At 37.7% G+C, this 67,919-nt stretch overlaps 2 protein-coding genes across 2 annotated transcripts; both read right to left on the bottom strand.

Moving 5' to 3' along the window:
• Positions 1–16,447: 16,447 nt before the first annotated feature.
• LOC121449827 (killer cell immunoglobulin-like receptor 3DL1) lies at positions 16,448–26,418 on the bottom strand. Its single transcript, XM_041654499.1, has 6 exons — positions 26,358–26,418; positions 22,031–22,315; positions 21,404–21,709; positions 18,921–19,214; positions 18,180–18,230; positions 16,448–16,578 (listed from the first exon to the last, which is right to left on the bottom strand). The coding sequence occupies exons 1-6, from the start codon at positions 26,416–26,418 to the stop codon at positions 16,448–16,450; spliced, it is 1,128 nt and encodes a 375-aa protein (XP_041510433.1).
• A 16,639-nt stretch (positions 26,419–43,057) lies between these two features.
• LOC121449826 (killer cell immunoglobulin-like receptor 3DL1) lies at positions 43,058–58,286 on the bottom strand. Its single transcript, XM_041654498.1, has 9 exons — positions 58,220–58,286; positions 57,584–57,619; positions 52,239–52,523; positions 50,778–51,083; positions 48,187–48,480; positions 47,391–47,429; positions 46,025–46,192; positions 43,294–43,340; positions 43,058–43,204 (listed from the first exon to the last, which is right to left on the bottom strand). Exons 1-9 carry the CDS (start codon positions 58,284–58,286, stop codon positions 43,058–43,060), a joined length of 1,389 nt encoding a protein of 462 aa, XP_041510432.1.
• Between the last annotated feature and the right edge of the window lie 9,633 nt (positions 58,287–67,919).

The following is a 67,919-nucleotide window of genomic DNA, read 5'->3' as shown; positions in this document are numbered from 1 at the left end:
TCTGTGTGCAATAGTCATACCTTGTACAGTGGTCAGTCTCTCGCAGCACACTTCCCAATTCTCTGGCTCTTATATGCTTTGTACTCTCTTTCTTATGAGGCTTAATGAGACCTTCAAGGTTGTGATGTAGATTTGCTAATAGTTTGTGGGAGGAGTTAGGGAGATAAGTCATCATTGAATATGATTAGAATATATTATTGGCATGTATTAAACATAAAATTTGTTGGCAAATGGATAATGGAGCTTGAAAAGTTCACCTCTTCTGAGTAAGGTAACCAAGACCCAGGAAGAAAAGCCTGGTATATACTTTCTTATAAGTGGTATTAGCCATAAAGTAAAGAATAACTAATTAACAAGGCGGTTTTAAGAAAGGACACATGGATCTTTATGTGAAGCGGGGAATAGATTAGATTATTACACATAGGTACAGAGCAGGGGTCTAGATGGGGCAGTGGGCATGGGAACAGGGGAGATCAGGTGGATGGAGGTTGGATGGGGAGAGTACTGGGAAAAACAAATGGAATCAGGGGCATCTTGGATATGTTCTCTAAACCTAGTGCAATGGAAACTCCCAGGAATCTAAGAGGGTGACAGTAGCTAAGAATCCTGGCAATGCGAAATTCACAACCTGAGCTGGCCATCTCTTATACTCAGGGAAGACTTATAATGAAGAAAATGTATCCCAACCCAGCTACATAGTCCCTGACCTACAAGTTGCCCTGTCTACAATATATGATGTGGTAATGAGGGACTCTGAAATTATGGCCAACAAATGAATGGTTTAACTTTAGAACCACACAACAGAGGAAGCCCACTCCTGACACTGCCTGAGGTGTCAGGATCCAGAGGCTGGATATCCGAGAGACCTAGGATATAACCAAACATTACATGCCAAAACAATTCTATGAATTGATTCCTAGTGATATTCTGCTATACTCGTAGATTGTTGCCTAGCCCAGTTACTACCAGAGAGGGTTCACCCAGTAACAGATGGAAACAGATGCAGAAATCTACAGCCAAATGTTAGAAAGACCTTGGGAAATCCTGTTAAAGATGGATAGAAAGATTTGTGAAAGCCAGAGGGGCCAACAGCACCACAGGAAAACCACAGAATCAACTAACCTGAGGTCATAGGGGCTCACAGAGAATGAACTTCAAACCAGACAGCTTGCATGGTACTGACCTAGGACATCTGCGCATATATTACAATTATGTAGCTTGGTCTTCTTGTGGCAAATCTAACAGTGGCAGCAGGGGAGTATCTGACTCTGCTATGTGTTTTTAGGACCCTTTCCTTCTACTGGGTTGCCTCTTCCAGCTTCAAAGGGAAAGGAGATGCCTGGTCTCACTGCAAACTTATATACCATTGCAGACTGATATCTATGGAAGGCCTGCCCTATTCAGAAGAGAAAGGAGGAGGAATGGAAGGGTGGAGGGGATTTTGGAGGAAGGACCGGGAGGAGAGGTGTGCCGGAGAAGAGGGAAACTTTGACTGGGCTGTAAAATTTAATTAATTAACTAGCAAAAACCATATAAAAGGAAAATTTCTACAAATTTAAAAGTCTTATGTTAAGAAGATGTCCTTCTTCATTCTCATGTTCTTCTTTCTAGATTTCTCTGTTTCTCTCTAAATATGGATTATTTTTATAAAAATAATAATTTTTATTTGCATTCATTTTCTTGATTTGACTTTTTATTCTGCATAAAAATTCAAGTCTCGTGACCCTTGAAAGCACCTCTCTGCTGCATTCTTGGTAAGGAACTTCAAATAAAATTACAACTTCTGGATTTTCACAGTCCCCGTAATCTTAACTCTTAGGATTTCTCAGCAGAAATCTGCCAAGTTAGAGGGTGCTTAGGCCATCCCTGTTTCATATTAACAGACGGGCATACAGACACACAAACTAACAAAGATTCGTCTCATGGTCCTGCCAGGAAAATGTAAAAGAGAACATATCAGGTAGTGCCCTAGTTGCATTTTTTGTTAATTAGAAATAAGTTATAGTCATTGGGGAAGTGAGGCTCCTCACTCAGAAAACTCATCCATATGATTAGCCTATAGGTAAGCCTCTTGGGCATTTTCTTGAGTCATGGTTGATGTGCCTAGACCACTATATGTGATGCCACTCCTTGGCATGCCATCCTAATTGTACAAGAAAGAAGACTGAGAAACTCATAGGGAACATTCTAGCATGTGATGAATCTTCATGGCATCTGCTTCAGTTCCATCCTCCAGGTTCTTGCCTTGTCTTCCCTCAATGAACTGTGACCTGGGATATTTCAGATATGTAAGCCAAAGAAACCCTTTATCCTCAATTAGCTTTTGGTCATGGGGTTTTATTACAGCAATAGAAACCATATTTAAGATTGGTAGCATGTACGAAAGTTGTATGAATCTTTCTAATAAGACATGAGCAAGTATATGTTGATCTCAGATAGGACACCAATGACAGATCCAATAAATAATCCAGACAGGTCTATTAACCTGAACTAATAAATTATTAGGATTGCTTACAGGATCATGGTGCTATGGGTGTGATATTATTCATAGATTCACGTGTCTGACATTTAATTAAATTTTAACAAAGCAGATGTTTTTATTCATATACTGAATTAGCTATATACCTGGGACGTGGGATTCCCAAAGGAAGCCCCCAGACACCCGAGATAGGGATTTTAAAGGCAAAGTATCTAGTGTTATATGCTATTCACATGCAAAGAGAAGGTAATCTGGTACAAGGCTAGCTTTTATTTACAAAAGCAGACGCAGCAATTTTGTTAAAGTGGTTCAGGCAATTAAAAAAATGAATCCTTAGGAGGCTTTACAATTTCAAGTCTGATTCTGCTTTAAACACAGAAAATGTAAACTTGTAAATACATAATTAGGCCACAAATATAACATTAGTCATCCCAATGCATGAAGAGATAATTTTGGGAACATGGTGACTCAAAGGTGACTGTACTTCCTTAAACCCATGCCAGCCTGTGTGATGCTACAAGAATACTGTATCTCTTGAGCTTCCTGTATGCCTTTCAGGCAACTTGGTTAACTGAAGGGTCTCCTCTGCTTTGCTATTACTCATAAAATCTTAGGGAGGGCACTTGTGAAACTGTGAGTCTTGTATGTTTCACGGTCTTCCTGATACTTGCAAAGTTTACTTCCTGAGTCTTAATGATTCCACTTTTAAAAGGCAATGCTTCAATTCAGAGGAATTACCTTCTCAGGAGCATAGCAATGGAAACTTGGCCTTACCCCAATCACATTTTAGAAAACTTTTATCAATAGAGAAGTCTGCATTTAAGGTTAAGGAAATACATGGATGCTTCTGATGAGAGATGACTTTGACAGAACATTTTGGATGCACAAAACAACATATGTTTAAGACACTCAGTGGCTTCTGCCTGACTCTTATTCATTTCCATGGAGAACCAAGAATGAATCAGGAAGATGAGGAAGGAAAATATCATGAAAACTGACGTTCTAATCCAAATATGCAGGATCCTGTTCTCATCTGATGGAAGACACGAATCCAATAATATGCAAATCTTAGAATCCCTGTAAGATATTGCCTAACATTTATTGAAATATGTGTAATCAATGGACTGTTAATCTTTAGGACAATATTCTTGATGAAGAATCTACTATTCTTATTCTACTAAATGTATACAGTATTAAACTGACTCCTAATGACTTTTCTTTAGACTCCTACATTAATGAGTCTTTTACCCCTCAGCCGAGAATCTTTATTCTGCAATAGATAGTGACCAATACAAATACCCACAACTAACCAAAGTAGAGGATACAAGACTGTGGGATACTTGGCTCTAAATGGGACATTAGCTTCATGTATATATCTACAATGTTCAGTATTCATTGTGAAAAAGATGGACCAAAAATGGCTAAAAGAGGTTGATAATAACTACCAAGAAGTGTATCTCCTGACCACAGGAGGACAGTGGCATATATGGACTCAAAAATAGTTGTGACTGCATGCCCAAGATCAGTACATGCTCAAGTAGACCACATTCCAGCATGCAGTAGGGATGTGGACATCAAGTCCCACCCCTAGTCAAGGAGTTATAGGCAAATAACAGCTGTTTGGAGAGTCAGGTTCAAGGGTGTTGCTATAAATGAGTTCGTGCTTCGTTATAAGCTGCACATTCATGAATATGTGGGCATCACAAAGTGAACTTCATGGATAAAAATGATAACAGAGTTTGGTAGGTAGGTACAGAAGAAGTTGAGAAAGGGTCTGAATATAATCAAAGCATATTGCTTGATATTATCAAAGAACTAATGCAAATAAAATTATATGAAATAAGGACTTTATGTTCTGTATTTTCCCATGAAATTATAAAGATAAATATAATATGTGCTAAAAATGGTATGAATGGAGGTAAGTAGGAACCTTCCAGAACACCCTGGGATCTGTTCCTATTAACACTACAAAATGCCTTATGGTTTTAACTATATGTTCCTGAGGCTTTAGCACATAAAATTCAAGATGAGCAGTCCTTCATCTTCCGTGAAAAACTGTGTAAGGGAAAGATATTGATGCAATTTAATTACCAGTCTGCATCATTCCTTACCCTTGACAGACTGGAATTCTATGAAAAATTTCATTTTAAATTATGTGAGAATATGTACATGGGAGTGCTTGTACCTCGTTTGGCCAGAAGAGGGCACTAGCAGATCCTCTGGAGCTGGAGTCACAGGCAGTTGTAAACTTCCTGGTGTGGGCATTGGGCACTGAACTGGGTTATCTGAAAGTGCGGAACCACTCAACTTCTGACAGATCTCCCTATACACTTACCATTTGTTTTAACCAAAAATTTCACATATACTTATTGTGATGTGTTGTTTCTCTTTATTGTTGAGTGGTTGACATTGAAGTTTCTGAGAATGTTTAAATGTACAATTTGACAAGTTGTTTTGCATTTTCCCTGAGATTTTTATTTTGCAAGGCTCATTCCTGACTCAATAGCACTTGTTCTTTATTTCAGTAGGGCATATTAAATAAATGACCATGAACCAATATAAGAAACATCAATATTCTTTTTTAAAAAATTCTTTTTTAAAAAAAATTGATTTATTTAACATTTCTACCTCCTCCCATACTCCCCTTTCCATCCCCCTCCCCCACTTATCCTTCCCCCACTCTCCTTTTCCCCACTACAACTTCCCCTACTCCTCCTCCCCTCCCTCTCCAGTCCTAAGAGGAGTCATTGTTCCCTGCCTGGAGGGAAGTCCAAGGTCCCCCACTCCATCCAGGTCTAGGAAGATGTGCATCTAAACAGACTAGGCTCCCAAAAAGATAGTACATGCAGTAGAATCAAAATCCAGTGTCATTATCTTGGGTTCTCTGTCCACCCTCATTGTCAGCCACATTCATAGAGTCTGGTTTGATCACATGCTCGTTCAGACCCAGTACAGCTGGCCTTGGTGAGCTCCCATTAGAAAAAAGAGAAGCAGACTCACCCAGGAGGAGTAGAAGACTGGAAATAATCAAACTGAGGGCTAAAATCAACAAAACAGAAACACAGAAAACAATCTAAAGAATCAATGAAACAAAGAGCTGGTTCTTTGAGAAAGTCAGCAAGATTGACAAACTGTTATCCAAACTAATCAAAAGGCAGAGAGAGAACATGCAAATTAACAAGATCAGAAAGGAAAAGGGGGACATAACAACAGATACTGAGGAAATTCAGAGAATCATTAGGTCTTACTACAAAAGCTTATATGCCACAAAGTTGGAAAATGTAAAAGAAATGGACTTGTTTTTAGATAAGTATCATTTACCAAAATTAAATCAAGACCAGGTGAACAATTTAAATAGACCTATAAATCATGAGGAAATAGAAGCTGTCATAAAAACCTTCCAACCAAAAAAAAAAAAAAAGCCCAGGATCTGATGGTTTTAATGCAGAATTTTATCAGAACTTCCAAGAAGAACTGATACCTATACTCCTTAATGTGTTTCACATAAGGAGTCATTGCCAAACTCTTTTTATGAAGCTGCAGTCTCCCTGATTCCAAAACCACACAAAGACCCAACCAAGAAAGAGAATTACAGACCAATCTCACTCATGAACATCGATGCAAAAATTCTCAATAAAATTCTGGCAAACAGAATCCAAGAACACAATAAAAAAAATTATCCAATACGACCAAGTAGGCTTCATCCCAGAGATGCAGGGCTAGTTCAACATATGAAAATCTATCAATTTAATTCATCATATAAATAAACTAAAAGAAAAAACACATGATCATTTCATTAGATGTGGAAAAAGTATTTGACAAAATTTTACACCCCTTTATTATAAAGGTTTTGGAGAGGTTAGGGATACAAGAATCATACCGAAATATAATAAAAACAATATATAGCAAGCCAACAGCTAATATCAAATTAAATGGAGAGAAACTCAAAGCCATTTCACTAAAATCAGGAACAAGACAAGGCTGTCCATTCTCATCATATCTCTTCAACATAGCTCTTGAAGTTCTAGCACTAACAACAAGACAACATAAGGAGATCAAGGGGATTCAAATTGGAAAGGAAGAAGTCAAACTCTCGTTATTTGCAGATGATATGATAGTGTACATAAGTGACTCCAAAAACTCTACCAAAGAACTCCTACAGCTGATAAATAACTTCAGTGATGTGGCAGGTTACAAGATCATCAGTAGTCCTCCTATAAGCAAAGGATAGAGAAGCAGAGATGGAATTCAGAGAAACTTCACCTTTTACAACAGCCACAAATAGCGTAACGTATCTTGGGTTAACTCTAACCAAGGATGTGAAAGAATTATTTGACAAGAACTTTAAGTCTTTGAAGAAAAAAAATTGATGAGGCCACCAGAAAATGAAAGGATCTCCCATTCTCTTGGATGGATAGAATCAACATAGTAAAAATGGCAATTCTACCAAAGGCAATCTATAAATTCAACACAATTCCCATTAAAATCCCAAGAAAATTCTTCACAGACCTTGAGAGAACAGTAATCAACTTTATATGGAAAAACAAAAACCCAGGACAGCCAAAACAATTTTATACAATAAAGGAACTTCTGGAGGCATTACCATCCCTGACTTCAAACTCTATTACAGAGCTACAGTATTGAAAACTTCAATATTCTTATAATATATTTCTACTACAGTCTCTCAGAGGATAAGAAACTACTACAGGACACTGCAAAGAAATAGGAACATTTGAAATGCGACTGACTATTGGCCACACAAAACCTGGAAATGTACTATGCATTTATAGTATTTATTATCTGCTATATTTTATTACATTATAGGTTTTCCTTATTATTTATTACTTTACATTTCCTTTTTTTGTTTTTTTTTTCTGACACAGGGTTTCTCTGCATAAGCAGTTCTGACTGTCCTGGAACTAGCTCTTGTAGACAAGGCTGGCCTCGAACTCATAGAGATCTGCCTGCCTCTTCCTCCCATGTGCTGGGATTAAAAGCACGCGCCACCACTGCCCAGCTTTTACTCTACATTTCTAAAGTTAAAATTTTAATATTTTTTCAAATGAATTATAATTATACCATTTCTTCTTCCCTTACTGCTCTCAATCTCTCTTATATAGCTCTTTATTCTCTCAATTCACCTTTATCTTTAATTATCTTTATATATTTCTCCATCTCCACACACATACACACATACATTTATATTCCTAAATATATAAATACAACTTGATAATCTGTTTGATGTTATTTATTTGTGTGCCATTTTAGGGATGACTAAATATCTATAAGATGCAATCTGACAGCAAACTTCCTGTTCCTCTGGATTGACAATATTTCTTATCACATTTGCATGATGTTCTCTGGGTCTCGGGTGCAGGAAGTTTTAGAGAGATCGACTAAGGCTGGGGAGGGTACAATAACCTGTTATCTGTATTTTTAATGGTTTCTGTTGTTGTAGTGGTGATTGTCTGAGGCTAATAGAAATTTTATTTTTGATGATGTGTGAGAACTATATTTATCTCTGGGTACAAGAATAAATATTTATATATTTATATTACAATTAGTGGCTATGTATATTTAGTAAAATTTTAGTTATATATATATATTTTCAAGATAACTAACAATACTAGCCCTGGAGAGTTGATTAGGTTTTCAGAACCAGGCAATATTTCCTTGCATTTGAGATGACCTTCAGTCCAATTAGATGGCTATTATCTACCACTAAAATATATGTGCCTCTACTGTACCCTTATGGTTATTGTGCCATCCTGGTCATGAAGAGACTAAACAAGACTTCAATCCTTCATCTTCAGAAATACTGAAGCATCAGCAATAGATTCCTGGTAATGCTACTTGAAGATAAATGGTCCAATGTGTCTACAAGACTAGATTGAAAAATCACTGCTTATATATTAGAGAGATGGGTCAGTGATTGAAAGGTCTGACATATAAGCCTGCCAAAATAGGATCGAACTGAAGAAGCTAATTAAAACTGTAGGACAAGTTCTGACTCCACAAAGTGGTCCACTGACCTCCACATGTGTTGTAGAAAGCACCGCACCTTTATCCTATCCATACTATCTTGTGATGGAGGAAGGTCATTGGTTAAGTAATAAAGAAACTGCTTGGCCTCATAGGTTAAAACATAGGTGGGAGGAGTAAACAGAACAGAATGCTGGGAGGAAGAGGATGAGCTCGGAGGCTATGCTCCCCTCTCCCGGGCAGACGCCATGAAGCAAGCTTCCAGGTCAGACATGCTAAATCTTTCCCGGTAAGACTGATGCTACACAGATTATTAGAAATGGGCTAGTCCAGGTGCGAGAGTTAGCCGAGAAGAGGCTAGATATAATGGGCCAAGCAGTGTTTAAAAGAATACAATTTGTGTGTTGTTATTTCGGGTAAAGCTAGCAGGTGGTGGGAGCTGGATGGCAGAATGCAACCCGCAGCTCCTACTACAATCTTGAAGTGAGTATAGACTGTGGAAAGTGGACATTTTAAAATAAAGATCATACTAGCAGAGATACCAAGATAATATTGCCATTTACAATTGCCTAAAATTTTTAGAAATGAGTGCCACCACATTATGTAGCTATACTAACCACTCTAGAGAACATGCCTGAAGGACATTTGTCATAGCACACCATGGATATAGTTGCATACTCATGTTTATTGATCTACTAGGTAATCACAGATGCTATGAATTCATTTTTGTAATAGCCACGTCATTAGAGACCAACCTCTCACAGCACTCCTTCCCATCTTTTAGCTCTTATGTTCTTTCCTCTGGTCCTCTTTCGTGATGTTACCCAATTCTTGGAAGGTATTGATTTTGTCTTGGAAGATCAGATCACAGCTTCCCCTGACCCTTCTGATTTTCTTTCTTCTTGTTGGTTCTCTCTTCTGCTTTCTTATTACATGGATTCTGTTACCCACCATTCTTTATTCTCTACCCTACTTATGCTCCCTTCCTCTTATATCACACCCATCTATAAGTATCAGGAACCATCATAAAAGATAAGGCATTGGTTTTCTTTGTCATTTTCATATACATAGCATGACACATATGTATAAATATACCATAAAGCTCTATATTTTGTTTGTTAACCTGTAGGGATAGGTCCTCCCCCTTGGGGGGCGTGTTCGCCTTGGGCTAATGTCTACCTATAAATTTGGCGAGCATGCTCCCAGCCGCCACTTCTGCTTTCCTGGTCTCTGCGGGAACGGTGGTTCTGTAAGTCTATTTCTACATTAAAGCTATAGATATATATATTTTTACAATCTGTCTGCATTCGTTTATGCCGTTACATTAACCTAAAAATTTAATTTAAGCTAATACAGGTAGCTTATTTCTAGAGCCTATATTCTTGGAAGAAACGACATGTAATTTATATTAAGTTCTGATGTCACTATACAGTTTTTTTCCACTGGGGACTGTATTATATTAGGAAACTTCCTTCAAAGTATACTGTTTTCATTGTGCTTAAGATAAAGTGCTTGGGATTAGACTGAAGAAGTTTGTAACATCCAGGCTAACTAAGTCATACAGAGCTGTGTTTCCTCATTGCCCCTTGAGGTTTGTTCCTCTGCCATTCATAGCATTTGCATGGAATTCCCAGAGCTGGCAACCAGTATGAAGAGCCAAGTTCTCAGAGAAGGGTAGAAAAATTTTCTTTAAATAGGAATTAAGGGTTCATGAAACCCTGGCCTCTCATAGAAGGGTTCATCACCATAAGTGAGAGAGGAATTAACATAGGCTTAGTCAGTAGTATAGGTCAAATTATTTTGTACAATTATCAGATGTTTGCTAAGATTCAAAGTAAAAGTAACAAAATACTCAGAACAATAGCTCTGCACCTTTATTTACATAGGAACCAGTGTGTGGAGAGCTCATAAAGGGGAAACAAAATTCCGAGAGAGAGAGAGAGAGAGAGAGAGAGAGAGAGAGAGAGAGAGATTGAGATTTTCTGCTGGACTGATCTTGTCAGGTCTCAGTAGGGTGAATGAAATGGACTCTACAGTTGCTGAGACTCCAGAACTGCCATATCCATTTAGATATCACTTTCCCAAGCAATAAGAGCGGAACTACATTCTCCAGTTAAAGCACTCTTGATTATGTGCCTGAAGGACTGTAAGTTGACAAATCCTGTATTCATTTTTATTGATTCACTAGGAGGTAATCATTGTCTCTGTGCGTTTATGTCTTCAATAGCCATGACATGTACAGTGGCTAGCACCTCACAGCACACTTCTCCATTCTCTGGGTCTTAGGTTTTTTTCACTGCCTCTTCTTTAGCACTGTATCTTGAGACCTACAAGGGGCTGCTGTAGATCACTAAGATGCCAGTTTTTTGGGAGGAGTTTGGTAAATAAGTCAGTAAAGAATATGATCAAAATATATTGTATGAATGTATGAAACATGCAACTTGCTGGCAAATGGATGGAATTGAAAAGATAATCCATCCTGATTGAGATAACCCAGACCCAGGAAGAAAAGCATGGTATATACTCACATATAAGTGGATATTAGCCATAAAGTAAAGGATAACCATGCTGCAATTTACAGAATTTACCAAGAACTTAAGTAAGGATGAGGGTTTGGCGGGGGGGGGGGCACAACCATGAATCTTTCTGGGAAGGGAGAATAGAATAAATTACAGGTAGATTTGGGGGAGGGGTCTGGATGGGGAAATGAGCATGGGAACAGGAGAGACCAGGTGGAGGTTGGATGGAGAGAGAACTGGGAAAGACAAATGGGATCAGGATCGTCTTTGGGATGAGCTTGAAATCTAGTGCAACAGAAAATCTTAAGTATCTATGAGTATGATCTTAGTTAAGAATCTTAGTGATTCCCATCCCACCCCAACCCCAAGATCTCAATTTTCTCCCTGGCAATTTTGTCTACTTCCCATAGCCAAGAGGGGAGATGGGGAGAGAAAAGGGAGAAGGGGAGAATGGGGAGAGAAAGGGAGAAGGGGAGAATGGGGGGAACTTGGGGAAAAAGGAGGATTGGGTTATAGGAAGGTTAGATAGGGGAGCACAGAAGCACAATTCTTAGTTAAGGGAGCCACCTTAGATTTGGCAAGAGACTTGAACCTAGAGTGGCTCCCAGATGCCCAAACCAAGGTCCCCAGTTAGTTCCTTGGGCAGCTGAGGATAGGGAACCTGAAATGACCCTATCCTAGAGCAATACTGACGAATATCTTGCATATCATCATAGAACCTTCATCTGGTGATGGATGGAGATAGAGACAGAGACCCACACTGGAGCACTGGACTGAGCTTCCAAGGTCCCAATGAGGAGCAGAAGGAGGGAGAACATGAGCAAAGAAGTCGGGACCACGAGGGGTGCACCCACCCACGGAGACAGTGGAGCTGATCTATTGGAAGCTCACCAAGGCCAGCTGGACTGTGACTGAAAAAGCATGGGATAAAACTGGACTCTCTGAGCATGGCGAACAATGAGGGCTGATGAGAAGCCAAGGACAATGGCACGGGGTTTTGAACCTACGTAATGTGCTGGCTTTGTGGGAGCCTAGCCAGTTTGGATGTTCACCTTCCTAGAAATGGACGGAGAGGGGAGGACCTAGGACTTACCACAGGGCAGAAAACCCTGACTGCTCTTTGGACTGGAGAAGGAGGGGGAGTGGAGTGGGAGGAGGGGGAGAAGGATGGGAGGAGGGGGAGGGAAATGGGAGGCTGGGAGGAGGTGGAAACTTGTTTTTTTTTTCTCCTTTTCTCAATAAAAAAAATGGAAAAAAAAAGAAAAAAAAAAGAATCCTAGTGATTGAGGTCAGAGCCTGATCCAGCCATGTCCTCTAACCAGGCAAGACCAGTGGAGGGATTGCGGGCCAAACCAGCACATAACCTTTCACATAAAATTTGCTCTACTTTCAAGTTATGATGGAGGAAGTTGGTATGAAATGTGGGAGTGGCCAACCAACAACTGATCCAGCTGGTGACCCATACCATGAGAGGGAGTCCATCCCTAACACTGCCTGGAGTGCCAGACCCAGAGGCCGGACAGCCCAGAGATTTAGAATAGAACCAAACATGACTGGCACAAATTGTCAATTAAATGATTATTAATGATATTCTGCTATATTCACACACTGTTGCTTAGCTTAATTATCATCAGAGAGGTTTCATTCAGCAATAGACGAAAACAGATGCAGAGACCTACATCCAAACAGAAGGTGAACCTCAGGGAAGCCTGCTGAAGAGAGGGAGAAAGAATTGTAAGAGCCAGAAGAGTCAAGGACAGCACTAGAAAATCACAGAATCAACTAACCTGGGCTCATAAGGGCTCAGATACTGAACCGACAATCAGTGAACTTGCATTTGACTGGCCTAGGCCCTCTCCATGTGCTACAGTTGTAAAGCTTGGTCTTGTGGGTCTCATAAGGCTCTTTCTGACTGTGTTAACCCATTTTTGGGACCCTTCCCTCATACTGAGTTGCCTTGTTCAGTCTCAATAGGAGAGGAGGTTCTAGTTCTTATTGTAACTCGATATACTATGGCTGGTTATGTTTATGGGAGACTTGCCCTTTCCTGATAAGAAAGGAGGAGGAGTGGAAGGGGGAAAGTCAGCTGGGAGGAGGGAAGAGGAGGAGAGGAGGAATAGAGAGTAAATTGTAATTGGACTACAAAATATTAATTTTTAAAAATAAAGAGAAAACAAAATTTCCTCAAATAAAAAATCTTACCTTAAGAAGGTCTCTTTCTTCATTTTCTTGTCTTTCTTTCTAGATTCTCCCTCTGTCTCTGTCTCTGTCTCTCTCTCTCTCACACACACACACACAATATTATACATATGTATACAGATGAAACCCAATACTGTGCATGCTAAACTAAAAAGATAATTAAAGTAAAAAAGTAAAAATGTAATTTTATATCTAGTTTACACATATAAAATGTGTAGTATTTACCTATCAGAATCTAGCTTATTTTGCTAAATGTGAGTTCTAGGTGTATTCACTTTCATGCTTTTGATTTTTTTTTACTGCCTAAAATTTTCAAGTCACATGGCACTCAAAAACCTCTCTGCTGCATTCTTGAAAGGAATTTAGATTAAAGATACTTAAAATAAAATTCCAACTTCTGAATTCTCACAGCCCCTGTACCTTTAACTCTTGGGAGGATAAAGTAAGACTACCCTAAGTTGAGGGTACTTATCAAGTTCCAGTTTCAAATCAACAGTCAGACAGAGGGGCACACAAACAAAGATGTATTTTACAATACTAGCATGGACATGCAGAAGAGAATAGAGGGGTAATGTTCTAGCTGATTATTTTTCACTTCACACAAGTTGTAGTTATTAGGGAAGTGGAACTCTCATTTGAGAAAATGCATCCACATGATTTGTCTATAGGCAAGTCTGCTGGGCATTTTCTTGATTCATGGTTGAAGTGAGATGGCTTAGACCACTGTGATGATGCCACTCCTTGGCAGGTCATCTGAAGTTGTATATAATAAAGTAGGCTGAGCAAGGCATGAGGAATGATCCAGTGTGTGATGAACTTTGTTCCATCTGCTTCAGTTGTTGCCTCCAGGTTCCTGGCCTTGGCTTCACTGAATGGATTGTGATCTGGGGTATGTTAGATATGTAATCCAAATATATACTTTGCACCAATTAGCTTTTGGTCAGGGTTTATCCCAGCAAGAGAAACCATATCTAAAATTGTTACTGTGTACATAGATTGTGTGATTCTTTATTGTGAGATGTGAGCAGACATCTGTTGATACCAGATAGGTCACCTATGACAGATGCAATAAATGATCCACCCAGGACTATTTTACTGAACTCAGGAGTTTAGTAGGGTAGCTTACAGGATCATGGTTCTACGGACAAGCATGTTTGTTTAGAGATTCAACACTCTGACAATTAATACATTCTAATAAAGCAGAGGCTTTTATTCATATCCCGACACCAGGCATACATCTAGAATTCCAAATGGCAGCTTCGAGATACCTCAGTCAGGTGATTTATAAAGGCAATGACCTAAAGTTATATTCTGTCTAGAAGAAAACAGGTCATCTGGTACAAAGCAAGGTTTCATTTGTAGAAACAGAAAGAGCAGTTTTGTTAAAGTTGTACAAGACCAGTCAACTACAAAAAGAACTGTTAGCAGGCTTTAACATTCAAGTCCAATTTTGCTCTATAATTCTCTTGAGCTCAGAAATTTTAAACTTTTAAAAGTAAAGTTAGCCATCCATGTGACATTAGCCATGGCACTGTATGAGGAGATAATAATGGGAGCACAGGTGACTCAAAAATGTCTGTATCTCCACACGCTTGTGAGAAAATGGGTGATGCTACAGGAAAGCGGCTCACCTGGTGCTCCCTTGCTGCCTTGCAGGTGGTTTGGTTAACTGGAGAGTCTTCTATGCTCTGTGATTGTTATTACTCATAAAATCTTAGGAGGGCACATTTAAGTTTTGTTTGTTTTAGGATCTTGCTGATACTTGTAAGGTTTTGTTTACCTCCTGAGCCTTAATGATCTTTCTTCCAAAAGACTTAGACTCAGAGGAACTAACTTCTCAGGTGCAGAGTAACAGACTTGGCAGAACTAGATGGTGCCTTACTTCAATCATATTTAAAAAAAAAAACTTTTCTCAATAGAGGAGTCTACATTGAAAGATTAAAGAAACACATGGATGCATCTGATGAGAGACAACCTTGACAAAGAGCAAAGATGCAGCACAGCATATGCTAAAGCCCTATGTTAAGTGTGGGACTCTGGAAGGACATTAGAAGGAGTATTGAAAAGCCAATATAGGGTAACTGGGTTTGATAATGATCAAAATACAGATTCATATAAGAAAATGTCTTGAGACTCAATGTGTTGTATAACATTATTACATATTAGTAATATATACTAATTAAAGAGTGAGACTGTTGCTGATATGAAAGTGTGATATACTCAAATGATTACAGTTTCAAGTAGGTCTAGAATATGCAGCTATTTAGGTTTTACAGGTTGGTAGAAGTGAAAAGAAATAAATACCAATAGATTGAGGAAAAGGTTTTGATTTCTATCTAAGGAAAAGTGAGAGTCCTAATATTTTTAAATGAAAGAAAGCCACATTCAGATGCAGACCAGAATAATGATGGATGATTCTGAAGTTAGAGACCTCTGTTATGATTTCAATAATTGTTTCATTGCATCTGTTCGTTTGTGCTGCCAAATGTGCTGTGGTCTCCACAGAGGAATTCTTCAGAACTTTATTTGAGAACTCATGAGCTACAGATAATCTTTGTTCTTAGATTATTGTTTCATAACTACCATGTACACACTGATCTCTTTGCAAAATTCCTGGGCCTGCTCGGTATCGGGCATGGTCAATTGTTTGAATGTCCACTGTTCAAATTCTGTGTAGGTCACCTTCAGCATTTCTTTTCTTTCATGTTCCTAGAAAGAGATAAATGTTAAGTGATGTTGTATGCACATATTCTAGACAGTATGAGGGAATGTAGGACCCATCATATATGGAACAAGCTAGGTTCATGAGAATCTATTTCTTTCATGTTCTTTCAACTTCATACCCTTGGTCATTTATGACTGTAGTTTTTGGGGGGCAGAAGTAATTAAAGACACCTAAAACGCACTTCTGCAAGCTCATTTCTAATACTGATGTTTTATTGAGAGATACGGTAAACTCCAAGGTGGCTCTTCTTCCCTAGAGCAGAGTCAGCTGTTCTGCATCTCTATGTTCTAAGCCCCATCTTATCATTTGCTATGCTACTCATTCTCACGTTAGCTTTCTGTCTTTCAAAATACAGTCTCCTAGATATTAGTCTGTTTTGATTGTGAATATACAGTGAAGAATTAGTCCCTAGTCTGAAGGCTTAGGGAAAGAATAAGGACTTACCTTTTCTCTTTGTAAAGCCCTAACTCAGTGGCCCTGTCCTGGCCTAAGTGAATGAAGACCACATACCTGTTTTCCTCCAAGTTCAGTTTCTCTGGCTCCTTAGATGTCTCTTTCTGGCTTATTTTTGATATTCCTTCTGGCATGGGTCCAAGAATGAATGATGAAGATGAGGAACACAGCAATCATGAAAAGTGACAGTCTAATCAGAATATGCAGGAGCCTATGATTATCTGATGGAAGATATGAATCAGTAAGATGTCAGTTTTAGAGTATCTGTAATAGATTGCTTAATATTTAATGATAGATGGATAAGTAATGGACTATTAATCATCAGGATTTTTTTGTTGAAGAACCTAGTATTCTTTTTTCTGCTAAATGCACACAGTATTAAAATGACATCTAATGAAATTTCTTTAGACTCTATATTAATGCATCTTTCAAACCTCAGCAGGGAACTTTATACTCACAATAGGTGGTGATCAATATAGATACCCACAATTAGCCAAACTGCAGAGAATAAAAGACTGTAGAATTCTTGGCTCTAAATGGGACATTTATACCACTTCCACCTATGTAATGTTCAGTGTTCATTGTTAAAAAGCTAGACCAAGAATTCTGAATGAGGTTGATAATAATAACCAAGAAGAGTGTCTCCTGGACACAGGAGGGCAGTTGCATATATGAACTCAAAAGCAATTGTGTCTACATGTACAAAATCATTACATACTCAAGTAAACCAAATTCCATCATGCCCTGGGAATGTGGACGTGAAGTCTCAGCCCTAACCAAGGAGCTGTAGGTTAATGATAGCTGCTATAAGGATCAGTTTCAAGAATGTTTATGTATGTAAATTAAACTTGCTTCAGTATTAGACCACACGTCCCTAATTTTTGGTCATCATAAATTGAACTTAACGGACAAAAAGAGATAACAGAGTTGAGTGGGTAAATTCAGGAAGAGTTAAGAAAGAGGTTAAATTTGATCAAAGCTTGATATTCTCAAATAACTAATACAAATAAAATAAAAGAATCTAGAGGGCATATATTGGTGTGGGAAGTCCTTTTGCATATGTGTTGCTCTTATTGGTTAATGAATAAAGGTGTTTCACCCAGTAGCTTAACAGAATAGAGCAAGGTGGGAATTCCAAGCAGATAGAGGAGGAAAAAAGTCAGAGTCAAATAGAAGCCATGTAGCCACAGCAGGAGACAGACCCCTGATGTTAGCTGGAACCTCGCCAGTAAAGCACGAGTCTCATGATAGAATGTAAAGTAATAGAAATGGGTGAATCTAAGATGTAAGACCTAGTTAGAAATATGCTAAGCTATTGACCAAACAGTTGCATTTAATATAGTTTCTGTGTAATTATTTAAGGTCTTGGCAGCTGGGAAGCAAACAAGCAGCGTCTAACTGCTTCCAGGGTATTGACTACGTGTTCAACACCTTGAAGCAACCACTAATTCTTCTAAAGGGCTAAAGCAGAGTCTAGTGTAGTCTGTCACAAGCAATATTTTTATAAAATTGTCCTTTCTGCTTGCTTGCTTCCTTTTTTAGGCTCTATGATCTTCTCTCCAGAAAAAAAAAACTGAGATATAAAGAGCACTTCATTGATCCTGGAAGGGGGCTAAATCTGCTTTCCCTTTTACTTGTAGGAGATCTCAGGTACAGTTCCCATGCTGCTCCAAAAACGTTCTGGAGTTGCAGAGTTTAAGAATAAGAGAGAGGAGATGATGATGTTAAAACTACTGAGATGTGAGGAAGTCAATTCAAAATATGAGCCCAAGAGCATTTGGTCCCCAAGTTTCCACAATAGAGAAGGGGAAAAATTACTCACTAGTTTTGGAGTCTGGTTCAGTGGATGAAGTGAAATTTCTTGATGAGTTTACTAGGGAAGAGGAGAGGAGAGGGTAAAAGTTCACCAAAAGACTATGTGACTTCCCCACATGCAAAGTCCTTTAAATTTGGAGAGTAAGCAGCACCTACTCCACCTCTTAGTGCTGAGCCTTTAGAATCTTAGGATGCCATTATGTGATTTGCTTTGAGGTGTTTATTTCACATTGTGATGAGTCAATAGGAATACTGTAGAGAGCTATGTGAGGGAGAGATCAGGAGGCTGCTCCTTCTGTGATCTGTCCAAACTGATTGCAATCTTATCCTTAATGAATCTGTCCTGACCTTTTTCTTATTCTCTATGGATACATACACATCCCAGTGTGGCTGACCGATCAGGATAAGGATTATTTGAGAGGCTCCTTATCTATTATTTTGTAATTTGATATTCATTCTTAAACTCTATATCTTTTAAAAAACTTCTTAAATGAAATATAATTGTATCTCTTTTCTTATTCTTTTAATCTCTTCAGCACATCTCAGGTATCCGTCCTCCAGGTTTTTCCATACACCCCTTACATTGATAGCCTTTTTGTCTGATTAATATTTTTTGTATACTCAGACATATTATGTATATATGTATGTTACTGAGTCTCTCTATCACCAATAAATGGTTCTCAGACATGGCTTCATTAGGATCTCCTTAGTCACAATATATGAGATACATATAAGACGACTTTCTTACCTGTGATCGAAAGGTACAATGGGTCACTTGGGGATGACCACACATGGGAAGAGTTCCTAAAAGAACCATAGCATCTATACGTTTCTGCCTGGATCAAAGGAACAGGAAGGAAGTTGGCCTGGAATGTCCCATTGTGGCTCTGCTCTGCAGGTAACCCATGTCCCAGAGGCACCCCTTCCCTGGACAGATGGAACACGTCAAACTGATATTCAGAGATGCAGGACAAGGTCATTTTCTCTCCTGATGTCACCACAGTTCCCATCAGGGCAGACAAGGAAGGTTTCTTGTATAAACCTAGAAGGAAGGAGGTAGAGACAGTAGAGGAGCAGTTCCTTACCAGTGTTCAGTCACTCCTCAGTGATCTATCTCCATGCTTCTATTTCTGTGATCTCTCATTTATCTTTCCCTTCACTACATCCCTTTCTTTCCCATCTCCTTCTTTTCTTCTAAATTACCTTACTCATCTCTGGCTTCTATCCTATACCGATATATTTTATTTCAGTTCTCACTTTTTGACAGTATCTGCCTTGATATTCATTAGTTCATACCATCTTTCTTTTTAAGTTTGTTTTTATAAAACAGATATTTAATTTATGTAGTAATTGGATTTATTATGAAACATTCAACTAATGCATTTTATATTTGTTTTCATTAAAAATTTGAAGTTAACATATAATTACATCATTTTGTCACTTCCTTTTTAAGTGTTGTTACATATGTTTATATATGTAATCTTGATCATATTTATGCTATCATTCTTTCTTCTCTATTGATTTCCACTGATTCCATTCCTTTTCCCAGTGTTCTTTATACTTTCAGTTTTTCCAAATGTTTTGTTAATCACTGGGTTAATTAGAGATACTTATTATTTTGTTTTAATTAAGATATAAAGCAATGAACTTCATTAAGACATTCTCAGACAGTTCATTTTGTACATTTTCTTCCTAATCCCTTCCCTTATACAACCTTTGCTGGTCCTACCCCCTCATTTCCCCTTCTATGTTGCATGTATTTCTTCTTTTTTCCATTCCACTTTTTAATATCCTTCCCCTTCTCATGGTTTGTTCCCAATTTCATGACTTATAACTTCCTCATCCTATGTATATTAAAAATGTAAAATCTGACTTCATTCAAAGTAATTAATTTTATATCTGACCTTTCCCCCATATCTGTGTTAATGGATCTCTCTTTTCAAAGGACATAATATCCCATGAATGTGTTTGTTTCCATGAACAGTGGCCATGATGAACTTCCCTCCCTTGGTTCTAGTAGTGTGTTTACTGCTCAAATATAATCTACTATCTGCTCCCTATTTCTGCTTTGAAATACCCAATATTAAGCTTAAAACTTTTTGCAGATTTTTTCCTCCCACATATGTCATGCTTACTATTTCCTCAGTATTTGAATCTTTCTCTCAGTCTGCCTGTTTGTATATATTTCTGTTGCAAGGAGAGAGGGCCTGCTTTTTCACCCCTCCTGGCTAGTTTACACCAGAAATAACCACACAGAAATTATATTAATTAAAATACTGCCTGACCCATTAGTTCTAGCCTCTTATTGGCTAACTCTCACATCTTGATTATCCCATTTCTATTAAATCTGTGTATCACCACGTGACTATGGCTTACTGGCAAGATTCTAACCTACGTCCATCTCAGGTCAGAGATTCATAGCATCTGCCACTCTGCCCTTCTTCCCAGAATTTTGTTCTGTCTTCCCCAACTACCTGAGTCCCACCCTATCAACCAGGCCAAGGCAGTTTCTTTAATAAACACAAATACAGAAGTACCTCCTATACCATAGGGGCCCCTCTCCCTACAACATATTTCCATGCTTCTGTATTCATGTCTATTCCAGGGTGAACCACTATAGAATTTTTTCACCAATCCTAGAATGTGTGAATGAATTTGGAACATGGGCTGACAACATTTTGGAAATATAGAGAACAGACAGCGACTGGTGATCTATTCAATTACCTAGGGTTATGTTATTCTTTGATGAATAATTGTTCAAACACAAGCATGGAAGAACTGTCAAACTTGACAGAAATTCTATGGGTGCCATCTGTACCAAGACCTCAGGACCCATGAAGAATGAACCATATTTGGCACATGAATACAGATCAGACTTATATGTCTAGGTCTTCTGACAGATGTCTTTTAGAGGGAGAAGCCAAACAAAATCATAATCTTCTAGGCCTTTGAACATTAGTAGAAGGGTATCATTGTCTCTGATACATATTAGTCTCACAAAGCTGCTCAGTTCTCTTTATCTCTAGGTACGATTCCTTTGACATCCCTGTATCTGTGCTTTATGTTACAACCAATGGTTTGTTCTTGTATCTCTGTTTTCATCGTCTATGTCAGTAATATACTCTCTAAGTCCGTCTTTCTCTAAGCTTCTCATACTCATCTAGGACATGCTGTCTATATAATAACTGTTCTCATCACAGAGAGGCTGGTGACCAGGTAACACCCTCTTACCTGTGATCTTTATGTCAACAGGGTCACTGGATCCAGACCACTCATATGGTGTATTCTTGTAAGAACCGTAGCATGTGTAGGTCCCAGCATGCTCAGGTGTTACTGGTCCTATTGGGAAGTTGGCATTGGATCCTCCAAAATGATATTCTGCAGAGAGCTGATAAGAGTCCTTGTTTATTCCCATTCTATGTGAAGTCAAAATGAAAATGTCAAACATAATCTCTGAGTGGCACTTCAATGTCGTCTTCTCTCCTAATTTTACCAGAGGAGTTGGTAGGACCAAGAGGAGAGGTTTCTTGTAGATTCCTAGGAATAAATAGATTGTGAGTATGAACCTGCTGTCAATCTATGTATCCCAGAAATCCTATGCTATTTTCCCCTTAATCTGTTCTTTTGATCAGTATCCCAGTGTCCTTTTCATTTTTTATGTCTGCTCATACACAGACTCCTCCATCTTTCTATGGACCATTTCCCACTTATTTGACCCTGGTAACAGCACAATATTTCCCAATTTCATGTGTAGCATATTCCTTTATAATGCTAAGATTCTGACTAGAACTCATTTTAAAAATTCTCCTGTGGGGAGGTTTGGCAGAATGAAAAGGCACAGCAAACATGATCTCTGACCTGAAATTATGATCTTCAGAGGCTCACTGTGTGATGAGAGTTCAGTATGGTATTGATGTTTATAACTATAGCATCTGTAGGTTCCTCCAAATGCTGGTGTCACAGGCCCCAAGAGAAGACTCCTCCGGAACATTTTTTTATGGACCTGAAGGTTTGGATCCCCATGCTCTTTGTACAGCATGACTATGTTAAACTTGTTTTGAGTGTCACAAGTGAGGGTCACATTCTGTCCCTGAGGAACAACATTGCTTGGCCAGGCAGACAGTGAAGGTTTGGCATTAATTCCTGTAGAAAGATACACATAGTAAAATATTTAGTGATCCACCTTCATTCTTGAGATCAGTGTCTCCAAATTTTACTTCTTCAGGGTCCATTGTTTGACTCTTTTCTCTGAACGGAAACATCTCTGTTTCAATGTTAGAGCTTTAAAGGCACAGGGGACTCAAGAGGTAAACAAACATTAATATATTTGAGGGCTGAAACTTGCAAGAATCACCAGTGGCCCTTCCTGCTCGATAGAAACTATAAGTTACTTTTCCTGCTGAATTCTAAAAGGATATCCAAGACCCATTCAGTTGCCAGAAAGTTGTGCAGGGAGCTCCATGGTTTTGTCTTTCATAAAAATCACCCATATTGAGATGTGTTTTCAGTAATGATTTTGAGTCATCCCTTGTTTCAGCGAATAAACCCGTTTCCATACTGCTATTAGTAATCTCAATAGATGCACAAGTTCAAAGATTTGGGCATTGATGCAATTATTGTTTGGTCTGTCCTGGGTTTCCTTTATGTGGTTACCAGAATTGCATGTGTTAAATCTTCCCAAGGAAAGTCTCAAACAAAAGTGTCATTTTCATGTCTTGTGTGTCACCCAGCTACCATGTACATATGGAATATCTTTTTATGCTAAGATATGTTAATTGAGAATTTTGAGTGAGTATTAAATAATAAAGTAGATTTAGTTGTGAAAAAATGTAATTTAAGGGGAAATTATATCAGAGGATTTGAGGAAAAGATTCATTTGTGAAAAGACAGATTGAAATTATGGCCAAGAAGTTATAAAAAAGGAATGTTTTTGACTCACCTTCATAGACTCTAGAAACTTAACAATACTGGATTAGAAATACATTGTGAATGTTCAATATCTCAGCAGTGAGGGAAGTCAGCCCCCAGGACCACCGAACCGAGAAAATTAACAACAAACAGGAGGAATGAATCCTTTGTACTACTCTGTCTCTTAAGTACTCTTGTACAGAGCTTCATTCACAGAAGCCACATCGGCTAATGTTTCTACACTGAGTGACAAGTTAGACACAGACATACAGTTTCTTAACCATTTCAGGCTCCTGGCATGTGGAACATTGAGAGAACAGCATTGTTCTGCCTCTTCAGTCACTTGTTGATAAAAATTATTTGGACTCATGATTGCCAACCCATGAATCTTGGTCATTCTTTTGTATCCACATGGGAGATGTTTCTGAGAAAAGAGACAGTAGACCATATAGACACCAACCTGTGTGGACATCTTGAAACACTGCTCAGGCAGAGGCTTTCAAGTACCCTAGTGAAAAACTGTACCTGATTGTGATAAGTGGCCAGTAATTTACTGTACCAAGAAGCCCAGCTACCAAAAGCATCTGATCTGAAAACTGAGGAAGCGAGTTAGTGAAACATGGGAAACTGACATCAATGCTATCCTGTCCAGGGTTGCATTCAATTTACCCAAATCTATTCTCAGGTGAGAATTAATAGTAAACATCTATTAACATCCATAGAACATCTGCATGTGACAGAAGTAATAGTTCTCTTTAATATGAAGGTTCTTTGTGTAAAAACTTGTGTATGAAAATCAGAGAAGTCAAACATGCCAGAGAACAATGCTGAGGCTTTGGTAGTAAATACAGTGGAAAGGAAGATTTATGAAGCCCATAACAGATAATTCACTGTAGCATTTTTAAAACAATTACAGAATTATAAGATATCATGAATAATGTTTCAGAGCTAGGAACATGACATAAGAGAGAAAATGTGGCATTTTTTATGGTCTATGTAATCTTACTCAGTAAAATATATTCCAAGTCCATTTATTATTCTAAAAATTTCATGATTTTGTTATTACTTACCATTGACTAGTATTACAGAGTGTGTACGTGACACATTTTTATTAGCCATTCATCATTTGAAATACATCTAGATAGTTTCCTTGTCTTAGTTCTTGAGAATAGAACAGCAAGAAACATTACTGGGGAAGTATCCATGGCATAGGGTTTCAAGTTCTTTGGATATATTCAAACGGGTAGAAATGATGCAAATATACTACTCATGTATGAAAGTCTCAAGAAATTCAAAGAACAATCTTTTATAAAACAAGAAGATGGTATCTAACTATAAAAAATTAACTCTGATTAAAATGTTTTATAAAATTTGGAAGCAAATCATTGAACAACATAAAAATTTTGGCAACATCTCTCTTAAGCAAAACATACAACTACTGAATTGGACAAACTTGTAGACCAGCTTGATGTTTAAGGAGGTAAAGCTGTTGCTGCCATGCCTGACTCTCTGGTTTCCATTGCTGGGACCCACATGGTGAAAAGAGAAACTGATTCCAGAAGTTTTCCTTCACTTTCACAGTTGTGTCATAGCAAATGCACACCCAACACACACATACAGACACAGACACACACACAGACACACACACACAAACATAAATACACAGGCACACACAAAAACGTAAGTTATGTGCGCATGGGTAAAACTCAGATAAATGCAAAAATTTACAAAGTTAATAGATTATTTCAATAGTAAATATGATAAAAGAAGAAAATGAATGTGCTTAGGTTAGGCTTTATATAATCTGATGGGCAAATGCAGAAATGAAAAAAAATTCTATAAAGAAAAATGTCAGGATGTTTTTGAGTGAATCTCAATACCAAATTATCAGTCAGAAGTTCAAGAAAGAGTAAAGGAACACAGAGGTTCTCTTTAGTGTCTAGTGGAGTGAAACTAGGATGATGTTACACCGGAGGATGCATATAATTAAATACATTGTATTAAATTATCAAAGAATTAACAAAAGAAAGGAAAAACAGCTAATTAAAATAAATAAAAAATGTAGAGAAGAAAGAATAGCAAACTCTTGAACTTGGAGTAAAATTAACATGGTCAGGTTCAAGAAGGTCAAATGGTAAAAAATGAAATTCAACCCAAACGATCATATCACAGAACGTATTATTATCATAAAAGATCCTGAAATCACAATAATAAGAGAAGCAAAGAACATATAAGGAACTTCTAATTACAGCTAATGGAAGACCTACAATTCACAAGAGTTCAGGATAATGTATTCAATGAAGTCAGTGGAAAAAGAAAAACCCTGCCTATAAATATAAGCAACACTGTCCATCAGAAATCAAGATAATGATTTTCTCAGAAAAACAGTAGCAGACAAGAGTTCATCATTATAAACACTGGAAATGCTGTGAAGATCTTCAAACACAAAGAAAGGCTGATAATGGGTGACCTGACATCCTCATGTGGAGAAAGTAACAGTAGCTCAGTAAAGCAAGCAAAATGAGATGTGTCAACAGTGTGCTGGTGATACACAAATTCTATCTGTAGCAAAGTTGTTTGAAGACAAAAATAATTTCAATAACTTGTCAATTGACACACATATTTAAAAAGTAATAAATGATAGCATCATAATATCAAAAATAAGTGGTGATGGTCAGGTGATAGTGTAGAAAGGGGAAGACTATTTTTTTATTTAAAAGTATTGATTATTCTTGTTATGGCCCACTCTTTTAATATTTTCTTTGATTTTTTAAGACAGGGATTGTAGCTTTCAAGCCTGTCCTGGAACTAGCTGTTGTAGACCATGCTGGCCTCGAACTCACAGAGATCTGCCTGCCTTTGCCTCCCAAGTGCTGGAATTAAAGAAGTGGCCACCACTGCCCAGTTAAATACACTCTTTTAATCCCAGCACTTGGGTGGCAGAGATAGGTGAATATATGAGTTCATGGGCAGCCTGGTCTTCAAAGTGATTTTTAGGATAGTAAGAGCTACATACAGAAACCCTGTCTTAAAAAAAACCCAAAAATGTTTGACTGATCAAAATTGATGCCTAACTGAGCCAGGGGCAGTGTCCGGTACAATGTGGAACAGGACTGAGAGGTGTGTTTTCAAGGTACTAACTTCACAGTTCAGGAGACTAACCAAAGAATCACTCACAGATTCCACGAGACAACACACCGTGATGCCTACTCTCCTGTTAGAATGAATCTTCTCTATTGGCACGGATAGTAGTATCTCATGGCTGAGGCTGACTCACCTGCTTGTGCCAAAGTCCTCAGGAGTAGGATGAAGCCTGGAAAGAAAAGCTCATGATGCATAATCTATCTCCTTCCAACAGCCTAGTGATCTGATATCCCTGTTTCTATTGGGCCTCTGTACATTAGAGTCAGAGCTCACTTCATTATAATGAACTCATACACCAATATCAACCACGGAAGCCAGTGTTTCTTCTGTGGAAAGATCCAGCCTCCCATGAGATATTTCCACCCTGTTATTGCACACCCTTCATTCCCAGCAGGACTCACCAGTACACACAAGATTTAGGTGCACAGACAGCATGGTGCTGCTTCAGTTGACAAGAGGCAAAGCCAGAATAAAACTTACAGGATGTTGTAGGAGGCTCGATGCATCTACCTGACCACAGCACGGAAAGCTGAGCAAGAGCATGTCTGCCCAAGACGGTTTCTCTGTAGCCATGGCTGTCTTGAAACACACTTTGCGGGCCAGGTTGACTTTGAATTCAAAGGTCTATATTCTAGTGCTTTGATTAAAAGTGTGTGTCCTCGTTTGAGGGTTTATACATGCTTCACCTTTTATGATGTTTTATGATTATCTCTCTAAAGGTTTGCATGTTTTTGCTTTTTAAATCTGAGGCTAGTACCTCCTTTGGTGTTCTGTGCAACATGTCCAATGAACATTCATGGTATAACAGCAATACTTGTGTCAATCAAAATGATTAATCTGTTAAAATTTCATCATCAGGTTTCAATTATTCAATTTCTTTGCTTATTAGTTGTATATTTATTTAGAATATAAATATTCCACTTATTTTATAAAATCAAGGGAACAAAAAATATAGTTTTCTTTCAACTGAAATTTGTTTTAAGAACTGGCATTCATATTTTTTTAAAAAAATTTCACTTTAAATTATGTGTAAGTAGGTGCGTGTGATTGCTGGTGCATTTGGCCAGAAGGGGTCACTGATCAAATCCCCTGGAGCTGGAGTCACAGGAAGTTGTGAACTTCCTGCTGTCGGTATTGGGTCATCTGCAAGTGCAGAATACACCCAACTTCTGAAAGATCTCTCCAGCACTATCTACTTACCATTTTTAACCAACTATTCCAGATATATACTTATTATGATGTGTTGTTTCTCTTCATTGTTGAATGTTTGACATAGAAATATCTGAAGGAAAGGTGGATAGGGGAGCACGGAACCACAATTCTTAGTTAAGGGAGCCACTTTAGGGTGGGCAAGAGACTTGACCCTAGAGGGGCTCCCTAGTGCCCAAGATGAGGTTCCCAGTTAGTTCCTTGCGCAGCTGAGGACTGGGAACCTGAAATGACCCTATCCTAGAGCAATACTGACGAATATCTTGCATATCATCATAGAATCTTCATCTGGTGATGGATAGAGATAGAAACAGAGACCCACACTGGAGCACTGGACTGAGCTCCCAAGGTCCCAAGGAGGAGCAGAAGGAGGGAGAACATGAGCAAAGAAGTCGGGACCATGAGGCGTGCATCCACCCACTGAGACAGTGGAGCTGATCTACGGGGAGCTCACCAAGGCCAGCTGGACTGTGAACGAGAAAGCATGGGATAAAACCGGACTCTCTGAACATGGCGAACAATGAGGGCTGATGAGACACCAAGGACAATGGCAGGGGGTTTTGATCCTACTTAATGTGCTGGCTTTGTGGGAGCCTAGCCAGTTTGGATGTTCACCTTCCTAGATATGGACGGAGGGGGGAGGACCTAGGACTTAACACAGGGCAGGGAACCCGGACTGCTCTGTGGACTGGAGAGGGAGGGGGAGAGGAGTGGGGGGAGGGGGAGAAGGGTGGGAGGAGGGGGAGAAGGGTGGGAGGAGGGGAAGGGAAATGGGAGGCTGGGAGGAGGTGGAAACTTGTTTTTTGTTTATGTTTTTTTTCTTCTTTTCACAATAAAAAAAGAAATATCTGAGAATATTTAATATGTACAATTGAGCAAGTTGTTTTACATTTTTTGTCATGTCTAATTTGCAAGACTCTTTCTTGACTACATAGCACTAGTTCTTTATTTCAATAGGACACATTAAGTAAATGACAATAAACATGGATTAGAAACATCAATATTTTTATAATGTATTTATAGAACAATCTGTCAGAGGCCAAAAAGCTACAAGACACTGCAAAGAAATGGGAACATTTGAAAAGAGACTATTGGTGTGAATGTGGTATGCATCTAATGCATTTATTATCTGCTATGTTTTATTAGATTGTTGGAATTTTTCTCATATATTGTTCTATATTATTAAAGTTAACATTTTATTAATACATTCTTCAAATAAATTATAATTAAATTGTTTATCTTTCTATTACTCTTCTCAATCTCTCATGCATAGCTATTTTGTTTTCTCAAATACATATTTATCTTAAATTACCTATATATGGCTCGGCAGTTAAGAGCACTGCCTACTCTTCCAACGGTCCTGGGTTCAATTCCCAACAACGACATGGTGACTCACAACTATCTGTAATGGGATCTGGTGCCCTCTTGAGGAATAGATCTGGTCAGTTGTCCTCATCAACTTAGACAATGAAACCCAATATGGGAATGGATAAGTTCAACAGAACCACTGTAGACAGGCTGCCCATACATGATTTTTTTAAAAAAATGTACAAATACAGACAATAAATATTTATATTCATAAATATATAGATGTAACCTGATTAATAATGTAATATATATATATATATATATATATATATATATATATATAGTTAGGGCTGACATGACTACATTCCTAGGAGCGTCAATCTCATAGCGAACTTCCTGTTCCTCAATTTCTTGCAATCTTTTCCCCACTCTTGCATGATGTTTCCTGAGCGTTAGGTACAGGAATTCTGGTATAGATATATCAGTTAAGGCTGGGAATCACACAATAACCTGTTATCTGTATTTTTATCAGTTTATGCTTAAGTAATGGTGTTTGTCTGAGGTATAAGGGCATATTAATTTGTATGAAGAAGGATAAATATTTAGTTTGGAATTAGAAATTACGCTTATTTAGTAAAGTTGTAGCTATAGATTTCTTCAAGATCAATAATCACACTAGCCCAGATAGTTGTTTAGATCTCCAGAACCAGACAGTATTTCCTTGTATTAGAGTTGTCCTTAAGTCAAATTTTACAATTATTATCTACTACTAAAGTATATGTGCCAGTATTGGACCCCTAAAGTTATTGTGCCATGCTATTCATGAAGACACCAAACAAGGTTTCAAACCATCTTCAAAAATGATGAAATATCAGCAATAGCTCCCTAGTAATTTGTCTTGAAGATAAATGGCCCAATGCATCAACGTACTACCTGTAAAAATAATTACATATCTATTGGAGAGATGATTCGGTGATTGTAAGACCTGCCATCTATGTCAGATGATATGGAATCTATCCCAGGAATCCATTTACAGGTGTAGGACAAGTCCTGACTCCACATAAAGGCACACTGACCTCCACATGTGTTGTAGAATTACCCCCACTTAGTAATAAATAAAGAAATAAAATGGAATACAATTGATAATAGTCTAGTAACTTTATTATTGCTTTAAGATGCTAAGGCGAGGTAAGTGAACATCCTTGTGACAATAACATTTATATTTTCTTTTCTTTTTCTTTTTCATTTTATTGAAAATAGATTTTTTTCTCATATAATATATCTTGATTATGGTGTTTCTTTGGTCTAACCCTCCAAGTTCCTCCACACCTCACCACCAATCTGGATCATTCCCTTTCTGTCTATTCTTAGCAAATAAATAGGAGTCTAACTGATAATAATAAAATATGTTAAAATAAAATACACTAATAGAAAAAACTATCATATCAGACTTGGACAACACAAAGAAACAGGAAGAAAGTGGCCTAAGAAAAGACACACGAATCAGAGACTCACTTATTTGCACACTCAGGAATCCCACTGAAAATCCTAAGTTGGAAGCCATACCATACATGCAAACCATGTGCAGGCTTCTTTCAAGTCTCTGAGTTTGTATGAGATTCAATAATGTTGAATAAAAGCAGTGGTTCTCAACCTGTGACTCAGTACCCCTTTGTGATCAAATGACTTTTTTTCTTGTGTTGCATCATCAGGTATCCTGTATATAATATATTTAAATTACAATTTATAACAGAATCAAATTACCGTTATGAAGTAGCAACAAAAACAATTTTATGGCTTGTGGCCACCACAACATGAGGAACATGTTGCAGCATCAGGAAAGTTGAAAAGCACTGACTAAGATGGTCTTGCTAACTTGGTGTCCTCCATCCTCTCTGGCTCTTACATTCTTTCTGCTTCCTCTTCCTCTGTGTTCACTGAGCTCTATGGCACGTGTAGGCCTCTATTTAGGGTTTGGTGTTCAGGTACTCATCTGAGCGTAGGAGAATGCCATTCAAAGTCATTGTACTGCTAATTTTATTTTTAAAGCACAGTAGTATTTTTTATTCCTAGGTTTCTGGGATATCTTGTTTCTGCTTTTTCATCACCCAAACAGTGTTGGGCACGTGCCCCCTCCTATGTAATGGACCTTAAGTCAAACCACAAATTGGTTGATTACGTTCACAAACTTGTGTTGCAAAAGCCCTAGGATAGCTTGTAGTCATGACACTAACATATTAGTAGTGTTTAGGCTGGGCTGGTGTATATTTAGGGAGTGTGTAGAGTGTGCCTAAGATGTGTGCCTAAGATGCTAGCACATAGGAATGAAGGCTCTATGTAGGCTCCAGGTCAACTCCTTCATGTTCAATGAGTTGTGTTTTCTTTAGCACTAGGGCTTTGTCATTATTTTGTGAAGAGCATCTATGCTATTGGCAATGTTTGGGGTTGTTTGGGTTCCCATGGGAACCCTTTGACCAATATCTTAATTAGATGTACCCCATTCTCAGTGCTGGAACCTTCTTTTGATAGCAAGAATTCTCCTGTTAGAACTCTGTCTTCTCCATGTTTAGACAATCTAATATAGATCATTTTCATATATGTACATATTTTAGCAAGTTTTTACTGTATCAGGTTTTACTACTCTTCACGTGGCACTTAATTTTAGTTGTCTCTCCCCAAATTTAATCCCTTATTCTGCATTCCATCGCCACTCCACTTGATCATCCTGTTCTAGCCCCTCATTTTTCGAAACATATCTATTCTCTCTCCCTTTACCAACAAGATGTGTCTGTACCACTAGTCACTTAGACTATAATTGACCTCTCCATCCAAGAATTGTATTTTTACAGTCAATATCAACAATAAGCAAAGACATGCCATAGTTTCTTTCTGTGTCTGGGTTATTTCATTCAGAAAATTTATTTTGTAGTTCTATCCAATTACTTGTGAATTTTGTGATACCCCCAATTTTAAAGGCCAAGTAATAATTCATTGTATAAATGTATCATATTTTCTTTATTAGTTTTGTTGAGAAACATCTATGTTGTTTTCTAATGCAAGCTATGATGACTAGAACAGCAATGAACATATCTGAGCCAGGATCTCTTTTGTAGGATGAAATGTCCTTTGGTATATGCCTACGTGTAATATAGCTGTGTCTTGTCTTGATGTATATTTATTCACATCTTTCTGAAGAACTAATACTCTGAATTCAACAGTGGATGTTCAAATTTATTCTCCAACCAACAACATATGAGTTTGTTCTTGGATTTACTTCCACACCAGCATGAGCTGATACTTTTCTTGATCTTAGTCATTCTGACAGTTGTAAGATAAAATTTTATATAATTTTGATTTCCATATTTCTAACTGTTAAGTATTTTGAACAGTTAAGTGGTTTCAGCTATTTGAGATATTTTTTTAGAGAATTCTTCATTTATATCTATGCCTCATCTTAAAATAGGGTCACTTGTTTTTTCCTATCAAGTTTATTGAGTTCTTTATATATTTTGGGTATTAGTCCTCTATTGGATGTGAAGTTGGTAGATGACATTTCCCATCTTTTGTCTGAATGATGGCATCCTTCATCTTTCTGAAGGTTTTCAGTCTTATGGGATCCTGTCTATTAGTTATTGTTCTTAGGACATGTATTATTTGTGTTCTGTTTATAAAGTCATCTCCTATATCAGTGTGTCCAAATGTATTTCCCAATTACTCTTCTGTCTGATTCAGTGTATCTGTGCTTTTATTGAGGTCTTTGACCCTTTTGAAGTTGAGTTTTATAGAAGGTAATAAGTATGGAAGTATTTGCATTTTTCTATATCTATATTTTTTGACAAAGACTGTTAATGAAGCTATTTTTTCCAGTGTCTGTTTTTTGCTTCTTTAGAAAAGATCAAATAACATAGCTGCCTGCATTTATGTTTGGGCCTGCATGTATGTCCATTGATGAACGTGCCTGTCTTTGTACCATGCTGTGCTTGTCACTATAGCTCTGTTGTGCACCTTGAAAGCAGGAAAGTTTAGACCTCCAGCAGTTCTTCCATTGTTCAAGCTATTCTGTTATTGTGCGTGTGTGTTGACATTTAAAGTTGAAAATTGTCCTCTTAAGATCTGTATAGAATTGTGTTGGAATTTTGATGGGGATTGCATTGAGTCTATAGATGACAGTTGGTAGAATGCCCATTTCCCCATGTTTATCCTATTGATCCATAAAAATGGACAATGTGGGATTCTCTTCTGTATGCTGTGAATATGTTTTATTACCATCAGATAATAAAGAAGCTACACTTATTCAATTGCTTAATAGAGTAAAGCCAGGTGAGAAATCTAAACAGAGATATAGAAAGAAAGTAGGTGGAGTCAGAGAGCCGCCAAGTAGCTGCCAAAGGAGAAAGATACCAGCCACAAACCAGAACCTTACCAGTAGGCCACAGCCTTGTGATGAGTCACAGATTAATAAAAATGAGTTAATTTAAGATGTAAGAGTTAGCTAGTAATATGCATAAGCTATTGACCAAACAGTGTTGTAATTAATATAGTTTCTATCTAATTTTTTAGGTCTGGGTAGCTGGGAAATGAATGAGCAGTCTCATACAACAAATGTGCCCAACGTGAGACTTAGGTTTAACTTAGCAGCCCCCAGAATCAAATGTCTCTCTGAAGTCATAAAGTCCAAAGAAAACACAATAGTATGTGCAATTTAGACTGTCTGTGTACTTTCCATATTTATTTGAATTATTTTTCTTTACTCCTTTAATCTATGACTCTTTTACTGTCTCTTTAAATACTTTACTTTTTAAAAAAATAACTGTCTATACACCTTTTGTCTCTCGCCCAAGCGTATGTGTATTTTTATTTATTATCTTTATTTTTCTTTTAGTTTTTAAAATTAATTAATTAATTTATTTTAAAAAGAAAACAATCTATTTTTATTTGACATACCAATCTCAGTACTGAGTTCCTCTCCTCCTCCCCTTACCTCTATCTAAACTCCCCAACCAAAACCCCCATCCACTCCTCAGAGAGGGTAAGGCACATTGCTTTGTGGAAGGTCCCAGGCCCTTTCCACTATGTCTAGGCTGAGCAAGCTATCCATCCAAAGAGAATAGGCTCCAAAAAAGTCAATACAAGTAGTAGGGATAATTACTGGTGCCACTACCAGGGCCCTGCAGTCTGCTCCAAACATACAACTGTCACCCATGTTCAGAGGACTAGTCCAAACCTATGCTGTTTCCTTTCTTGTTCATCTGGAGTTTATAAACTCTCATTAGTTCAGGCAAACTGTTTCAGTGGGTGTCCCCACCATGGTCTTGACCTCTTTGCTCGTATTCTCACTTTTCCCACTCTTCAAATAAACTTTGAGAGCGTAGTCAAGGGCTCTGATGCAAGTCTCTGACTCTATTTTCATAAGTTTCTGGATGAAGGTTCTATGGTGATATTTAAGATATTCATCAACCTTACTACAGGGCAAGGCCAGTTCAGGCACACTATACTCTATTGCCCAGGGTCTTAGTTGGGTGTTGAAGTAGGGACTGCTTCTCCTTCCTGGCTGCCTGTCTAGCTTAGACCTGAAATAATCACATGGAAATTGTATCAATTAAATCACTGGTTGGCCCATTAGTTCTAGCTTCTTATTGGCTAACTCTTATATTAATTTAACCCATTTCTAGTAATCTGTATATTGCCACATGGCAATAGCTTATAGGCAAAGATTCAGCATGTCTGACTCTGGCAGCTCCATGGGTATTGAATTTTGTCAAATGCTTTTTCAGCACCCAATGAAGTGATCACATGTTTTTTTTCTTTCAGTTTATTTACATGAATGATTACATTGTTAGATTTATGTATGTTGAACCAGCCCTGCATCTCTGGGATGAAGCCTACTTGATCATAATGGATGATTTTTTGATATGTTCTTAGATTTGGTTTGCCAGTATTTTATTGAGAATTTTTTTCTTTTCTTTCTTTCTTTCTTTCTTTCATTTATTTATTTATTTATTTGAAAAAAATTTCTGCCTCCTCCCCGCCTCCCATTTCCCTCCCCCCTCTCCTTTCCCCCTCCCCCCACTCTTCTTCCCCTCCCCCCACTCCTTTATCCCTCTCCCCATTCCTCTCCCCTCCCCCTATTCCATTCCTCCTCCCTCTGGAGTCTGAAGAGCAGTCTAGATTCCCTGCCATATGGGAAGTCCAAGGTCCTCCCCCCTTCATCCAGGTCCAGGAAGGTGAGCATCCAAACAGGCTAGGCTCCCACAAAGCCAGTTCATGCAGTAGGATTGAAACCTAGTGCCATTGTACTTGGCTTCTCATCAGCTTTCATTGTCCACCATGTTCAGAGAGTCCGGTTTCATCCCATGCTTATTCAGTCCTAGTCCAGCTGGCCTTGGTGAGCTCCCAATAGATCAGCCCCACTGTCACAGTGGGTGGGTGCATCCCTTATGGTCCTGACATCCTTGCTCATGTTCTCCCTCATTCTGCTCCTCATTTGGACCTTGGAAGCTCAGTCCGGTGCTCCAATGTGGGTCTCTGTCTCTATCTCCATCCATTGCCTGATGAAGGTTCATAGAAGAAATTAATGGCCAAAAGACACTTAAGGTCATGCTCAACCTCCTTAGTGATCAGGGAAATGCAAATTAAAACAACTTTGAGATACCATCTTATACCTGTCAGAATGGCTAAAATCAAAAACACCAATGGTAGCCTTTGCTGGAGAGGTTGTGGTGTAAGGGGTATACTGATCCATTGTTGGTGGGAATGCAAACTTGTGCAACCACTTTGGAAATCAGTGTGGTGATTTCTCAGGAAATTCGGTATCAACCTACCCCAAGACCCAGTAATCCCACTCTTGGGAATATACCCAAGAGATGCCCTATAATATGACAAAAGCATTTGTTCAACTATGTTCATAGCAGCATTATTTGTAATAGCCAGAACCTGGAAACAACCTAGATGCCCTTCAATTTATTGAGAATTTTTGCATCGATGTTCATGAGTGAGATTGGTTTGTAATTCTCTTTCTTGGTTGAGTCTTGGTGTGGTTTTTGTATCAGGGTAACTGTAGCTTCATAAAAAGAGTTTGGCAATGACTCTTCTGTTTCTATTATGTATTCTGTTTCTATAGGTTTTAGATATTCTTGGAAGTTCTGGTAGAATTCTGCACTAAAACCATCTGGTCCTTGGCTAATTTTGATTGGGAGGTTTTTGATGCCAGCTTCTAGTTTGTTGTGACTTATAGGTCTATTTAAATTGTTCACCTGGGCTTGATTTAATTTTGGTATATGGTATTTATCTAAAAATTGTCCATTTCTTTTACATTTCCAATTTTGTGCCATATGGGCTTTTGTAGTAAGACCTAATGTTTCTCTGAATTTCCTCAGTGTCTGTTGTTATGTCTCTCTTTTCATTTTGATCTTGTTAATTTGAGTGTTCACTCTCCGCCTTTTGATTAGTTTGGATAGGGGTTTGTCAATCTTGTTGATTTTCTCAAAGAACCAGCTCTTTCTTTCATTGATTCTTTAGATTGTTTTCTGTGCTTCTATATTGTTGATTTCAGCCCTCAGTTTGATTATTTCCAGTCTTCTACTCCTCCTGGATAAGTCTGCTTCTTTTTTTTCTAGAGCTTTCAGCTGTGCTGTTAAGTCTCTAATGTGTGCTTTCTCCTTTTTCTCTATGTGGACACTTAGTGCTATAAACTTTTCTTTTAGCACTGCTTTCATAGTGTCCCATAGGTTTGTTGAATTCATTTTTGTTGAATTCAAGGAAGACTTGAATTTTTTTCTTTATTTCTTCCTTGACCCAGGGGTGGTTCAGTAGTTGACTGTTCAGTTTCCATGAGTTTGTAGGCTTTCTGAGGTAGAATTGTAGTTAAATTCTATCTTTACTCCATGGTGATTGGATAAGACACAGGTGGTTACTCCATTTTTTTTTGTATCTGTGGATATTTTCTTTGTTACCGAGTATGTGATCAATTTTCGAGAAGGTTCATTGAGATGCTGAGAAGAAGGCATATACTTTCTTGTTTTGGTGGAACGTTCTATAGATGTCTGTTAAGTCCATTTGATTCATTACATCTGTTAGTTCTCTTATTTCTCTATTAAGTTTCTGTCTGATTGATCTATCCATTGGTGAGAGGGGAGTGTTAAAATCTCCTACTATTAGTGTGTGTGGTTTGATGTGTGCTTTGAGTTCTAGTAATGTTTCTTTTACATATGTGGGTGCTTTTATATTAAGGGAATAGTTATTCAGGATTGAGACTTCATTCTGATGAATTGTTCCTGTTATGAGTATAAAGTGTCCTTCTCCATCTCTTCTGATTGATTTTAGTTTGAAATTAATTTAATTAAATATTAGTATAGCCACACCTGCTTGTTCTTAGGTTTGTTTGTTTGTTTGTTTGGAAATCCTTTTCCCAACCCTTTACTCTGAGGTAGTGTCTGTTTTTGAGGTTGAGGTGTGTTTCCTGTATAGAGCATAATGCTGGATCCTGGTTTTCATATTCATTCTCTTAACTTGTGTCTTTTTATAGGTGAATTAAGTCCATTGATATTAAGCGATATTATTGACCAGTGTTTGTTAACTCCTGTTTTTTTTTTTTTTTTGGTGGTAGTGTGTAGCGGGAGCTGCGGGTTGCATTCCTGCCGCCCCAGCTCCTGGCCGCCTGGCTAGCTTATGCCCCGAAATAACAACACACAAACTGTATTCTTTTAAACACTGCTTGGCCCATTTACTCTAGCCCTTACAGGCTAATTTTCATATCCCAATCAACCCATCTCTAATAATATGTGTAGCATCAGTCTTCCCGGGAAAGATTCAGCATGTCTGACCTGGCAGCTTGCTTCATGGCATCTGACCGGGAGAGGGGAGCATGGCCTCTGAGCTCACTTCCTCTTCCTCCCAGCATTCTGTTCTGTTTACTCCTCTACCTATGTTTTAACCTATGAAGCCAAGCAGTTTCTTTATTACTTAACCAATGACCTTCCTCCATCAGTAGTGTTTGTGTGTTTCCCTTCTTTGAGTTGTGTTGATGGAGGGTTGTCAGATGTCTTTGCTATTGTGGATATTGTTGGCTTCCTTGGATTGAGGTTTTCTTTCTAGTACTTTCTGTATGGCTGGGTTTGTGGATGTATATTGTTTAAATTTGTTTTTGTCATGTAATATCTTGTTTTATTCATTGATGGTGAAAGAAAGCTTTGCTGGGTATAGTAGTCTGTGCTTGCATCCATGGTCTCTTATTGTCTGCAGCACATCTATCCAAGACCTTCTGGCTTTCATGGTTTCCATAGAGAAGTCAGGTGTAATTCTATAGGTTTCCCTTTACATGTTACTTGAAGTTTTTCCTTTGAAGCTCTTAATATTCTTTCTTTATTCTGTATGTTTTGTGTTTTAAGTAATATATGGTGAGGGGATGTTTTTTTGATCCAGTCTATTTGGTGTTCTGTATGCTTCTTGTTCCCTCATAGGAATAACCTTCTCTATGTTGGGAAAATTTTCTACTACAATTTTGTTGAATATATTTTCTGGGCCTTTGAGCTGTAATTTTTCTCCTTCTTCTATCCCTTTTATTCTTAGGTTTGGACTTTTCTTGGTGTCCCAGATTGCCTGGATGTTTTGTGTTAAGAATTTCTTGCATTTGATGTTTTCTTTGATCAATGAGTTTATTTCCTCTATAGTATTTTCAGTGCCTGAGGTTCTTTTTATATCTTTTGTATTCTGTTGTTTATACTTGTCTCTGTAGTTCCTGTTCATTTACCCAGATTTTCCATGTCCAGCCATCCATCTGTTTGTCTTTTCATTATTACATTCATTTTGGTCTTCAAGTCTTGAACTGTTTCTTTTACCTGTTTGATTCTTTTTCTTGGGTATCTTTGAGAGATTTATTAATTTCTTCTAACTTTTTGTTTGTCTTCTCTTCCACTTCTTTCAGGGAGTGTTTTTACTTCCTGTTTAAGGGTCTCCATCATTTTCATAATGTCACATTTAAAGTTGATTTCTTCTATTTCTTCTGTGTTAGGACATTAAAGTCTTCCTGTTGCATGTTCACTGGATTCTGGTGTTATCATGTTGCTTTTCAGAATGTTGGAGAAATTCTTGCATTGGTGCCTGAAGGTTTAAGTCACAAACAATCCCACACCAGTTTGGAATTAGATTATTAGAGAGGTTATTTATTTTAAGGGGGAAAAACTTACAGATCACCGGCCCAGACAACAGCCCTCTGCACAATCAGGAATGGAGCCTACTCACCGGAAGTCAGAGCCAGAAGCCAGAGAGAGAGCAGAGGGAAGTGGCCACTTTTTTAAAGGGCGAGAGACCACACCCCAGTGGGCTGGCATCTCAGTGGCTATTGGCAGAAGGAGCTCCTGCAACAGGTGTCTGCCCATCTCTTCCTTCAAATGAGGTCAGCAGAGTCCCTGCATCTTGGTGCAGTCTTTGTTGTGGCTGACTATGTACTTGGGAGTTATTCTTGGTCTGCCCTCTCTTAGGTCATGTCAGGACTGGAACATGCTCTCAGATCTCCTCTGCCCTGAAGCAGGCTGTGCTGTGGGATCCAAGTACCCCTCCAGATCTGAGTTCTGATTTTCTGACCACAGGATTTCTACATCTTCTTTCTCTACAGGCAAAAGGAACAGTTCATTTTTGAAAAGTTTTCAGTTTCTCTTTAGTGGACTCTTAGAAAAGACCAAGAATCCTTTGGTTTATATTTCAGACATGAAAGGAGGGTTTTCTTCAATGCAATGTCCAGTGATGCTCAAACTCTTATTTCTTTTTTTTCACCTGAAATTTCTTTTAATCTTTTTCTGGCAGCCTCTATTATGCAACCCAATGTAACCAGAACTCACTTATGAGCCTAAGATTGGATTCAAACTGAGTTCCTTCTCCTTCATCTTGACAAATGTTAGGAATACAGATATGCACAACCACACTTGCTTTTAACTTTTTGATTTCTGTTTAAATAAAGAAAATGTTTATTTGACTAACAGTTCCATTATTTGGGGTAAGCTACAGAAACAGTCTCTATAGTCAGGTAGCTGGTCACTTCACTCTGTTGTTAGACAGGAGAGATGTAGATATGCGTGTATATTCTCAGCTTACTTTATTCAGTTCAGAATATCCTGCTTAGGAAATGGTGTCATTTCCTAAATAGTGGGTAGTTAATTAATTATTAATTAAACTAAAGAGGGAAAATTTCCCCAAACATGTCCAAAGGCCAACTCTCTCTGATTTAGAAAAAATCTTCTTCAGACTCTGTTTTGAAGTGATTCTAGATTGTGGCAGGATGACCTTTAATACTAAAGTTTAAACTAGCAGAAATATCAATCATATACCATTGTCTAAAATATTTAGAAACAAGTCTCACCATTTTATCTAGATACACAAGTCCTGAAAATATACCTGAAGGACATTTAGTCATCAGCACACCATGGACACAGTTGCATATTCATGATTATTGACCCACTAGACAATCTCAGCTACTGTAGGTGCATATTTGTAATTTTTCTATCACATTCAGAGACCATCATTTCATATCACTCCTTCATAACCTGTGGCTTTTACATTTGTTTCCCTTCCCCATTTAATTATGTTTTCTGAGGCCTGGGATATGTTGATGTAGACTTTATAAGAGCGCCATTTGTGGGAGAGGAGTGAGCACTGAATATGATCTAAATACATGGCATTCTCGTGTGAAAGTTCCTTAAACTTAAAAATCTTATACTAAGAAGAAAGCTTCCTGTTTTCTTACGGTGGTATTTTTCTCTCTGTCTCTCTCTCTCTGTTTCTCTCTCTCTCTCTCTCTCTCTCTCTCTCTCTCTCTCTGTTCCTCTGTCTCTCTCTCACACACACACAAAATGTACACACCCACACGTAAACATACACACACACTATGACAAATATATATATATATATATATATATATATATATATATATATAAAGATTCTTAATGAAACCAAGCACTTTGTGTGGTAACCTAAAATTTTAGTACAAAATTACAAAGTAAAAACACAATTTAAAATCTATTTTCCACATATAAGCATATGCATTCATTTATAATTCTGAATCTGATTATTTTGTGCCATATAATGATCATTTCAAGTTGCATCCATTTTTCCAAAATGTTCTACTTGATTTTTTTACTGCTAAAGATTTTTTTTGTCACTTGGACCTAAGAGCATCTGTTTTGTGCATTCTTGGAAGGGAACTTGTATTAAAGAGGCTTCAAATTAAATTCCATTTTCATGATGCTCACAGTCCCTGTAATCTTAATCTTGGGGGCGGGCAGAGATAGGAAGATCACAATTTGAAGCATAACTATCAAGTCCTGATTCAAAACAGCAAACAAACAGAAAGACAGACATAGAAACAAAGATGCATCTCATAGTAAATGCAGAAAAATGCAAAAGATAACATATGGGATAGTGTAAGAGTTGAGGAACCCGGACTGCTCTTTGGGCTGATGAGGGAGGGGGACTTGATTGGGGGAGGGGGAGGGTTATGGGAGGCGGTGGAGGGGAGAAGGCAGAAATCTTTAATAAATAAATAAATAAATAAATAATAAAAATAAAGCAGAAAAAAAAAGAGTTGAGAGTTTGGCAAGCATGATGCAAACTATAGTCACTTAACAAGTGGGAGTCTCAACTGAGAAAAGGCATCAATATGATTATCCTATAGGCAAGTCTATTGGGCATTTTCTTGATTTATGACTGATGTGGGAAGGCCTTTACCACTGTGAGTAGTAGCATTCCTCTTGTGGTCATCTTAAATTGTGTAAGAAAGCAGGCTGAGCAAGGCACGGGGAATAATTCAATGTGTGGTAAAACTTCATTGCATCTGCTTCAGTTTCTGCCTCCAGGATCCTGCCTTGGCCTCTCTCGATGGATTGTATAAAATATGTAATCCAGCTGGGCAGTGGTTGCACACACCTTTAACCCCAGCATTTGGGAGACAGAAGCAGGCAGATCTCTGTGAGTTGGAGGCCAGCCTGGTCTACAAGAGCTAGTTCCAGGACAGCTAGGGCTGTTACACAGAGAACCCCTGTCTCAAAAAAAAAAAACAAAAATAAAATGGAAAAAAGATATATAATTCATATAGACCCTTTACCACATTTAGTTTTTGAATAAGGGGTATTATCATAATAACAGAAAACTTGTCTGTGATTATTGATGTGAATGTGTGCATAGATTTTGCGTCTTTCTGGAAAGAGATGTGCAAACATCTATTCTTCTCAGATTGGTCACTAATGACAGATCAAATAAATAATCTACTCAGGTCTATTTTACTGAACTGATGAGTTTAATAGGATTAACTGCAGGACAAGGGTGATTGGATAATTATTAGAACATAGGTTTCTCAAAAGTGACTGCCAGCTTGGGTGATGACTCATTAAAGCTGCATCCCTGGAGCTAGCTACTGGCAGCTTGGTTCATTGGAGGGTCTCTTCTCAGCTATTTCTATTACAAGGGGGAGGGCCCTTGTCAATTATGTATGTCTCAAAGTCTTTCTGCTTCTTGTGCGATTTTGTTTACTTCCTGAGTCTTAATGAATTCTCATCCAACATGCAATATTTCAACTCAGAGGAGCTAAAATTTCAACAGAATGTTAATGGAAATGTGTGAGAAAGAGGAGATGCCATGCCTCAATTACATCTAGAAAATGATTCATAGAGGAGAAGTCCACATTGAAATATTAAAGAAATATATAGAGGTTTCTGTTGAGAGAAGACTTTGACAAACAGCATTTGGTGTACACTGAACAGTATATGATAAAGACCAGAGTTAAGAGTGGGCTTCCTAAATGGGAACAGCTGGAGTGGTAGAAAGTCAAGATAGGATAATTGGTGTGAATGCGATTTAAATACACACACACACACACACACACACACACACACACACAGTTTTCATGAGACATAGTATTTGTATATCATTCTTACTTTCTGGAAATATATACTAATAAAAATAGTTGATATGAAATTGTGAAATACTCATCATGCTTACAGCTTCAGTTAGGTCTAGAATTTACAGATACTCAGGTGGTAAAGGAAAGACAGAGTGAAAGGAAATAGGGACCCCTGGACTAAGCAATAGAGCTGATTTCTGTTGAGTGGGTAGTGAGGGCTATCACATTTTTAACTAAAGGAAAGTCACTTTGAGAGTCATATTGGACTAATGAAGGATGGTTCCAGAGTAGGAGATTTTGCCCTCAGATTCCAGCTGTTATTTCACTTGCATTTTCAGACTATGCTGGAAAGATGGGTGTGGTCCCCACAGAAGACATCCTTAGATCTTTCTCTGAGAACTAATGGGGTGAAGATCTTCCATCTCATCTTAATATTTCCTGACATCCATGTACACACTGGGATCTGTGGAAAATTCCTTGGTAATCTGGGAAATGGAAGTGGTCAGTTGTTGTTTGAAGATCATTGGCTCAAATTCTAAGTATTCCACCTCCTGCACTTCTTGTCTTTCAGGGTCCTAGAAAGAGGTAAATGTTAAGTGAAGCTGTATGCACACAGAGAATGGAGTGTTAGACTATATTGAAGAGAAGACTCAAGAGGACCTACCTGTCTATTCAGTATTGTTCTCATTTCAGACTCTTCATTCAAGTTTGCTGCGTTTTTAGAGGACAGAAGTAATCAAACACACATAATTAAGTACTTCCACACTATAATTTCAAATTCATAGTTACTGCTGTCTCAGGAGGGGGGCAGGCTCCAGCAGCACAGGCCTTTGATAGGAATCCATGGAGTTGGTGAGGCTAGACTTTTCTCTCTGAGGTGGGTTAGGGAAGAAGGCACTCACAAACTCTCTTGATGATTTCCTTCTATATTCTCTCTCTCTTTATTCTCCTTTTTTATTCTCTCTCTCATCATTCTCTCTCTCATCATTCTCTCTCTCTCTCTCTCTCTCTCTCTCTCTCTCTCTCCTCTCATGTTGTTTTACAGTTTTTATTCCAACAGACTCTTCAAGGCATTACAAGGGTCAAAACAGTTGCCTTCCTTTTCTCAAGTAAATGGCTATAGGTAAAAACATGTGCCTCATATGATTAAACATTTTATGTATTACAGGTAAAAAAAAATATCCCAAGAATCCACATACACTCATAACCAAGCAACTTGTTTTAGATTAATGATATGGGTAAGCAAGGTGTTTTTGTCAGGTATTATCCTGGCAGGCTGCATTTTGTTATTACAAGGAAAGGACCAATTACTCTATTACTTTTCTTGAAAAAGTCATATAAGGAATCTTAAAGGAATCACAAGACTAAAACAATCAGTCATTTCTACTTTTAATCTTTAGCGTACACAGCTATTTTATTAATACTTTTTCATACCAGGAGATTGAGGGCAAAAATGGATATAAAAATGAATCATTGTTCTTGAATTCTCAGTATTCCTCATTGTCCACTATGTTCAGCTAGTCCAGATTTATCCCATGCTTTTTCAGACCTAGGCCAGCTGGCCTTGGGGTTTTCGATCCTACTGCACGTACTGGCTTTGTGGGAGCATAGGCAGTTTGAATGCTCACCTTACGAGACCTGGATAGAGGTGGGCAGTCCTTGGGCTTCCCACACGTCAGGGAACCCTGATTGCTCTTCGAGCAGATGAGGGGGGGGACTTGATCGGGGGAGGGGGAGGGAAATGGGAAGCGGTTGTGGGGACAAGGCAGAAATCCTTAATAAATAAATAAATTAAAAAAAAAACAGAAAAAAAAATGAATCATTACCTTGCTTATCAGCCAAACATAACAAAGAGCCCTTCAGCCAGTAATAATTGTTCTGTTTTGTTCTTGTTCTCTGAACTTAAAGAGTTCTTCATTCAACTATGTGCCTTTCTAAAACTTTAGATGGTCTTCTGGGGTTTTTCATCTCAACATTATTTAACAAACACTTCTTAGTCTAACTAAGTTTTATTTACACTGTGAAGCACTCTGAGATCTGTGAGCACATCTCCCAACATTAAGATTAAAAGAATTTATGCTAACTGGGCTATTAGGACTCAATTGTTAGTCATTAACTTGAGCTACAATCCATGCAGTTCCTTAGATGAGATTCACAGAACCTGACTATGAAACATGTCCTTGCATTTATTTTTCATCAAAACTCTGTATAAGTTATCATTATTATTATCAAATTAGACAGTACAGCTTAGGGAGGGGAGATTTGACAATTCACAGGTGAAAATGCCCAGCAGAATGGGATGCTTCCAAGAGATAAAGACACTATAATACAGGCAGTGGAGATCTCCCCCTGTCCACTCACACTATGTGAAATACCAAAGAGTGACAGCAAACATGTAAAGGCCTAGTAGAAGCAAAAGACATTTTGGTGTCTGTAGTCTGATGGCCTTGCCTAAGTGAGATTGGCTCATAAGAGGATTCCCATCTGGTGGGCTAACACCTGGAACTTTAATTGCAACTTGCAGCTCTTCTATCAAGGACAATGGTGTAAAGTACTAGTGAGAGATATGGCAAAATCAATGGTTGCTCACCTATGGCAGTTTGGAATCAGATGTGCTGATTTTCTATGTTCACATTTCTGTCCTACTCAGGCTGAACCCTAGTAATTCTTTTTTAGAATAGGCTTTATCCTTCTCTCCCCCATCTTGTAAAATCTTTTCCTAGAAATTAGTGTTTGCTTTGGATGTGAAGATGCAGAGATGCTGTGAGAAATTAGTCAATAGTATGAGAACTGAGAGGAAGATGAAGGACTCTAGTTCCTCTCTCCAAAGTCCTTCCCACAAGGATATGTGCACAACTATGTTCATAGCAACATTGTTTGTCATAAGCAGAACCTGGAAATAACCTAAATGCCCCTAGACTGAAGAACTGCTAAGAAAAATGTGGTACATTTGCCCAATGGAGTACTACACAGAGGAGAAAAATAGTGACATATTGAAATTTGCAGGCAAATGGATGGATCTAGAAAACATCATATTGAGTGAGGTAACTCAGACCAGAAAGACAAATATCATATGTACTCACTTTTAAGTGTTTTTAGACAGAAAGCAAAGAAAGCCAGCCTACAATTCACAGAGAACCTAGAAAACAACGAGTACCCTAACAGAGACATACATGGATCTAATCTACATGGGAAATAGAAACAGATAAGATGTCCTGAATAAATTGCAAGCATGGGGACCATGAAAGAGGGTTTAAGGGGAGGGGAGAGGCAGGGAGGGGAGCAGAGAAAACTGTATAGCTCAATAAATCAATAAAAAGTGTAAAAATCTGAAAGTCCTCCCTCAGTTTCCTTGTAATGGTCCAAGCATCCTTTTGGAAATGTAGAAGACATACCTGTATTTCTCTGGTTTTGTTTTCTCACACTATTCAGATGACACTCATTGTCTTTGTTTTGAGACTTACTCCTTTTGGTAGAACAGCAAGAATAGAGGAGGATGACAGAGAAGACAAGGATCATGGTCACTGATAGCCCAATCAACATATTCATGATCCTGTGGTTATCTGCAGGGAGATATGAACCCCCAAAGAGGTAAATCTTAGGATCCCCATTTTTTATAGATTTCATAATACTTATTGATTGAAGATAATTATTATAATATTTCTTTATGACAGTCTTGATGTAGAACCTACTAGTAATATTCTGCTAAATGAAAATAGTATTAAACTGACTCCTAAAGACTTACTGTTATACATAATGCATTTCTCAACTCTCAACAGTGGAGTTTATATTTGTGATAGATAGTGATTAATTTAGATACCCACAACTTGGCAAATTGTGGCGAATAAGAGACTATAGAATACTTGGCCCTAAATGAGATGTTTCCATCTCATATTCTTCTCCAAATGTTCAGCATCATTGTAAAAGAGATGGAAGAAGAGATTACAAAACGAAGCTTTGAATAACTATAAGAAAACTGTCTTCTGTACAGTGAGGACAGCTTAATATGGGAACTTCACAAGAGGGCAAGATCACATGCCCAAGAGCAGTGCAAGGTGAAGCTAGACAAAATCCCAGCATGGAGAAGGGAGGTGGACATGAAGTCCCACCCCTAGTCAAGTGGCTATAGGTAATTGATAACTGTTGGCAAAAGTGTGTCAGTTATAGCAGTGTTGTTGCTAGTAAGTTGTCCATGCACCAGCAGAAGTCCACACATGCAAGAATATATGGACATTCTGCCCATTGGAGAAAACTGCAGGACACTGGGTAAAGGTCATGTGCTCATTATCTTAATCTGAGATTGATACAAGTGCCCACTTAATCTGGTTAGCAACTTTTACATCTACAATACTCTTGAACCAAACTACTAATTTCTCCAAAGGGCAAAAGTCAAACCAAATCTATTTCATCACAGGTAATAATTTTATAAAATCATTCTTCTCTTCAAAATTAGACCAATCTGCTTGCTAAGCTTTTTTCCAGGAGGAACTGAACTAGAACTAGCAGTTCATTGTCCCTGGTAAGGACTAAAATCTGCTCTCCTTTCCACTTGTAGCAGATGTCAGGTATAGTTCCCATGCTGCTCCTAAAATCTTTTTTTTTATATATATACACTTTTTTTATTGATGTTGCAGAGTTTAAGAATCAGAGAGGAGATGATGATGTTAAGACTACTGAGTCAGGAGGAAACTGAGAAAACACATGGATGCAAGTTTTTGGTCCCCAAGTTCCCACAATACAGAAGCAGAATCATTTACTCACTAGTTTTAGAGTCTGGTTCTCTGGACAAAGTGCAATTCCTTGATGAGTTTACTAGGGAAGGGGACAGGAGAATGAGAAAATCATCAAGAGGCTATCTGTCTTTCCCTTGTGGACAGTCTTTTAAATTTGGACAGTAACCAGCACCCACTCCATCTCATAGGGCTGAGCCATTAGAATTATAGGATGCAATTTGCTTTAAGGTGTTGACTTGGGTTTAAGTTGTGATGAGTCAATAGGAATACTGTGGAGAGACCTATGTGAGGGAGAGCTCAGTAGAGCTGCTCCATCTCTGACCTGCCCAAACTGATTTTTTTAACCTTATCCCCAATAACTCTGTCCTGACCTTTTTCTATTCTTCCTGGGTGCATACATATCCCAGAATGATTGCCCAAGCAGGAAAAGATTGTTTGGGTGGCTCTTTGTATATTATTTTGTAATCTGATGTCCATTTTCAAAATCCATGTCTTTTTAGAAAAAATATTAAATGAGATATAATTATCTGTCTTTCTTTTTCCCTTGTTTGTCTTCAGCCCATCCCAGGAAACCTTACTCCAAGCTTTTCCTCACATTCCCTTAAGTGATAATCTCTTTTTCTTTGTATAACACACAACACATGTATTATGCACATGTCTGCTATACGTGTGTGTGTGTGTGTGTGTGTGTGTGTATCTTATTACAAAATGACTGTCAGCAACACTTTCTTTTAGCTGCATAAGATACCTTTTCTCAATTAGTAGGATGGTTCTCAGCCATGGCTTTAGGATTTCATTAGTCACAAGGCATGAGATTCTCTTACCCGTGACAGGAATGTACAAGGGGTCACTTGGGGACGACCACACATGGGAGAAATTCCTGAAAGAGCCATAGCATCTATAGGTCCCTTTCTTGATCACAGGATCAAGAAGGAAGATGGCCTTGGATATCCCATTGTGGCTCACGACTGCAGGAATCCCATGTCCCTGAGGTACCCCTTCCCTGGACAAATGGAACATTTCGAACTGATGGTCAGATGTGCAGGACAAGATCATGTTTTCTCCTGACATCACCACAGGACACATCAAGGCTGACAGAGAAGGTTTCTTGTATAAACCTGGAAGAAAAGAGACAGAGGGGCAGTTTTTTTTTAGCAGCATTTAGGGCTTATTTATTCTTCAGTGTTCTCTCTCCTTCCATGTCTGTGTTATCTCTATCTCTTTCCCTGTATGTCTCCATTTCTCCCTGCCTCTCTTTCTTTCTTTTGCTCTCTCTTTCTCTTTTCTTCTACATTATCATAATGAATCTCTCTCTGATCTCATCACAGCACACAAACATTTACCACCAATTTTTGTTTTGGACAGTTTATGTGTCTAGCCACATAGGTTCATTCCCTTTGTTTTGTAAAGTATGTTTTTATTATCATATTAATAATATATCTCAATTAAATTAGTTATTAAATATTCATACATATATAATGTATTTTCATAGGTTTTTTAAAAATATTTTTTAATTTCCAAAATTAAATACAGTTACACTATTTTACATCCTTTTTAATTGTTCTTACATAAACCTATATATTTATATGTTTATTTTTTATTTTCTTTCAAATTCCACTAATCCTATTGCTTTCTGTTGTTGGTTTTCATTTTGCTTTCTTTTATTCTGGATGATTTTTAAATCAATGGGTATATTTAGAGTTAATTATTTTGCTTTAAATAGCAGACAAAGTAATGGACTTCATTTTCACATTCTCATACATTTGCTTTGTTCATTTTCTCCCCACTCCCGTCCCCTATACCAACTTTTTGGTCCTTTCCCTCCCCATTTACTCTTTCATAGCATATGTATTCTACATCTTTCCCCATCCCTCTTTTAATCTCCTTCCCTTCTCATGGTCCATTTCCAATTTAGTGACCTCTAACTCTCCCATTCTATGTATTTTAAAAACTTAGACTCTAACTTCATTCTAAGTTATCTATTTTCTATCTTATCTCTTTTTACATATCTGTGTTAATTAATCTCTTTACAATCCACAGAATATTCCAGGAATGCATTTGCTTTGAACAGGAGCCATGATGATCTTCCCTAACTTGTGCCTATAGTATGTATACAGTTCACGTGTGATCTTTCATCTGCTTCCTTATCTTTGTTTTGAAATATCTAATATCTGATTTTATTTATCTATCTCTACTTTCAAATTTCTATGCAGGCTAAAGTTTTTTTGTAGGTTTGCACCTTCTAAACATGCTATGCTTAATATTTCCTCAGCAATCTTTAGCTCTATCTCTGAGTCTTCCTCTCAGTTTCCCTTTTCTGACTCACTCTGTGAAAATATAAATATATATTTTCTGCTTTATTTGAATCAGGTTAGCAGTACAGGCACCCTGTAGTATTTTTTAGACATCCAAGAATGTTTGAATAACTTTACAACACGAACTAAAAACAGTTTAGAGATGTTATGAACAGATGGAGATTGCTGATTTACTCAGTTATCCAGGGTTAAGCTTGGAGCACGGTTAATAAAAACCCAGAGACAGATATTGGGGTTCAATTTGAAGATCAAAGAAGAACAGTCAGTCACTGGCTCTTACCTCTTCCTCAGTCCAAAAATGACAATCCTGCCTCCAACAATTCTCAGAATGAGACTATGAGTGAGAGCTGTCTCCTCCCATTTTATATTCCTCTCTAGTGCTGGGATTAACAGCATGCACCATTACCACCCTGTTTATATGGCAAGCTAATATGGCTACTGGGATGTGTGTCACCACTGCCTTGTCTGTAAGGCTGACTAGTGCTGCTGTTTTACTCTCTGATCTTCAGGCAAGATTTATTTATTAAAATACAAATGAAATATCACTACAAAGCTATTCTGGGTTGTATAATGGGTCAAATACAAAAAGTGTAGTCTGGGATGTATAATACAAATACAAAAAGTGTAAAAGTGTCAACTAGGAAGAAAAATCTATGGATGCCATCCATTCTTAGGCCTCACGACTCAACCACTGGATCCATTAAGAATTTAAACTTATGTCAGACACATGATTCATTTCTCTCTTCTGGCAAACTTCTTGTCTCTACAAGGTAGAGGGCAGACAAAGTTCTGAACTATATAGGACTTTGAACATAAGTAGAAATATGTCATTGAATCTAATTCATATCAAGCTTGCCTACTTGCCACTTTCTTTTCATCTTTATTTATGACTCCTTTGACCTCCCTGTATCTGTGCTTTATGTTATAACCAATGGTTTGTTCTCGTGTCTCTGTCTTCATTGTCTATGTCAGTAATATACTCACCAAGGCTTCTTTTCTCTAAGCTTTCTACCTTCATCTCCCTTGTGACATCTCAAGACTTCCAGTCTAGACAATATATGTTCTGTCTCACAGATAATGAGCAGGTAACAACTTCTTACCTGTGATATTTATGTCAATAGGGTCACTGGATTCAGACCACTCATATGGTGTTTGATGGAAAGAACCATAGCATGTGTAAATCCCAGCATGTTCAGGTGTCACAGGACCTATTGAGAAGTTGGCATGGGATCCCCCAAGATGAAATTCTGCAGTCAGCTGGTAAGAGTCCTTGATTATTCTCTTTCTATGTGACATCAAAGTGAAAGTGTCAAACATAATCTTTGAATGGCATTGCAGTGTCGCCTTCTCTCCTAGTTTTACCTGAGGAGCTTGTAGGGCCAAGAGGAAAGGCTTCCTGTAGATATCTAAAAATAAAGAGATTGTGAGTCTTAACCTGACCCAAATCTATGAATCAAAGGAAACATGGTTTTCCCCTTTAACCTGTCCTTCCTGTCAGTGTCCCAGTGCCCTTGCCTGTGTTTATATCACCTTTGTACACAGACTTCTCTGTCTTTCTGTGTCCATTTTCCATTTATTTGGCTCTAGGAACAACACAATATTTTTCCACTGGCTTGTGGTGAGAATGTGTCCTTGGAACCTTTCTTACATAGACCCTATTGTATTTTTCCATGATTGGTGAGTGCAGGAAATATGACAAACTTCACACCAGGCTGCTTTATGTGTCCTTTTGATGCTACTGTGAATAAAGCATAATCCTTGACAGGATAAAGGAATTATTATCGAGAGTATTTAATCTGGAAATTCTTCTGGTACTCTCTATGGTTCAAACATCTGTAAGTCATTCTGGATCCAGTATCACAAGCATTGCTTCCTCCCAACATGTTGATATATTAGCATCCTGACTCTTCTCCTCTCAGCACATTTCCTCTCTGCTTCTTAATTCATCCTTACACAGGCTCCTGTATTAGTTTCCAATTACTACCATAGCAAATTACCACAAAGGTGATTCTTAAAAAGATTACAAAAGTTCTGTAGATCAGAATTCTTAAAAGCCCAAATGGCATAAACTAGGTATTTTCAGGGATATGTTAGTGGCCAAAGCAGCAGAGAGTATCCATTTCTTTTTGCCTTCAGCGTCTAGAGACATCATGCACCCCTTGGCACTTAGGATCTTCCTCCATGTCAAAGTTAGTGATATTGTGTCTTGGCCATAACTTTTGTTTTGTTCAGCACTGAATTTGTACTTAATTTTTAATATCCATCCTTGTAGTTCTATGGACCCAGGATAATTCAGGATAGTCTCCCGACCTGATATCTACTTGTTAAGTTCTGAGTTCCATCTTCAAGCCCAATTTCTCCTTGAATCTTTTAACACTCAGGAAAACTTTGGACCTAGCAAATGCATGTCCTAATGTCTCGTATTATACCCAACGCATTTCTGTTTCTTTCTGTTAAATATTCCTTTATAAATACAAGCCTCTGTCTAACACTCTTCCTGAAAATTTCAGGATTGGAAGATTTGGGGATTATGTAAAGACACTCCAAACATCATCTCTGACCTGAAATTATGATCTTCAGAGGGTCACTGTATGCTGTAAGTTCATTTGGGTATTGACTTTTAAAATCATCACATCTGTAGATTCCTCCATATGCTGCTGTCACAGGACCCAAGACAAGCTTTCTCTGGAACACTCCTTCATGGACCTGTTGGTTAGGATCCCCATGTTCTTTGTGTAGCCTGAATATGTAAGACTCATTATAAAAGTCACATCGAAGTTCCACATACTGTCCTTGAGGAACAACATGGCTTGGCCAGGCAGACAGTGAAGGCTTATCATGACTTCCTGCATAAAGATGCACAAATAAAAAAAATTAATGATTCCCCTTCATCTATGAGAACTGAACCTCCAATTTTCACTTCATTGGGATCCTTTGTACAAAAATTTCTCTGAATTGAAACATCCTCATTTGAATATGTGAGGTTGAAAGGCTCAGGGGACTCAGGAATTAAACAAACACCATATGTACCAGAAAGCAGAAAATTGCAAGATTCATCAGTGCCCCTTCCTACTTTCTATAGAAATAGTGAGCTATCCGGGTCTGCTAAATTCAAGATGTTTACTGCCTGAAAGTTGTGTAGAGAGCTCCAGGTTTTGGCGTTTATGATAATCACCTGTATTGAGGTGTGATTTAAGTAATGCTTTTGAGCCATTCCTTGCTTTTCCATATAACTCCTCATCCATGCTACTATTAGTAACCTCAGTAAACTGACAAATTCAACTATTTGGGCTGTGTGATCTGTCCTAGGTTTCATTCATGTGGTGAGCACATTTGTTAAGTATTGTATCTTCCCAAGGAAAATACCAAACACAATAGTGTCATTTTCATTTAATGGGTGTTCCCCAACTACCATAAATATACAGTATATCTTTCTATGCTAAGATCTGTTAACTGAGAAATTTGTGTAAGTCTTAAATAACAAAATAGATTTGGTCATAAAAATTGTAATATATCAGATGACTAGAGGAAAAGATTTATTTGTGAGATTAAAGATAGGCAATGTGGTCACAAAGATATCAGAAGAGGAATACTCTTACACTGTCTCTAGAACTCTACAAATACTCAGATTAGAATTACATTGTAAATGTTCCAGACCTCAGGGGTGAAGTTGAGCTGGCACATAGGACCACAGAACTGAGAATAAGCAACAAAACAGGAAGAATGACTCTTGTACAGAACTTCATTCACAGAAGTTATATAGGATCATGATTTTACACTAAAACTGATAAATTAGAGGCAAACACACACACACACACACACACACACACACACACACACACACTTTCTCCACCATTTAAAGGCTCCTTGTATATGAAACACTGAGATTATAGCATTGCTCTGGCATTTGGTTTGCTTGTTTTGGTCTCATGATTGCCAGTTCATGAATCTTGTCATTGTTATGTATTTACATGGTGGATGTTGATGATGAAAGTAGCAATAACAAAACACTGCAGTGAAGACCATATAGACTCTAGCCAGTGTGGATATCTTACGATACTGCTCATGCGGAAGCAGTGATGGAACACAGTGAAAAACTGTCCCTTATTGTGTAGTGCAACTAATAAAATTACTGAAACAGAAAGCCAAGCTACCCACAGCATCTGATATCAAAACAGTGGAGGCAAGCTAGTCAAACAAACAAAATCGACACCATGATTATCTGGTATAGGTTTGCAATGAATTTTCTCAACTCCATTCTCAGGTTAGATGAAATAGTAAAAGTCTATTTACAACCAATAACTTCGGCATATGATAGAGAAAGTGGTTCTCTTTAATATGCAGGTGTCTCTGTGTAAGAATTTAAGTATGAAAATCAGAGCAGTAAAATGTGGCAGAGAATTATAGTGAGGCTCTGGTAGCAAACACAGAGGAAAGGAAGACCTGTAAAGCCCATGAATATTCATGATAGTATTTTTAATGAATTAACAGATTTATAAGAAACTGTGAATATTCCTTTTTAGCTCTTAATATGTTTCTTTATTCTGTATGTTTAGTGTTTTGATTATTATACGGTAAGGGGACTTTTTTTGATCCAGCCTATTTGGTATTCTGTAAGCTTCTTGTATCTACACATGTATATCTTTCTTTAGGTTGGGAAAGATTTCTTCTATGATTTTGTTGAATTTATTTTCTGTGTTTTGATTTGGACTTCTCCTTGTTCTATTCTTAGGTTTGGTCTTTTTATGGTGTCCTGCATTTCCTGGATATCAAAACAACTGTGAGATTCTATCTTACACCTATAAAAATGGCCAATATAAAAAAAACACTATGACAGCTTATGATTGAGAGGATGTGTGGTAAAGGGAACACTCCTCCATTGCTGGTGGGAGTGCAAACTGGTACAGTGCTTTGGATGTCACTATGGTGATTTCTTAGAAAATAAGAAAAAAGCCTACCTCAAGACCTAGAAATACCACTTTTGGGTAAATACCCAAACAATACTCAATCATACCACAAAGTCATGAGCTCAGTTGTGTTCATAGCAGCATTACTTGTCATAGCCAGAACTTGGAAAAACCTAAATGCCCCTTGACCAAAAAATGGATCAAGAAGATATGGTATATTTACACAGTGGAGTACTACACAGAGGAGAAAAATAATGACATCTTGAAATTTGCAGACAAGTAGATGGATCTAGAAAACATCATGAGTGAGGTAACCCAGATCCAAAAAGACAAGTACAGTATGTACTTACCCATAAGTGGTTTTTAGACATAAAGCAAAGAAAAACCAGTCTACACTTCACAACCCCAGAGAACCTAGACAACAAAAAGAACTCTAAGAGAGACATAAATGGATCTAATCTACATTGGAAGTAGAAAAAGACAAGATCTCCTGAGTAACTGGGTATGTAGGTATCATGGGGGAAGGTAGAAGGCGAGGAGGAAGGAAGGGAGGGAAGTGGAGAAAAATATATAGCTCAATAGAACAATAAAAATAATGAAGAAACCATGAATAAAGATTTGGAGCTAGGAACCACAAATGAGAGAGAAAATTTGACATTATTTTCTAGGTTTGGGTTACCCCACTCAGTATAATCCTTTCTAGTTCCATGAATTTTTCTGAAAAGTTTATGGTTTCATTTTTACTTACCACTGAACAGTATTACAGAGTATACATGTGATATATTTTTGTTATCCATTCATAATCTTAAAAATTTTCAATCTGTTTCCTTGTTCTCGCTATTGAGAGTAGAATAGCAAAGACCATGAGTGAGAAAGCATCCATGGCATAGAGTGTCAGGTTCTTTGGGTATATGTCAATGGGCAGAAATAATGAAAATATAGTTTTCCTACATGAAATTACCAAGAAATTAAATCCAAGAAAAAAAATCTTTTATAAAAAACACATATTCTAACTAAATAAGAACCTTGGTCTAAAATAGTTTATAAATTTTGAAAATATAATAGTTGAATAACAAAAAAAATTGGCAATATTCATCTTTCATAAAGTACACAACTACTGAATTGGAAAAATGCATGGACCATCTTGATGTCTAAGGAGGTAAAGATTCTTGCTGCCTTACTCTCTGGTTTTGATTGCTGGGACTTTTATGGTGAAAGGAGAAGACTGATTCCAGAAAGTTGTCCTTTTATCTCCACACTTGTGCCATAGTGCATGTATACTACATGTTTATGCACACGGGTGCACGTGTGAGCACACACACACACACACACACACACACACACACACGCACCCAAACATATGGTGCGTACGAACATGGGTGCATCTCAAAAATGCAAAATTTTATACAGTTAGTGCAATGTTTACATATTATCCGTGATAGAGTAGGAGAATGAGTGAGCTTAGATAAGGCATATGATATAATATAATATAATATAATATAATATAATATGTAAATATAGAAATAGAATGAAAATAAAATGAAGAAGAATAACAGGCATTTTTTCTTTTTCTTTTTTTTTTTTTTGATTTTTCGAGACAGGGTTTCTCCGTAGCTTTTGGTTCCTGTCCTGGAACTAGCTCTTGTAGACCAGGCTGGCCTCGAACTCACAGAGATCCGCCTGCCTCTGCCTCCCGAGTGCTGGGATTAAAGGCGTGCGCCACCACCGCCCGGCAGGCATTTTTTTCATATCATCCAAATACCAAGTTATCAGTCATAAAAACATAAAGGAATATAGAGCTATTCTTGGGTGTGTAGGGGAAACAGTGAAACTAGCGTGAGTTTAGGCAGGGCATTGAATATAATTAAAATACATTGTATAAAATTATCAAAGACTTAGTAAAATATTAAGAAAAGTCACAAATTACAGGTACTAAAAATAAACAAAAAATGTAAAGAAAATATTGAACACTCTTAAACTTGGAATAAAATGAACATGATGAGGTACCAGAGGCCAACTGACACAAAAGAAATTCAACCCACATAATCATGATCACAGAACATATTATTATTATAAGAAACCCTGAAATCAGAATGATAAAAGAAACAAAGAATATGCAAGGTACTTCCAATACATCTAATGGCCAAGTTCTGAGCAAAGACCTATAAGCCACAAGAGATCAACATGATGGAATAATGGAATGAGTGTAACAAAGAAAAATTCTGCCTCCAAAAGTCAGTAACACTGTCATTCAGAAATATGAATAATACTTTTAAAAAATAGTAGCATTAATAGTCAATCACCATAAGCACACTAAGCATTGTAGAGTCCTTCAGATTGAAAGAAAAAGGCTGCTAATGAGTTACAAAAACATCTTCATGTAGAGAATGTAAAAATAGCTCACTAAAAACAAGCCAAAATAAAAAGTTGCAATATTATGCAGGTGGTACACAAGTTCTATCATTAGCATAGGTGTTTGAAGGCAAAAATAATATCTTCGGTAATTTGTCAAGTGACAACCATATTCGAACATCATAAATTACAATGTGAAAATCTCAGAATATGTGGAGGTGGTCAGGTGGAGAGTATAGTACAGGAGAAGATTATCTTTTATTTAAAATGTTGATTATCCTTTGTGTTTTATGACTCACTTCTTCAATTATAGCACTTGGGTGAGAGAAGCAGGCAAATATCTGAGTACATGGTCAGCCTGGTCTACACAAAGTGATTTCTAGGATAGTCAGGGCCACACAGAGAAACCCTGTGTTGAATAACAATAGAAAGTTTATTTGATTAATGCTTATGCCTTACTCAAGCAAAGGCAGAGTGTGGGAGTATCTCAGAGAGAACTGAGATGCAGGTTTCTAGGGTTATAACTTTAAAGTTCAGAAGACTTACCAAGAAGTCCCTCATAGAAACTACTCTCCAAAACTCCATAATACAGGCTTTCCTCTTAGAATGAAACTTAACTATTGTAATTGTTTTAAGGATGTACTTACCTGCTTGTGCCAAAGGAGTCAGGAATAGGATGAAGCCTGGGAAAAAAAGCACAAGATGGAAGATCTACCCCCTTCCAATATCCTGGTGATCTGACCTCCCCATCCCCATTGTAGAATCTCTGTACAGTAGAATCAGAGGTCACTTTGTTTTTTTTTTCTTTTGAATTTTAAAATTTTTAGGTTTTTTTGAGACTGGATTTCTCCATGTAATAACCCTAGATGTGCTGAAAATAGCTCTTGTAGACCACGCTGACCTCAAATTTACAAAGATCCACCTGCCTCTGTCTCCATAGTTCTGGGATTAAAGGTGTGCGCCGCCACCACCACTGTAGAGGCACAATTCCACCTTCTCTGATGGTCAGAGAGTTAGGAGACTGACAGGCATAGTTAAAGGTGTGCACCACCATGACCAGGACCCAGAGTTCACTTTGTTAAAATGAACTAATGCATCATTATCCACCATAGAAGCCAGTGTTTCTGTTGTCGATGGATCCAATCTCCCAGAGCAATATTCCCACCCTGTAATTCCACACCCTTCATTCCCAGCAGGACTCACCAATACACACAAGGTTTAGGAGCACAGACAGCATGGTGCTTCTTTAACTGACAAGGGGGCAGAGCTAGCATAAAACTTACAGGATGTCGTGAGAGTCTTGAAGTATCTACCTGACCACAGCACGGAAAACTGATTAACAGAGCACATCGCCTTCACCCCATGTTTATTACTTTTTTCCAGACATAATTCTCTGTAGCTCTGGCTAGCATGGAATGGATTTTGTAGAGAAGGCTGGGTTTGAATTCAAAGATCTACTTGAGAGTGCCCCAAACTAATGTTTGGATTAAAAGTATATGTCTACATAGGCGGGTTTACAAGACCCCCCCCCCTTTACCCTAGCCTGGAAGTGATGCAGATTCTTGGAAATTGTTCAATCATCAGCTCACCAGAAACACAATTTTCCATGACTACAACTGAGTTGCATCCTGGATACATCAACTTTTACTCAAATAATCAATTTGATTATTGCCCTAAAAGTGTGCATGTTGTTGCTTTTTAAATCTAAGACTCAATCGTTCCTCTGGTGTTCTGTAGAAAATGTCCAATGAGCATTACTCTTGTTATAACAACAATCCTAATGTGTTGATCAAAATGATTATGCTGGTAATAATCCAATGTTGAGTTATAATTATTCAATATTTTTCTTGATTGACTGTATAGATTTTACAATAATAAAATTACATTTATTTTCAAAAATCAGAGAAGTAATATTTTTGCCTTAATTGAAATTTGTTTTAAGATATAGCATTCACATTGTTTAAAAATTATTTTAAATTTATGTGACTATGTGCATGTGAGTGTTGTTTCCTTGTACAGCCAGAAAAACACATGGATGGGCTGCCCTGGAGCTGGAGTCACAGGCAATTGTGAGCCTCCTGGTGTTGGCATAGCGAACTGAAGTTGTGTCCTCTGCAAGTGTGGAACACACTCTTAACCTCTGAGTGATCTCTCCAGTCCTATACCCTTACAATTCTTTACCTAAAATCCCAGATATATCTTTATTATATTGTATTGTCTCACTTCATTTTTGAATGGTTAACATAAAAATCTTTGAGAATGTTTAATACATTCAATTTGAAATTTGTTTAATATTTTTCTGATATTTTTAATTTATAAGTCTCATTCCAGGCCCTATAGCACTTTTTCTTTATTTCTGTAAGACTGATTAAATAAATGACAATGAACCGAGATAAGAAACTTCAATATTCTTATGATGTATTTCTAGAAAAATCTGTCAGAGTCCAAGAAGTTGCAAAACATTGCAAAGAAATGAAAATATTTGAAACAGAACTGATTATTGGCCACACAAACTTGAGAGTGTAGTATGCACTTATACTGTTTATTATGTTTTATTTTATCATATGGTTAGACTTTTTTCTTAAATAATACTCTATATTTCTAAAGTTAAAACTTTGTTAACATATTTTTTATTGAAGTGTAATAGCATTTCTCCTTCCCTTACTCTTCTAAATGTCTCTTGTATACCTCTTTTGTTCTCTCAAATTCATATTTATTTTAATTACCTTTATATATGTACACATACAATGACACACATATTTTTGTCCTTCTAATACATGAATGTGATATAATTAGTCTGTATAATACTATTTATTTCTATATAAGTTTAGGGCTGACTATATTTTTAGGAGATGTAGTCTCATAGCAAACTCTCTGTTCCCTTGGTTCTTACAGTCTTTCTTCCCCATCTTACATAATGTTTCCTGAACCTTAGATATAGGAGTTTTGTTATTGATAAATCAGCTATGAATGGACCCCAAACAATCTCTTGTTATCTCTATATTTATTGGTTTCTGTTTTTTAATAGTGTTTGTCTAAGGCTATAGGAATTTTTTGAATAGTTGTAAGAGCTATATTAATCTGTGAGTACAAGGACAAATATTATTTAGATTGCAATTAGGAATTCTGTTTATTTAGTAATGACACTAGCTCCGGATAGTTAGTTAGCTTTCTAGAACTAGGCAATGTTCCTTGTATGAAAGACCTTAAATCCTATTAGATCGCTATTATCTACAACTAAGATGTATGTTCCCCTATTGGACCCTTAGGATTATAGTGCTATGCTGGACCTGAAGAGAACAAATAAAGCATTAAAACTTGATCTTCAGAAATGCTGAAGCATCAACAATAGCTTTCCTGTAATGCTTCTTTATGATAAATGGGTCAAAGTGTTCACAATGATTAGTTTTAAAAATAATTTCTTGGGTATTAGGGAGAAGGCTCAGGGATTGATAGGCCAGCCATGTAATTTGGTGACATGGGACCCATTCCATGAGACTACTTATGTCTGTAAGACAAGTGCTGACTCCATAAAATGGTCCACTGTCTTCTGCATGTGTTGTAGAAATCACCTCATCCTTACGCTACTCCTCCTTCATAGTATCCATAATTAGTAATAAATAGACTATCAATCACACAAATGAAAATACTCCAGTACTTCCATTGCTTCTTCAAGATGTTAATGGGAGGTGAGTGATGATCCTTATGACAATAACATTTACATTTTTATATTTTTTATTAGCAATAATTTTTTCTTATATGATACATCTTGATTATGGTTTTCCTTTGCTCTACTCCTACAAGTTCCTCCATACACCCCATCCCACCTGAAACTATTGCTTTTCTCTCTCTTCTTAGAACAGAAACTAGCTTCTAAGTGATAACAACATAATATGACAAAGTAAAATCGAGAAAGGAAAAACAATAAATGTTACATCAGAATTTAACAAGACAAAGAAATGTGAAGAAAAGCCCAAGAGAAGGCACAAGAATCAAAGGTCTTCATTTGCACATGCATGAATCCTACTGAAAACCCTAAGTTGGAAGCCATAACATATTCAGAAGACACTTTGAGGCTCTGTGCATGCTATTCTCCAGTCCCTGAGTTCATTTGAACTTTGATCATGATGGTTTAAAGCTGTGGTTTTCCACCTCCAGGGTGGAACACCTAGAGATCCTTTCACTTGGGCTGTATATCAGATATCCTGCATATCAGATATTTATATCACAAACCATAACAGTGTCAAAATTAGTTATGTAGTAGTAGTGAAAACAATTTTATGTTTTGTGGTAACCACAACTTGAGGAACATGTTACAGCATTAGAAAGGTTGAGAGTCAAAGGTTTAGAGTGTCTTGGTAACTTGGTGTTCTCTATTCTCTTTGACTCTTCTTCTTCCTCCATGGGTTCATGGAGCTCTATCAGGGGTGATGGAGGCATCTACTTAGGACTGAGTGTTGAGACACTCATCTGAGTGTAGGAGAATACCTTTAGCAGTTATTTTATTGCTACATTTAAAGGACAGTAGTATTGCTTATACCAAACTCCCTAGAATAACTGGTCTCTGGTTCTTGTGTAGTGATGAGGTGACCAGGCCTGCTTTTTGTCCTGCCCAGCTCCCACAGAGCCAGCTTTACACCCGAAATAACAACACACAGATTGTATTCATTGAAACACTGCCTGGCCCATTAGCTCTAGCCTCTTACTGGCTAACTCTCACATCTTGATTACCCCATTTCTTTTAATGTGTATCGCCACTTGACTGTGGCTTACCAGCATGAGTCTTACCACCATCTGTCTTGGGTAGAAGAAGCATGGCATCTGCCTGACTCTGTCTTCTTCCTCTCAGAATTCTGTTCTGTCTACCATGTCCATCTAAGGGCTGCCTTATCAAAAGGCCAAGGCAGTTTTCTTTATTCAACCAATGAAAGCAAGACATAGAAAGAAGACCCTCCCACATCATTTTCCCTTTTTCTGTTTAAACAGAAAAGAAAGGCTTTCACTTTAACATAGTAAAATTACATATAACAAAACAGTTATCAAGCAAGAATTACAGTTACAGTATTTATATCCACATGTCGTTGCTACTGCAACCATCAATCCCTGCTACATTACTTCCCCTGGTGGTGCACAGTTCATAGTTCTTGACTGACTGAAAGCTTTGGGCTTCCTTTTGTTCTGGCCCCCAACTCTCAGAATCACTTTGATTGTCATTAACAACTGCTCTTAATTTGTTAAACAAAGCATATATGTCAGTATTTAAGTAGGTGACAGTGTGTGTACACTAAACCAGAGTGGGACCAGATTAGAGATGCTGCTTGTGTCTCTTTTCTGCATTCATCTACTATGTGGCTACAACCATGACACCTGATGGCCAATAAAGATGATTACATCTACTCCAGTTTACTCTAATTACCTGAGCCAGGTAAGATTTGAGAGCTATATGATGACTGATAATATTACCATTCTGGAATTTAATAACTATTTTGCTTATGTTATTCTGCAAGGCTTATGTGAATTTTCTTATATAGCCATTTATTTGATTTTGGGAATTAGCTTTGTTTTTCATATTATATCTTTAAGAAAATGGTTTGATAACAGAGTCACGAATGAGGCACTTTTATAAATAATACAGTCTTTACAGACTTATAATGAACAGCCAACTGAAAAAATACTGTTGAAAAGGAAAACATTAATTTGACAGACAAAATCTAATCAACGTTGAATGGTGTTGAGAACTTATCAGAAAGAATTCATGCTGTTGAATTTAACAACTGGAATCTGTTGAAAAGTTATGATAGGTTAACAAATAATGTATCTCTGCAGGAAAGCAATATGCATGCCATGAAAAATATGTCCAAAGTTAAAATGTTATCTTTACTGGACAAACTTCATATATTGGAATCATATGTGCAGAATAAGGACCAGAAGCTAAATGAATCAATGAGGGCATTAGAACAGAACACTGGATAGGAAATATAGCCTTTATAAAAGGTAGTGGTAAAAAGATTTAAAAAGATTGAGACTATTATCAAAACTGATGAGCAGGGAGAGAAGATACAAGGACAGGTTTTAGCCTCACCAGTATGTGCCAGAATCTGGGATGATTTTCCCAGAGATTTACTGCTTATCCAGTAATGTCTTCTGAGAAGCCCATCTGGTAGCCAAAGAATATAAATGACATGCTATGTGTATGAGAAATCTAAAGGAAATTAAGAAAGCAATAATATCTTATAGCTTCCACTCACCATTTGTTAGGGAAATGGTATAAACATTGGCTTCAAGCAATAAGGCTACCCCACATGACAGACTTCAGTTAATCTCAGTGGTCCTAGAAGATGGACCCCAACTGCTATAGAAATGCTATTGATGAGAAGAGGCAAAAACTTTAGAACAACAGGGAAAAGTAAAAGGACTTGAGACTTTCCAAAATCAAATTCTTAGTGGGGGCTCTTACTCTGATCATCAGGCAAAGGTTTTCTATGATGAACTCACCTTGTCCCTATGTAGCACAGCAGTTTAAAATGCTTGGGACAGGATTTAGAAACTAGGAAATAGAATTGAATTGTATACCAGGGTTAAACAGAACCAGAGAAAAACCCTTAGTGACTTTTTACAAAGAGTAACTAAGGTTGTACAAGTAAGAGAAACAGATCCAGAAGATAGATGAGTACATATTGAATCTCTGGATTTTGAAAAATGTCAACTTAGAATGAAAAAAGGTACTTGGGCCTTTAAAGGTCATATCACTACCAGTAGATGAATTAATCATGCATACAATGAATGTTGAGACATTTGATGATAGTACTGAGGTAGGGGAAGCAATTTCCAATGGTATGAGGAGACACCAAAATGCCAAATGTTTTAATTTTGGTATAATAGGACATCTGAGAAGGGACTGTAGGCAAAGAATTCTTAGACAGAATGTCTCCTCTGAGAATGGCAAGATTAGATGGTCTCAATCATCTGGAATATGTAGGAGATGCGACAAAGACTGACATTGGACCAATGAAAGTAGATCAACAAAAGACAGACAAGAAAACCTGATACCATCAGGAAACAATAGGCTCCCATGTCAAATGTGGTCTAGTCATTCCCAGTCACTGTGGAGAACATGTCTCACCAAAAAAACTGAAAAAATCCAGTGCCTACTGTCAAAAAACATACTTTTCTTGATGATGGGATAGATATAGAGGATGAATCAACTCCAGTAGGAAATAGAAAATTCCCATTTTGGCAGACATCCATAAATGATCAAAGACAAAAGCTAAGAGTACATATAAATAATGCATAATTGAGGGATTACTAAATATTGGTGCAGACATAAGTATTATTATTCCAAAATCTTGGCATTTAAATTGGCTTCTTCAAGAGCCAATTCAATTCCTAGAAATTGGAATCATTTCTCAAATGAAACAAAGCATGAGATGGGTTGAATGCCTATGGCCAGAAGGAGAGAAAGGAAGGCTGAAACTGTATGTAGTTAATATTTCAGTGAATTTATGGTGTCATTATCTGTTGCAACAACGGAATACCCAGATTAACCTTCCTGCAGTCCCAAAGACTCATGTTTCTGGGAAGAATAGTATAAGGTATTGTAAACAAAGGTCACCAGCCACTCAGGCTATACAAAAACACAAGGCAACTAGCAAACCTTCAGAGGTACTAACAGCCCTACCTTTAAAATGGTTAACTGAGAAACCAGTCTGGCTTAAACAATGGGCTCTAACAGAAGAAAAACTGCAGGCTTTAGAACAGTTGGCACAGGAGCAACTAGATGCTCACCATATTGAAGACTCAACTAGCCCTTGGAATTCCCCTGTTTTCATTGTTAAAAAGAAATCTGGAAAATGGAGATTTGTGACAGACCTAAGAACTGTCAACAAGGTAATTAACCTATGAGTACTCTACATTCTAGAATTCTTCTGCCTTCTCTATTACCAAAAGGATGACCTCTCAGAGTAATTGATTTAAAAGACTGTCTCTTCACTATACAAGCGAAGGACAGGAAAAAATTTGCCATCACAGTGCCTATTTATAATAATTCTCAGCCTACTTGGAGATTTCAGTGGCCCTTTCACTCACAGGAATGCTCAATAACTCCACCCTGTGCCAACACTTTGTAGGTCAGTCATTGCAAATAATAGGTAAACAACTTTGTAAGTCTATAATTTAGCATTACATGGACGACATTTTGCCCTCTGATTCAAATGCAGGTTCTTTAGAAAAAATGTTTTTGTTTTTGTTTTCAATGTTAAATCAGTCTTAAAAACCCAACATTATTCATGAAATGTGGATTCTGAGATGATAAATTTTCTTCCATAAAATGCCCCATTCTATATATTATTCATAATTTATTTATTTTTTATTTTTATTTTTTTTCTTTTTTTTTAAATTTATTTATTTATTAAGGATTTCTGCCTCGTCCCCACAACCGCTTCCCATTTCCCTCCCCCTCCCCCGATCAAGTCCCCCTCCCTCATCTGCTCGAAGAGCAATCAGGGTTCCCTGACCTGTGGGAAGCCCAAGGACTGCCCACCTCTATCCAGGTCTCGTAAGGTGTGCATTCAAACTGCCTAGGCTCCCACAAAGCCAGTACGTGCAGTAGGGTCAAAAACCCACTGCAATTGTTCTTGAATTCTCAGTATTCCTCATTGTCTGCTATGTTCAGCTAGTCCGGATTTATCCCATGCTTTTTCAGACCTAGGCCAGCTGGCCTTGGTGAGATCCCAATAGAACATCCCCATTGTCTTAGTGTGTGGGTGCACCCCTCGTGGTCCTGAGTTCCTTGCTCGTGCTCCGTCTCCTTCTGCTCCTGATTTGGACCTTGAGATTTCTGTCCGGTGCTCCCGTGTGGGTCTCTGTCTCTGTCTCCTTTCATAGCCTGATGAGGGTTAATATTCCTGAGGATGCCTATGTGTTTGTCTTTGGATTCACCTTATTTAGCTTCTCTAGGAACATGAATTATAAGCTCAATGTCCTTTATTTATGGCTAGAAACCAAATATGAGTGAGTACATCCCATGTTCCTCTTTTTGGGTCTGGCTTACCTCACTCAGGATAGTGTTTTCTATTTCCATCCATTTGTATGCAAAATTCAAGAAGTCCTTGTTTTTTACTGCTGAGTAATACTCTAATATGTATATATTCCATACTTTCTTCATCCATTCTTCCGTTGAAGGGCATCTAGGTTGTTTCCAGGTTCTGGCTATTACAAACAATGCTGCCATGAACATAGTTGAGCATATACTTTTGTTGTATGATAGGGCCTCTCTTGGGTATATTCCCAAGAGTGGTATTGCTGGATCCAGGGGTAGGTTGATCCCGAATTTCCTGAGAAACCGAAACACTGCTTTCCAGAGAGGTTGCACAAGTTTGCATTCCCACCAGCAATGGGTGAGTGTACCCCTTTCTCCACAACCTCTCCAGCAAAGGCTATCATTGGTGTTTTTTATTTTAGCCATTCTGACAGGTGTAAGGTGGTATCTTAAAGTTGTCTTGATTTGCATTTCCCTGATCGCTAAGGAAGTTGAGCATGACCTTAAGTGTCTTTTGGCCATTTGAAGTTCTTCTGTTGAGAATTCTCTGTTCAGCTCAGTGCCCCATTTTATAATTGGGTTGATTAGCCTTTTACGGTCTAGTTTCTTGAGTTCTTTATATATTTTGGAGATCAAACCTTTGTCAGTTGCAGGGTTGGTGAAGATCTTCTCCCAGTCAGTGGGTTGTCTTTTTGTCTTAGTGACAGTGTCCTTTGCTTTACAGAAGCTTCTCAGCCTCAGGAAGTCCCATTTATTCAATGACGCCCTTAGTGTCTGTGCTGCTGGGGTTATACATAGGAAGTGGTCTCCTGTGCCCATGTGTTGTAGAGTACTTCCCACTTTCTCTTCTATCAGGTTCAGTGTGTTCGGACTGATATTGAGGTCTTTAATCCATTTGGATTTGAGTTTTGTGCATGGTGATAGATATGGATCTATTTTCATTCTTCTACAGATTGACATCCAGTTTTGCCAGCACCAATTGTTGAAGATGCTCTCTTTTTTCCATTGTATACTTTTAGCTCCTTTATCGAAGATCAGGTGTTCATAGGTTTGTGGGTTAATATCAGGGTCTTCTATTCGATTCCCTTGGTCGACTTCTCTGTTTTTATGCCAATACCAAGCTGTTTTCAATACTGTAGCTCTGTAATAGAGTTTGAAGTCAGGGATGGTAATGCCTCCAGACAATCCTTTATTGTATAAGATTGTTTTGGCTATCCTGGGTTTTTTGTTTTTCCATATAAAGTTGATTATTGTCTTCTCCAGATCTGTGAAGAATTTTGATGGGATTTTGATGGGGATTGCATTGAATCTATAGATTGCTTTTGGTAGAATTGCCATTTTTACTATGTTGATCCTCCCAATCCAAGAGCAAGGGAGGTCTTTCCATTTTCTAGTGTCTTCTTCAATTTCTTTCTCCAAAGACTTATAGTTCTTGTCAAGTAGATCTTTCACTTCCTTGGTCAGGGTTACCCCAAGGTATTTTATGCTATTTGTGGCTATCGTGAAAGGTGATGCTTCTCTGATTTCCCTCTCTGCTTCCTTATCCTTAGTGTATAAGAAGGCAACTGATTTTTTGGAGTTGATCTTGTATCCTGCCACATTACTAAAGCTGTTTATCAGCTGTAGGAGTTCTTTGGTAGAATTTTTGGGGTCGCTTATGTACACTATCATATCATCTGCAAATAACGAAAGCTTAACTTCTTCCTTTCCAATACGAATCCCCTTGATCTCCTTATGTTGTCTTATTGCTATTGCTAGAATTTCAAGCACTATATTGAAGAGGTATGGAGAGAGTGGACATCCTTGTCGTGTTCCTGATTTTAGTGCGATGGCTTTGAGTTTTTCTCCGTTTAATTTAATGTTAGCTGTTGGCTTGTTGTAAATAGCTTTTATTATATTTAGGTAGGACCCTTGTATCCCTATTCTCTCCAAGACCTTTATCATAA

This window comes from Microtus oregoni, unplaced genomic scaffold (assembly GCF_018167655.1).
Source record: "Microtus oregoni isolate MIOR12 unplaced genomic scaffold, Mior012 000006F_ref0000085, whole genome shotgun sequence".
NCBI classification, from domain to species: Eukaryota; Metazoa; Chordata; class Mammalia; order Rodentia; family Cricetidae; genus Microtus; species Microtus oregoni.
This window is presented reverse-complemented; position numbering and strand designations above follow the sequence as displayed.

Coding starts and splice junctions, on each gene's coding strand:
- LOC121449826 (XM_041654498.1), bottom strand. CDS start 58,286: ATGTGCTCTGTTAATCAGTTTTCCGTGCTGTGGTCAGGTAGATACTTC. Junction 51,084..52,238: donor TCTGAAGATCATAATTTCAG/GTCAGAGATGAT, acceptor CTTTATTTTTAG/ATATCTACAGGAAGCCTTTC. Junction 47,430..48,186: donor CTTGTACATTCCTGTCACGG/GTAAGAGAATCT, acceptor TAAACTCATCAA/GGAATTGCACTTTGTCCAGA.
- LOC121449827 (XM_041654499.1), bottom strand. CDS start 26,418: ATGCATCATGAGCTTTTCTTTCCAGGCTTCATCCTACTCCTGAGGACT. Junction 18,231..18,920: donor ATTGTACCTTTCGATCACAG/GTAAGAAAGTCG, acceptor CCTCTTCCCTAG/TAAACTCATCAAGAAATTTC. Junction 16,579..18,179: donor TGAACCAGACTCCAAAACTA/GTGAGTAATTTT, acceptor ATCTTCCATCAG/ATAATCATAGGCTCCTGCAT.